At 36.6% G+C, this 72,089-nt stretch overlaps 1 protein-coding gene and 2 long non-coding RNA genes across 3 annotated transcripts; all 3 read left to right on the top strand.

Moving 5' to 3' along the window:
* Positions 1-24,736: 24,736 nt before the first annotated feature.
* LOC145791037 (uncharacterized) lies at positions 24,737-28,812 on the top strand. Its single transcript, XR_014330665.1, has 4 exons — positions 24,737-25,399; positions 25,734-25,778; positions 26,197-28,088; positions 28,417-28,812. It is a non-coding gene; the product is annotated as an uncharacterized LOC145791037 (long non-coding RNA).
* A 5,934-nt stretch (positions 28,813-34,746) lies between these two features.
* On the top strand, positions 34,747-35,537 carry LOC145791036 (uncharacterized). The gene is made up of 2 exons (XR_014330664.1): positions 34,747-35,214; positions 35,309-35,537. It is a non-coding gene; the product is annotated as an uncharacterized LOC145791036 (long non-coding RNA).
* Positions 35,538-43,698: 8,161 nt separating this feature from the next.
* Positions 43,699-48,394, top strand: LOC114290505 (myosin-binding protein 2). The gene is made up of 4 exons (XM_028234448.2): positions 43,699-45,352; positions 45,476-45,646; positions 46,035-47,442; positions 47,556-48,394. The coding sequence occupies exons 1-3, from the start codon at positions 44,044-44,046 to the stop codon at positions 47,399-47,401; spliced, it is 2,847 nt and encodes a 948-aa protein (XP_028090249.2). The 5' UTR covers positions 43,699-44,043; the 3' UTR covers positions 47,402-47,442; positions 47,556-48,394.
* Positions 48,395-72,089: the final 23,695 nt, after the last annotated feature.

Raw genomic sequence — 72,089 nt, 5'->3', positions numbered from 1 at the left:
AACGTTGTTTAAAATTTTTGATAATTTTTTTAGAATCTCTAACATTTGTGATATGTTTTTGGGTTATAATTGGCAATGAGCTAGCATAGGGTCCATTGTATGATTAATTGTACAAGATTAAGCAAAATATTTATATATAATTAATTACTTTGTGTTGGATGATGTCTTTGTAATCACGCGAGCAGGGTATATAATGCTAGTTGGGTCCTCCAATTCACTACATACCATTGAAATGGATTTCTAATCCTCAATAATATAATCTTTTAGATGCTATTAATTGAATGTTTTCAATTGTCAATATATTGAATTTGTCAATCAAACAATTCGGAGGTGTGTCATAATTTTGGACTATGCAATAGTGATTAACTTAGCTGTTGAATAACTTTTTTACTGAACATAATCAGATAGGGAGCAAATATATATATTAACACTAATATTTTTTTAAAAAATTAACTGTAATATCAATTTCTATTGACATCAAGGTGAACAAAAATAAATAAAGCATGTTTTCTTATATTCATGCTGAGTTACAAAAGATAACGGCCTTGTTGGTTTAGATTTGAGAGAAAGATTTTTAAAATATGCTCTACAAACACATTTTTTGGAGTAATCAAACCAACATATTTTCAAAAAAAAAACTCTCACAAATGTGTTTGGTTTTACTTTTTCCAAGATAAGTTTTGAAACATGTTGGCAAAACGCATTTTGAAAAAAAATCTCAGAAATCTGTTTGGTTTGATTTTTGTAGGAAAATAAATAAAAAAACATGCTGAATTTAAAAAAAAAAACCTTCAAAAATGCAACAACAAAAAAAAAAAATCCATTTTTATACATAACTGGATTTTTCCATATTTATACATAATTGGATATTTTCATTTTAATATATTATTTTCATATTTTATATGTAATTAACATATTTTCCCAAACGAAATAGTGCCATATTTTTTGTAATTAACATATTTTTTCAAATACAATATGCGTTCGATATTAGTAGGAACCCCCCCACCCCCCAAATTTAAAAAAAAATTGGAAAAATGAAAAAAAGGGTTTTTCCATTTTTATACGTAATTGTTTTATTTATTTATTTATATGTAATTAACATATTTTTTCAAATACAATACTGACCCATATAATAAGTACCACATGGTTTGTCAATTGCCTTCTTTGAGAGAGAGAGAGAGAGAGAGAGAATGCTGTTGGACTGGTGAGCAAAATTTTCTAACAAAGTAGTGGAGGCGAGAGAAAGGTAAAACTGAGAGACAGAAATAAACGATAGAAGGTAAAGGTGAGTGGATTCTCTTAGAAACAAGATAAAGATGAGTTTGAGTGATTCTCTTGAGAACAAAGTTGAAAACTTATTTACAGAGAATATTTCAAAAAAAAACCCAACCAAACACGTTTTTGTACTTTTTTTTCCTTGTCAAAACTGATTTTAAAATACAAACCAAACACACGGAACATTTCTAAGACAATTTATTGGCACTAGTAGTGAGAAATCAATTTTTTTTTATATTCTATAGGTATATATATTGTCCACATTATTAAATTTTACACTTTGAATTTCATGTTTCATAAATATAGAGATTTATCTCGTGTATCTACTCCAATTTTCTTTTAAAACGTAGAAGAGATGAATCTGTACAACTTAAAAATAAAGGGAGATTTGGCCACAAGTCCCTCAGACTTTTCATTTTTTGTCAAAAAAAAAAAAAAAAAACATTATTTTCAAAACTCTCTCACAACTCCTTTTTTTTTTTTGGTTAAAAGGACACAATTTTACTTTGATTCATAGTAAAATTTTACTCTAAATCAGATTAAAATTTGTGATTTCGCCTGTGAAAAAAAAAAAAAAGGAACGAACAAAAAAACAAGAGTTTACAAAAGAAGGAGTGAACAAAAGAGAGAGAGAGAGAGAGGGGGATCGAATGAGAGAGAAACAAAGTCAAAAAGAGAGAGAGAACGAATTATCGATTTTCAAATCTAAGGTAATAAATCTCAGGTCTGAGATCGTCAATCTCATATGAGATAGTGGAGACAAACAGTGACAATGAGAATGATAAAAAAGATGTTTTAAAATACTAAGGCTTTTGAAAGTACTCATATAATTTTTGTCAGTGCCTCTTGAGGGATTTATGGCCAAATTTCCCAAAAATAATTAATAACTAACACTAGTATATAAAAGGATTTTTTTTAATTTAATTTTTATTTTTTTTTTATTTAAGGGGAGCAACAAAATAAAGGAGATCTTAATTCTCACTACAAAAAAATACACATTCGGCTATTAAAAAATTAGTCGCCAAAGTCTCATTTTTGTTCGCCGAAAGTCAATGGTGACTAAAAATTTTAGTCACCCAGTTAGTCGGGTATACTTTTTCGGCAATAGTATTGGTGACTAAAATTTGTTTGGTCGCTAATTTACAACTTTCGGCTACTAAAAATTTTTTAGTCACCAAATGTAGCCTTTTGGCGACTAAAATATTATTCGCCGAAAGTTTTCACATAAAAATGAATTCAGCTATTGGCGACTAAAAGGTGGCCTTGTGTTTGTTTTTACTACTAAATATTTAGACACCAAAAACCTTTGCTTCAATTTTTGGCTACCAAAATATTTAGTAGCCAAAAACTTTATAATTTGTTTTTGTTTTTAAAAATTAATTTATTGACTACCTGTATTTATTTCATTATTAGTGCAACATGTACCTTGTAAATAAATAAAATAATCCTTGAACATGGATTATATTAGCAACCATTCCACAACGTGCACACATTTAACTTTCAACCATTCAAAAATTTCATATTTAATGACAAATTCTAAATGTAATAGAAATCCCATACAAACCAAATATAATCCAACCTCAAAAATATGATTCCATACATAACAGAGGATTTATTCAAACCCTAAAATCAATTTTGAAAAATAACTTCAAAAAATATAAATTTAGAAAATAAATTAAAACAACTCGCATAGTTTGGTTAAAACCTCATAATCATCTTTTCCTTGATGTTGTTTTATACCAATATTAATCATAATAATAGCTCAATCCCTTTTACAAGAAAAAATAAATAATAGAAATTGTGAGTGTTGATTTCCAACCACACAAGCAAACTGGGAACTTAGTTGTAGAGTATAGGCAGAATAGATTAAGCCCAACAGCCTGCACAAGAAGATGAGAATTCAGCGGTAGTTCGTCCACCTGGGGACATTCCAACGATCAAGTCAGTAATCAATATCTCTCAAAGATAGCAAATTGTGCTTAAACTCATAAGAAATAACTTTAAATACATCACACATAAAAGCATACCTTAGACCCACGAGGGTGCTTTACTTTTATAATGATCATTGTCCAACTTCTCCTAGAAATCTCACTTCATGAGACTCTGTCCTTTACAAGAATAACATCTATCACAACTTCACACTATTCAAATTAAGATGAACTTTCTCAAGAATCCCATCTCTATCCAAATAGGTAGTTTGATGTCATCTGGGACTCTAGTCCTCTATCCAAATATCTCGGATTTCGGTATTACCGGACCATATCTCGGCACCATGATCCGTCTATATGGCACCTCGGCTAATAACCTCGGCCACGTGGACTACCCAAAAAATATGTCCCCACAACTGCCCTCTAGGTTCTATTACCTCGGCAACCTAAGGTGATGGAACCTACATCGTTTCATCTTTCAACATGTTGGCTAAACAATATGTTAGAGATACTCTTCCGACCAAAATCATGACTCGCCGACATGAAGAAACAAGGACTCAAATGTCCACTTGTCAAGAATCAAGAATCAAGAACCATCATGTTCTATCTCATCCAGGTCCAACATCTCGACAGAGATTGCACTACTAGCAGAGATCATGATTTAATAGTTCAAGAACATCAAGACCCTAGTATCAACTCATCAGGAACCAAGAACAAACAAGTTCTGCCCCCATCCAATTTCAACATCTCAACCGAGATCAACATTTCAACCAAGATCAACATCTCAATTGAAATGATCATCTCAATCGAGATCAATATCTCAACTAAGATCGCATTTCTTAATCAAGATCATCATCAGATTGGAGCATACCAATCACGTCCCCATCGTGTCGCATCAGTTTTTTCCACCACCACCTGATGTCAGCGTGGGCACATCGGGAATCGAATCATAACTTTTTGCCATCTTTTTCCAATTCTAGCAAAACCTTTTCATTTTCTCATTTTGTCTCTATTTATGCCTCTAGACTCTCTTTTTCTTGGCCTCTGCAAACCATCATCGCTGTTCTTGAAGCATTCATTACTATGAATACTCCATTCGTGCCCAAGGTTCGAACTTTACCAGTTGAACCAGACTAGCAGCCAAACAATTCATCAGTTGCTCCATGCATCAACCCACCATCTCAATGTAAATGTAAATGCCGACATAGCGACAATCCTGCTACTAGGACTAGGAGCAGGAATCACCAAGGTCCTAAGCTCCTACCCTACGACCTTGACAAACCTCCAATCGCCATATCTGCTGCATGCTAACAAGTAACCATCGCCGTAACCAATGATGACATGTCTCGTCGACCACTTGTTGTAAAAGACCTTCTTTGCTGACATCCTTGATGTCATAACTGTGCAATCCACTCCATCTCCTTATAGTCAATCCAACATTCTCATGCCTCCAGCAACTCAATATTTCGAAAGAGAAGCACATGAAGTAAGAGGACCAAGTTACTGCTGCCAAAGCTGAGGCCATTACCAATGCTGCTAAAAAGAAAGCTGTCGAAGTTGAGAAGAAACTAGCAGAGGCACTAAGCAACAAGGAGCAGACGCCAAGGCCTACTCTAGGGGTAGGCCGATGTGCGAAAACAAGTCAACATGGCCTGCAACAAAGGCTACTATCTCGGTTGGATGGCAGCCCTCAAAAAACTGTCTATCCCTGAGGACTCACCCCTCCGTGACATCGATCAACTTAATGTCCCTTTCCTTCCCTCGCCTAATCAATCTGAGAACGAGAAAGAGGTCGACGACGAGGAGACCGAAGACAAGAAAGAGGCCAAGGCTGAGGTTGCAGAGAGAGAATCTAAAGTTGTTGCTGGGACCAAGTTCCCTACTCTAAATGATCAAGTCCTGGACTTGATTGAGGAGGATGAGGATGAGGATGAGGATGAGGATGAGGATGGGGTCTCCAAGAGCACCTCACCAAAGAAAGCCAACACTTTTGAAACCGAGATCACTGCCACTACAAAGAGCCTGGACCAGACTTTTCTGGAGATCGAAGCCGAAATCGCGGCTAAAAAGTCTGTCCAACTATCTGCAGAGACCGAAACAATGCCAACAGCCGAGATTAAACAGTCTGAGACCAATGCATAAGATCCTAGTACTTAGGAATTTTTCTTTCCATTGTAATTTTTTCTTTGTACTTGTATTTTCTTCTCTATTTTGAACAGTATCTGTTTTGTCGAGCCGATGTGCCTATTTATGTACTTGAACAAGCTGTCTATTTTCAATGTAAGTCTTCTCTTTTCTTCTAACTGTGGAATATTGCTTTCATGTATGCTTTCTATATCTTATTTCTCTTGTATATTTTTTCATACTTAGAATTTTTCTTAACTTCCCAAGTCTGACAACTTGGTTCCTCATCTCGGATCCCAGGACCTCAGATACATCCAAATCTTGGATGACAACTCTTGTTAGTTATCTCTACCGAATTGCACTTATAACATTTTTTCATCAACTTTTTACAAGTGTTATTTCTTCACTTATACTTGTTGTCTTCTGGCATGACTTCATTTTTCCAAGTCTAATAACCCGGTTGGGTATTTCGGATAATTACACTTCAGGTACAATACAGTACTGTCATCTCGGATTGACTTATCTCGGATAGTATCACTTGTCAATGATCTCCCGTAACATTAATTTGTAATTTTTTTCAAAAAAATTCACAAGTATTATGCTTATTCCCACTTCTTGCTCCCTAATGTGAACTTGAGTACCACTCATGTTCACATTAAGGATGCATCACATGGTTATTGCCTAAGTCTCTCTTAGACATTCTTTGGCCGAGCTCATCATGTTTGGCTCACCCAAATGAAGCATTTAATGCTTAACCTTAGTGCACCGAGAGTACCATACTCCTCTGCTTTCTTTTCAAACTGACCAAGTCATGGCCAGTTTCGCTTTGTTTCATGCTAAAACATCGCAGACTTAGTTCAACTCTACCATCACGGAAAGTCTAAGTTAGTCGTCATGTTTCATGCCGAAACATCGCAGACGTTCAACTCTACCAATATGGAAAGTCTAAGTTATTCATCATGTTTCATGCTAAAACAACGCGAACTTAGTTCAACTCTACCATCATGGAAAGTCTAAGTTAGTCGTCATGTTTTAATTGGGAACATCGCAAACTTAGTTCAACTTTACCATATGGCAAGTGTAATTCAACTCTACCATATAGTAAGTCTAAGTTATTCCTTATGTTTCAATCAGAAACATCGCAAACTTAGTTCAACTCTACCATATGGCAAGTGTAATTCAACTCTAATATATGACAAGTCTAAGTTTATTTGTCATGTTTCAATCGGAAACATTGCAAACTTAGTTCAATTTTACTATATGACAAGTGTAATTCAACTCTACCATATGGCAAGTCTAAGTTTATTCGTTATGTTTCAATCGGAAACATCACAAACTTAGTTCAACTTTACCATATGGCAAGTGTAATTCAACTCTACCATATGGCAAGTCTAATTCAACTCTACCATATGGCAAGTCTAAGTTATTCGTCATGTTTCAATCGAAAACATCGCAAATTTAGTTCAACTCTACCATATGGAAAGTCTAAGTTATTCGTCATGTTTCAATCGAAAACATCGCAAACTTAGTTCAACTCTACCATATGGTAAATCTAAGTTATTCGTCATGTTTCAATCGGAAACATCGCAAACTTAGTTCAACTCTACCATATGGCAAGTGTAATTCAACTCTACCATATGGCAAGTCTAAGTTATTTGTCACGTTTCAATCGGAAACATCGGAAACTTAGTTTAACTCTACCATATGGTAAGTGTAATTCAACTCTACTATATGGCAAGTCTAAGTTATTCGTCATGTTTCAATAGGAAACATCGCAAACTTAGTTCATCTCTACCATATGGCAAGTGTAATTCAACTCTACCATATGGCAAGTCTAAGTTTAGTCGTCATGTTTCAATCGGAAACATCACAAACTTAGTTCAATTCTACCATATGGCAAGTCTAAATTATTCGTCGTGTTTCAATCGGAAACATCGCAAACTTAGTTCAACTTTACCATATGGCAAGTGTAATTCAACTCTACCATATGGCAAGTCTAAGTTATTCGTCATGTTCACTATGGAAACATCGTCATATGACTATTCAGTCTTATCGCACAATTATGGATTCCAACAACATTTTCACGCTTCTTTACATAAGCTTCGACATCCTTTTACATGTAGGGCCACTAGAATCCCTGTGATATAGCTCTGTGGGCAAGGGATCTGCCCCTCCGCATGGCTTACACATACTCTTTCGTGGATCTCGTATAAAAAGTCTTCAACCTGGGAAGGATGTACACATCGCAGTAGAGTTCTAGTAAAAGTCCTTCTATATAGATGGCCTTCTGCCGACAGGCAGAACCTGGCCGACTTTAGTCTGATCTTGTAACGCCCCAAAAATAATCCAACCAACATGCATTAAAGAACAATAACCATTCTCCAACCTTTACATCATTAATCGATAAGGTTTGTACAAAGTAGTCGCACATGCGAATTATACATTCAATGATAATCAAATACATGAATCTATAGCATGTAGAACATCAAATCCCAACAATAAATAAAATGCCCTTAAGGGCTTACATATTCCAAAGCCGAAACTCGGTTACACAAAAATGGTTTCACGAACCCATACATTTATAGCCCTTGGCTAGCAAAATAAAACACAACAAATAAGAGCCATTTACTCTCCACAAAATGTGTCCACACCCTTAACTCGGCGGGATCACCACATCTTTTCCTGTATCAAAATCCCATAGAGGTGAGCATAAAGCCCAGTAGAGAATTCTTAACAAAGTATATATATTTATGCAAGATTCCCAATGTAAAATGCACATGCCATGCAATGCTAATTAAAAAGATTTTACTTACATGTTTTAAAAGCCACCATGTTCAACAGTAACTTGAAATCTCAACAATAATAAAACATACAATTTTATTCAATGGGGCGGTAAATACGACTTAGGTAATCCCTAGGTTGGTGTCTGCAAGTAGGCTTAACTAGCACTACTAAAAGCCCCACTTTACCGGTAGCTAATCGAAAGGGAAGTGGTACCTCCTCCGCGCGTGTTTTCGGTCTTTCACCCCGGGCATTCAGGCTAACTTAATCCATTATATCTACATCTCCTATTTGAACTTACCAACGTATTTACCCCAAAACATTTCAATAATTTCCATTTCAAACATATTCTTTTCTCAATGTAAGCTTTTCCAAAACTCAAATTCAAAATGTATAATTATCAATTGAAAGATGATGTAATGAAATAATTAACAATGCCTCATAACAATTCTCCATTTTTAAGTATCTCCACAATGATACGATGTTAACCACAATTCCCATTTTTCTCCCTTCAACATTAATTCATTTGCTTCCTCTTTGTCTTCTGGGATCTCGGATTTGCACACTTAGATTGTGCTCCTCTCTTCTAGGACCTACTCATCTAGCCTGAGATCTTGTCTTCTGAGATCTAGGATCTACTCACTTAGGCTGAGTTCTTGTTTTCTCGGACCTAGTCATCTAGGCCGAGATGCTCTCTTCGAAGATCTAGGATCTGTTCATTTAGGCTGAACTCTTGTCTTTTCGGAGCTAATCATCTAGGTCGAGATCTTGTCTTCTGGATATGGGATTTGCTCACTTGGGTTGAGCTCTTGTCTTTTTGGACCTAATCATCTAGGCTGAGATCTTGTCTTCTGGAATCTATGATCAGCTCACTTAAGTTAAGCTCTTGTCTTCTTGGACCTAATCATCTAGGCTGAGATCTTGCTTTTTGGGATTTGAGATCTGCTCACTTAGGCTGAGCTCTTGTCTTCTTGGACCTAATCATCTAGGCTGAGATCTTGCTTTTTGGGATTTGAGATCTGCTCACTTAGGCTGAGCTCTTGTCTTCTCAAACCTAATCATCTAGGCCGAGATGTTTTCTTCCAGGATCTGGGATTTGTTCTTTTAGGCTGAACACTTGTTTTCTTAGACCTTATTATCTAGGCCGAGATCTTGTCTTCTGGATCTGGGAGCTGCTCACTTGGGCTGAGCTCTTGTCTTCTCGGACCTAATCATCTAGGCCAAGATCTTGTCTTTTGGGATCTAGGATCTGCTCACTTAAGTTGAGCTATTGTCTTCTTGAACCTAATCATCTAGGCCGAGATCTTGTCTTCTAGGATTTGGGATCTGCTCACTTAGGCTGAGCTCTTGTCTTCTCGGACCTAATCATCTAGGCCGAGATCTTGTTTTCTGGGATATGGAATCTGCTCACTTAGGCTGAGCTCTTGTCTTCTCGGACCTAATTATCTAGGCCGAGATCTTGTTTTCTGGGATATGGAATCTGCTCACTTATGCTGAGCTCTTGTCTTCTTGGACCTAATCATCTAGGTCGAGATGTTTTCTTCCAGGATTTGGGATTTGTTCATTTAAGCTGAGCTCTTGTCTTCTCAGACCTAATCATCTAGGCTGAGATCTTGTCTTCCAGGATCTAGGATTTGCTCACTTAAGTTGAGCTCTTGTCTTCTCGGACTTAATCATCTAAGTCGAGATCTTGTCTTCTGGATCTGGGATCTGCTCACTTAGTTTGAGCTCTTGTCTTCTCGGACCTAATCATCTAGGCCGAGATCTTGTCTTCTGGGACTTGGGATCTGCTCACTTGGGCTGATCCTTCCATACTTGAAAGTCATCTCCTTGGGAGCGCTCATGCCCCTTGTCTTTGCATCCTTTCTGGAAGGGTCTTCATTCTGTCAATGTCGACACATGCTTCATCTTCGTTGAGCTAGTCGTTGCCGACACGTTGATCTTGCACGATGATGGCCATCTATTCTAACTAAGTTCCCATAGATGGTGCCAAATTGTGGGTGTTGAATTCTGACCACACAACCAAATGGGGAACTCAACTGGAGAGCACCAGTAAAATAGATTAAGCCCAACAACCTGCACAAGAAGATGAGAATTTGGCAGTGGTTCGTTCACCCGGGGTACTTCGACGATCAAGTCAATAATCAATATCTCTCAAAGATAGCAAACTGTGCTTAAACTCACAAGAAAGAACTTTAAGTATATCATACATAAAAACATACCTTAGACCCACGATGGTGCCTTAATTTTATAATGATCAGTGTCCAACTTTCCCTAGAAGTCTAATTTCATGGGACTCTATCCTTTACAAGGATAACATCTATTACAACTTCACACTATTCAGATTAAGATGAACTTCCTCAAGAGTCCCATCTCTATCCAAATAGGTAGTTTGATGTCATCTAGGACTCTAGTTCTCTATCCAAATATCTCGGATTCCGGTCTTACCGCACCATATCTTGGCACCATGGTCCGCCCACGTGGCACCTCGGCTAACAACCTTGGCCATGTGGACTACCCAAAAAATATGTCCCCACAGAAACATGGCCTAAAGTTCGAGAGCAGGGTTAACTATGTATCCCTTCAAAATCAAAGGGCAGGGCACAAAAAAGACCAAAATTTGCTGGAATTTTTCATTCCAAGGTCAAAAATTAATCACCAGAATAGCAACAAAATCTATTTAGAATGTAAGCCAGGAATGTTTCGAAGGCCCATTTTGCCAAGGACAAGCTTAGGAATCACTAGAGGGTTGTCGAGCCCCATGCTCTGGCTGAACTCATTTACAAGCTCCACGAGTTTGTGCTTGTCTCGATCCACAATCTTAGTCAAGTTGTATTAACCGAGCTATGCCTAGTATGCTGTTTCTTTGTTCTTAAAAAAAAAAAAACAGAAAAAATAGTTATCTAAACACATTTTCAGTATTTGACCTATCGAATAAAATATGTGATTTGAGGAATTCCACTAAAAATACTGTCTAATCTTGACAACATGTGAAAGACATACCTTTGAATGTAAGGATATGGCAAGCATCACTAAAAGAAAAATTACAGTCCACGAGATAAAAAATATGTTAAGAGTGCATGAAGGTTTGGGGACATAGAGTGAATACATCATCCCAATTCCACATACAGAAGCAATGTAAAATAGTGTTGAAGTAAATAATCCAAGCAAGCAATTGTGAACACAAACAAAATGAAATGTCGGCAATTTCATAGTTAAAAGTGAAAAAAAGTATGTGAACTATAAGTTGATGCAATTATGATTATAAAAAATGCTAGAGATTTCAAAAATTCTATCAAAAGTTTTACCAAAGGTCTCACATGGGTGTGGGACTCACATGGGACCCACATTATGTGGGTCCAACACCTATGTGAGACATTTGGTAGAAATTTTGATAGAATTTTTAGGATCTCTAGTATTACTCTATGATTATAATTTATACTCATAGACCTCAAGATTGATGAAATACCAAGTTAAGGCCATTGAAGAACAAGGTAAGGCAATTGAAGAAGCAATAACAAAACTAAACCAAAATCAGCTAAAATAAGAAATTCATGTCTTTTTTCTCTATATCATGCACGTGTGAGACTTTAATTGCCTAATTAAGTGTATATTCATGAACTACAACAAAAGAGGTAACTTACCTAGGAAAAAAACAAACAGAGGATGTAGCGACCCTAATTTTCTTAAGTAATTTATTATTATTATTATTACTTTATTTTATATTTTTTTTAGTTTTATTAATTGCGTGGTTACATGAGAATTTAATGTGATATTTAATTATATATAATTAATCCGAGCTTTTTTGATAAATCCTCTTTTTAAGAGTTTTATTCCATCCAACCTATATTATTTTTGATTATTCCATTAAGTCCTATTTGAGATAAGAAGACCAAAACAACCTCAATCTCTCCTACACCCTATTAATATTGATATTTAATGTTGATTGTCATTATATTTTGGTAATTTCCATGTATCAAGATGTTGACTATCATTATATTCATATTAATTTGAAATGAATTTTTGTCATTGTGTTGTCAATTACATGATGTGAATATTCATATCATGCAATTGAAATGAATATTCACATCATTATATTCACATTAATTTGAAATGAATTTTTGTCATCGTGTTGTTAATTACATGATGTGAATGTTTATACTAAAACATACGAATGTGAACGTTCACATCACTACTTTAGATGAGAGAAAATGTGCACATGTTGTGAATGTTCACATCACTACATGATGTGAATAAGAATGTGTTGTCAATTAAAAATATAATGAACGTTATTTTAATGTGTTGTCAATTAAAAATAAAAAGGTTCACATCTTATAAACGTTCACGTCACTACATTAGATAAGAGATAGTTTTTCGAAAAGGTGTTGTGAACGTTCACATCAGATGAGAGAGAATGTTCATATTATTTTTAATTTGTTGTCAATTGAAAATATATTCACATCAGATGAGAGAGAATGTTCACATTATTTTTAATGTGTTGTCAATTAAAAATATATTCACATTTTATAATAATATTAAATAATAATATCAATATTATTTAATTTGTGTATGAAATTTCATATGCCTTGGTCCTTTCCCTTCTCTCTCCCTCAACATTAAATATCAATGTTAAATATAAAGGCATAAGAGTCTAAAAAAATAATTTAAATCAAGAAAAATGACTTTATGGAATAAAAGTATAAATATATGGGACTAAGTGGGTTAAAAAATTCCTTCATGGACTTCTTGGATTAAAACACTTCTAAATGAGATTTATCAATAAAAATCCTATATATTTATTATATATATATATATATAAAGGTGTTATATATATTGATCTTATATAGCATATTATATATGTTGTATTTGTATAGTATAATATAATGTTATATAATAGTTCTTAGGTTTTTCTCAAAGCAGCCACAGAGAGAGTTTGAAATAAAAGAGAAAAAGAAAAAAAAAAGAAAAAGAGAAAAGAGGGTTGTGTTTGTGGTATGGCAGGAGAGAGAAGGAGAGAGAGAGAGTGCAAGCCGAGAGAAAAAGAGACGGTCGGAGAAAGAAGAGAGGGAAGAAAAAAGAAAGGGGTTAAGGTTTAATTTTGGTGGCTCTATTAATTTCAAGTGATTTTTTAATCTTCAAAATAATATTGTGAGTACAAAATCTACTTCCCTTGATTATTTATGTTTATTTCGTTGTTTTTATTTATTTATTTTATATATATTTGATGTTGGTTTGATATGATATTTGTGTGAAGATGATGGTTTGATTTTAATTACTTTAATTAGTTGTATATGCAAGGTTTAGAGTTTTTGTATATATTTATTTTGTGGATATAATCACACTCATAGATATATGAAATTAAAATTAATTAGGAACCCATAGATAAATTTCTTATACTCCACTATGACTTCATGGATTGTTATTTTATTTGAGTATTGGTGAAAAAGAGTATATAAAAAAAGGTGAGGATTATGAGATTTACTTAAAAACCTTAGGCTTGGCATTGTTATGTTTGTTCTCATGAGTAGATGAGAGATTGTGTGTATATATTGTTGCCTCATTCTCATGAGTAGACGAGTGCTTTGATTTACGTACGTACGTATATGCTAACCATCCAGGGAGTGTGAGTCAAATTCGGGACAATATCCTCATGCAAGTTTGGCTTTGGAGCGGTGTTAGGTATATGAAAGGCACATGGGATATATGTGTGGGCCGAAAGTGAAGCCCTGAAGTGGTGGAATTAATGTACAAAGAATTAAATATGAACTTATTGATATAGTTTGAATTGTTTTGATTTGTACATCTTGAAAAATAGTAAACGGCCTTGATAAATTGTGAAATTTGAGCAGACACATGTATACGTGATTCTAGACAACTTTTATGGTTTAATTTTTTATTAAAAAGATCGATTAGAACTTATAATCGGATGATCTTGGTTATAGTAGTTTTTATTTATTTTAGCAATGCAGATTTTAGAGTCTGTTTTAACCCACGAAACGAGTTGGTTTTATGTAAACTGAAGTAAAACATTATTTTGAACACTTTTCATGTTTTGAACTTTTTCCAAAAAAATCATCTTACAGCAATTTCTTTTCGTTTTCAATTCCAGATTTTTTGATCTAATTTCGTTTAGGATTTTCTATTAAATTTTTCGCTCAACCTGTTCAGTTTATACTAAATTCGTCCGCAATACCTCTTATAAAATTTGATTATGTACAACTTTTGTTCTTTGAGTTTTGGTCAATTCGAATTATTTAAGCATGAAACAGCGTATTTTTATACTTCTTCAGCAAGTTACTTATGATTGAATTATACTAACTTTATTTTTTTTTGCAGAATGGTGGGTCTTACTAACTTTTTATGCAGGGCTGACCCACCATATTTTTATTTTTATATTGTTTATTTTGTACTCAATTTATATTTAGTTGTGTACGGGTAAGAAACTAAATGCCACTGTATCTCGGGAAACTACCCATTCATCTCGGTGCGGATGGAATTACTTGTCTTGTCCCGTAACAGGAATTAAATATATTTTTGTTTGTGTTTGGTGGACACGTGAGTGTTAAATCTTGTACTCATACCAGTATACCTGTATACTAACCCGTTTTGTCTCTTGGTACCTCGGGTGCGTTCTGTTTGAGCGTAGCCGAGCTTCCTTTGCAGGATTAGTTGGGACTACGGTGGTGAAAAGAAATATATATAGTTGTTGGACATGTTGTTTGGACTTCTTTTGTTTTCTTGAGCTTAAGGTTGATATTAGTTTATGTATTTATTATTTTTTTTATGACCTTAGTATTTTGATAATTTGGCATGGTTTGTAACTTTACATTATTTAAGTTATTTTGACTATTTATTATTACTTTAATGTTAGAGGTATTGGTTAGTTATGAAATTATGGTAGATGGTTTAGTTGGCGTTTTGTTAGTTTTATTTATTTATTTATTATCCCTTGTAATCTTTTGAGGATGAAAACTTACTTAAACCCTTTAGAGACGTGAACGTTTAGATTTTATTTCATCTCTAGGATTTGAATGATGGAATATTGATTGGGGTTTAGTCCTAATTTAATATTTAATTGTTCAAATTTTGGGACGTGACAAAGGATGGCTTTGTTAGCATCAATTTTGCTTTGCATAACATTTAGAGCCCTAATGGCAGCATAATCTAACCTCACATAGCTGTGAAGATTGTACTGTCAAATACTATAACTTCCATAATTACTCTCATCAGCAAGTAGTTTTGCATAAGATAGCAATGAACCCAAAGCCCTAAGTGCAAATTCAAACCTAGAAACATCCCCTGAGTGGTTCGGAGGCTATCCCATTTAGATACCATCCGTTCCCACAACTTCTTCTTACAATTTAAAATCCAAGTTTCATTTCAAGATAAAAGTAACAATATCAACAGTTAATAGATGCTAGCATACTGTCAATTTCCAAATTATTTAGACTCATATTGTCAAAATCTAGATTATTGAACTCTATAGTGGCTGAAAGTTACACAGTTACAATAAGCAAAACTGAGGGCTCTAAATGTTAGCATCAACTTTGTTACACAGTTTCAGAGCAAACCCAACTTCATACAAATACAAGCCAATTAAATCAAGGGTAATGCTAGGGATACCAAATTTTCTACCAAACAAATGACTAAATATCTCACATGGGTATGGGGTCCGCAATTTTCCACACCCATGTGAGATATTTGGTCATTTGTTCGGTAAAAAATTTGGGGTTTATAGCATTTTCCTTAAATCAAAATGTTTAATCTCAAATCATGCTTTTTATACCACATTTAAAATAAATACTTGGTGCTTTCGATTGTCTAGGAAATGAATGTTTGAGGAGGGGTTTCAAAAATGGATTTCACAGGTATGGAGGTGAAGACGAGAAGAGTGGAATAAACCATTTGCCCACTAAATGAATGGTGGTGGCTGGGTTGATTTGGGGGTAGGTTTGCGTGAAAAAGGCATGCGGATGGAAGAAGAAAAAAAAAACCTTGGAGGCCGAAATTATGGGAATAAAGATAAAAATACAAAGATATATATATATATATATATGTAGAGAGAGAGAGAGAGAGAGCGAGGACATACCTTGGGTAGTGCTCCAATAGTGGATCATGACTGTGAGATAAGACGATATAGGCTGCTGTTGGTTTGTGATGGTCCTCCTGTGCAACGGGCGTCGACGCTGATGGTGCTTTTGTACCGATGGCGTTGGAGACACAAGCGAGAGAAAGAATCGGAGGGGGCAGATGCGAGAGAGAGAATCGGAGGAGGGCAGATGGAGACAAAAGCGAGAGAGAGAATCGGAGAGGGAAGATACGAGAAAGAATCGGAGGAGGGCAGATGCGAGAGACAGAGAGAGTCGCAGACTGAGACAGACATACATGTTTTTAAGCCCTAACACATTAGTATTTTTTTCCCCGACTAATATTTTTAGTCATCAATAATCAAACATTTCTTTTCCTACTAAATACTTTAGTAGCGAATTAATTTAGAAATCCCTCCAAAATATTGGTCATTTCACACAATTGGCGACTAAATATTTTGGTCACCAATTAATTTTATAAATTTCTTCAAAATTTGAAATGTCTCCCTCCAAATATTTTAGTTTTTTAGAGACTAAATTTTTTTTTACTTGTTGAAAATAAATTTTTGGTGACCAAACTTTTGGTTGTTAAAGATAAAAAATAATAATTTTTTTTATTCGGCGACTAAATAATTTTAGTAGCAAAAAATAACTATACAGTAACTAAAATATTTTTTAGTCTCTGAAAATAAATATTTGCCGACCAAACTTTTGGTCGCCAAAGATAAAAAGTAAGTTTTTGTTTTTCATTCGGCAACTAAATAATTTTAGTAGCCAAAAATAACTATATAGCGACTAAAAAAATGTTTTAGTTGCCAATTGTGGCATTTTTTAGCGACTAATTTTTTTTAGTAGCCAATAATCAATATATCCTGACTAAAAAAAATTAGTAGCTAAATATTGTACTTTTTCTGACTAATATAATTTTTAGTTGCCAATTTCATAACGTTTGGCGACTAAATTTTTTTTAATCGCCAAAAGTGCAATTTGTTACAGTGGTCTGATGCCCCAAACACTGCCAGGGATCATATGTTGTGCTCATTGAATTGTGCCTATGAATAAGTGCAGTTCTAAATTATTGTCCTTCGGACGAAAAATAAATAAAAATAAAATGAGGGATGATAGGAAATAACATGACATATATAATTGACATAACATGCAATCCACTTCCAAGGAGAGTTAGCTTGAAAGTTCGTTCCAAGAAATAGTACCTGCATCTAAATTTTGATTTAAAAACTTAATTAAGGTGTTTCATAACCTGCCCCCACTGGTTTCCCTATTCGCACCTTTTCCATACAAAATTTGAAAAATAATCTATTCAGCTTTACTTCTAAGTTCCAAAACTACCTCTCAATTCAGCTTCAAAAGAAAATGATCAAACTTTTTTGCTTTCCTTCTCTTTGAATACTTTTTTATTCCTTTTTAATTTTATTTTATTTTATTTTTTAAAAAAAATTGACAATAGGGTAATGAGAAGCTGAATCATGTAACAATAAGGCTTGAACTTGGACATCATGTTGTTCAAAACTGTGAAATTAAATAAATAGATTTATGAAGAAAACAAATTATATACCAAGAACATATGCTGATAATTACAACTAAATTTCAACAGAAATACACAAAAAACAATAAAGGGTAAAGAGACAAAACCGAAGCCTGCACGGAAGCAGTTTCCTTAAAACAGATTTCGCCGCCTCACGGGTCGAGTGCTTGAGGAAACCCGGCGTCTGTCTCCTAGGATACGACGGTCAAAACCAGCTACGGCAGAAGCACTATCTGTCTAGCTTAGTGAATAAAACAATGGCAGCACTCTCTCACAATAGGAACTATCAAGCAAACTGACTTGTAAAATGGAAGCAAAAATTTCTATATTGAAACTTGACAAGAGGGTCTCAATTTATACATGTATAGGGGAGAGAGGAAAAGCCTCCAACCTTTAAGGCTAGTCATTAAAACACTAAGCATCCATAGCCCATTTCCACAAAATGAAAAGTATGGATGCCCAAAGGATTTACACCCTTTAGCCAAGAAAAAAGATTTAAATACTCTTTAAAATCCTATTCATGAATCTAACATCATGAAGTAATTTCTTATTCAAAACCCAATGGTTTTTGGCTCATTTGGACCCAACACAAAAAATGGTTAGGACCCACTTTAATATTTAATTAAAGTCACCACACTTTAATATTAAATTAAAGTCCCCAAAAATCATTTTTTCCAACAATCCCCCACATGAATAAAAATTGACCGAATGACTCAACAAACGGACATCGTTCAACAATAAAGACTCTGAGAGAGAGTATAACGGACTAACCCCGACATCAGAGAAGGTAGCTTTTGGCTTTGAACCTCTCCCAGTGAAAACCTATCGAGTTTACTGGCAGATCAGTGAATAAGACATCTTGAACTGCTCTACCGTTTATGTAAACTGAGACAATAGATCTCACACGGGAATTACTCCTACCACCATTATGTTCTCACTGGTGTGCCCTGTGTGGCCCTGGATACTAGCCTGGTTCAGCGAGTGGTTTCAAAGAATCTTGGCCTGCCCAATTCTTCTAGAAGCGGCCCCACTTCAAACTCACATAGGTGACTCTACTAAAGTATCTTGCAATACTTAGCTCAACAGCTTAACACATAAGAGTCATTAAAAGCTCAGCTTATCCTCTACACTTGCAGGTATCACTAATAGAAGGAATGGTTGGAGATTTAACCTCCTCAGTGACATACCACCGTTACACGCAATTAGGTTGTCCCATTGAACCTAGATCTTGGGATCTCCAATCAACTAGGTTGGGTTTCCATTCCGGTAACTTCCAAAGGCCTTAACCCCATTCCTTTTGATGACGTTTCGACTAACACTCGACTTAACCCTTTGGTTAGCGGATCCGCAATGTTGTCCTTAGACTTTACATAGTCTAAAGAGACAACTCCATTCAAGAGTAGTTGTCGTATGGAATTATGTCTACGACGGATATGTCTAGACTTTCCATTATACATATTACTCTGTGCCCTACCAATTGCAGATTGACAATCACAATGAATACAAATAGCTGGCACAGGTTTAGACCAACATGGAATATCTTCAATGAAATGGCGAAGCCATTCTGCTTCTTCTGTTGCTTTATCCAAAGCAATAAACTCTGATTCCATTGTTAATCTAGATATACACGTTTGCTTGGAAGATTTCCAAGACACGGCTGCCCCACTAAGAGTGAACACATATCCACTAGTGGACTTTGAGTCCTTTATATCTGATATCTAATTTACGTCACTATATCCTTCAACCACCGCTGGATATCGAGTATAATGCAGCCCATAATCCCGAGTGTAGCGTAAATACCTTAACACCCGCACAATGCCCTTCCAATGAGAAGTATCAGGATTACTTGTGTATCTACTAAGCCTGCTAATCAAGTAAGCTATATCTGGCCTAGTACATCTCATCAGATACATTAAACTTCCAATTACCCGAGAATATTCTAACTGAGAGACACTTTCTTTATTATTCTTGGTAAAGTGTAGACTTAAGTCTACAGGTGTCGATGACACACTCGTATGTGATCCACTAAACTTCTCAAGTATCTTATCAGCATAATGAGACTGAGAAAGTACAATTCCGCCAGAGATTCTGGTAATCTTAATTCCCAGAATAACATCTGCAATGCCCATATCCTTCATGTCAAATTTAGAGTTTAACAACTTCTTGGTAGTTTTGATCATTTCATCGTTACTATCTATAATGAGCATATCATCAACATATAGACACAAAATGACATAACCTCTGTCAGTGTCTTTGACATAAATACACTTGTCACATTCGTTGATTCGAAACCCATTTGACAACATTACATTGTCAAACTTCTCATGCCATTGTTTAGGCGCTTGCTTCAAACCATACAAAGATTTGACAAGTTTACAGACTTTCTTGCTTTGTCCTGGAGCTGAAAACCCTTCAGGTTGCTCCATGTAGATTTCTTCATTCAAATCCCCATTTAAGAAAGCTGTCTTTACATCCATCTGGTGTATCTCAAGATTGCGCAAAGCTGCTATCGCAATCACTATGCGAATGGATGTTATCCTAGTTACAGGTGAGTACGTGTCAAAGTAATCCAGGCCTTCTCGTTGCCTGTACCCTTTGATAACGAGCCTCGCCTTAGACTTGTCAATAGACCCATCGGCCTTTATCTTTCGTTTAAAAATCCATTTGCAGCCTAAAGGCTTACAACCTGGAGGTAAATCTACCAACTCCCAGGTGTGGTTCTGTAAGATGGAGTCAATCTCACTTTTGATCGCTTCTTTCCATAAAGGACTCTCAGGAGAAGTCATAGCTTCGTGGAAAGTTTGATGTTCGCTCTCAACCATATAAGTTAAGAAGTCTGGACCAAAAGATTTGGATGTCCTAGCCCTTTTACTCCATCTGGGCTCATCTAAAACCTCAATTTGATCATCACCTGGATCATCAACATGATCATCTTCACTAGCAAGCTCATCAAATTGCTCCAAAGACCTTGGAACCCCTGTATGGGTTCGGCAACGAAAAATATCTTCAAAGAAACATGCATTCCTTGACTCCATGATGGTATTCCTGTGTATGTCTGGAATTTCAGACTTATGAACAAGAAACCGATATGCACTACTATTATGTGCATAACTAATGAATATACAATCCACAGATTTCGGGCCTATCCTAATCCGTTTGGGTGTAGGAATCGCCACTTTTGCAAGACACCCCCACATTCGTAAGAATTTATACGAAGGCTTAACGCCTTTCCATAACTCATACGGCGTCTTGTCCACCTTCTTCTGGGGTACTTTATTCAAAATGTAATTTGCAGAGAGAATTGCTTCCCCCCACAAGTTTTGTGGCAATCCATAACTTATCAACATTGCATTCATCATTTCCTTTAGCGTCCTATTCTTCCGCTCAGCAATCCCATTAGACCGAGGAGAATAAGGCGCCGTGGTTTGGTGGATAATCCCAGATTGAGCACAAGTCTCAATAAACGGAGATTCATACTCACCACCACGATCACTTCTTAGAGCCTTAATCTTGCGGCCTACTTGATTCTCAACTTCATTCTTATAAAGAACAAACTTGTCAATCGCCTCATCCAGGGCTGAGCAAGAAATCCGTGAAATCCGTAATCCGATCCAGTCCAGTCCAATCCGATAGGTTTGGATTGGTTTTTTGAATCCGTGGTTCGGTTCCAGATTGAATAATTAAAAATCCGTAGTTCACGGATTGGTTCCGGATTGAATCCCACGGTTCCGGATTGGAACCGATCCGGACCGTATACAAATAGTCTATATTTTTATTATACATCCTCCCCCATAGTATCTTTTCTTATTCTATGTAAAATCTAAACTCAAACCTAAAATCGTATAATATCTTCTTTTATTACTTTTGTTTGTTAGTTTTAAGTTTTAATTTGCAATGGTCTAAATACTTATGATGAAACCAGTTTTCTTATGGTTGTTTAAATTCTAGAACAGTATGTCGTTATTATAGAAAAACATGTTGCTATTATGGAACTAATATAGCGCTATGTTTATATTTTTATGAAATTCAAGTGTTATATATATTTTTTTGTTATTTAATTATGTGAATCCGTGGTCCTAAACCGATCCAATCCGTATTTAAATGGATTGGTTCGGATTGGTTCCATGATTTAAACGGATTGGATTGGTTCCAATTTTTTAGGAACCGCAAATAACGGATTGGTCCTGGTTTTATCCCAATCCGGTCCAATCCGGACCATGCTCACCCCTAGCCTCATCTTTGCTTTTGAGCAAATAGACATAACAATACTTAGTGCAATCATCAACAAAAGTGATGAAGTACTTATTGCCACCACGTGATTGTATAAATTTTAAGTCACACACATCACTATGCACTAAATCCAACGGTTCTGAACTTCTTTCAATAGAATGAAACGAAGATCTTGTCAACTTCGCTTCAACACAAGTTTCACACTTGTATTTCGGATTAATCTTAAAAGATGGTATGTGATCTAACTTGATTAATCTACGTAAAGATTCAAAGTTCACATGTCCTAGTCTACCATGCCACGAATTGGAAGACTCAAGCATGTAAACAGAAGAAGATGCACCTTTATTCATCTTTGGGATAACAGTCATAACATTGAGTTTAAACATACCCCCCAACATATAACCCTTACCTACATACATTTCGCTTTTGGTAAGAATGCCCTTGTCGGACTCAAAAACCATGCGAAAACCATGTTTACTAAGAAGAGACCCTGAGACAAGATTTTTACGAATGTCCAGAACATACAGGACTTCGTTCAAGGTCAGCTCATTTCTTGACGTCAACTTCAGGACCACCTTTCCTTTCCCCTCAACAATCGAGGTAGCAGAGTTTCCCATAAACAACTTCTCATCGTTTGTAACCGGTTCGAAAGTTGTAAACAGTTTCTGCTCGGAGCAGATGTGGCGTGTAGCCCCAGTATTAATCCACCATTCTCTTGGGTTTGAACCCACCAGATTCACCTCAGAGACAACGGCAGACAAGTGCATATCATCCTCCTCATGGGAGTGCTCTTGTAAGTCTGCCATATGAGCACGAGGTTTGGTCTTGTATGGCTTCTTCTGCTTGTGGCAGTCACTAGTCCGATGCCCCTCGTTACCACAGTTATAGCACTTCCCAAAGCACCGATAACCAGGTTCTTGCGGCTTGTAAGCCGACTTCTTTGCAATACCACCACTTGGCTCCAGCTTAGAGCTCTTGTTCACAAGGGGCTTCTTCCTTATCCTAGAAGATTTGCCATGCTCAACGACATTGGCCTTTACTGAGGAGGTACTCCCTCCTTTCTTTCTATTATCCTCTTCAATCCGGAGTCGGACAACCAGCTCTTCAACAGACATTTTCTTGCACTTGTGCTTCAAGTAATTCTTGAAATTCTTCCAACCATTGGGAAGTTTCTCAATGATCACAGCAACTTGGAATGACTCGTTCAAAGGCATCCCCTCAGCATGAATTTCATGCAAGATCACTTGGAACTCCTGGACTTGGCTTATCACAGTTTTAGAATCTACCATTTTAAAATCAAGGAAACGGCCAACCAAAAATTTCTTTGCCCCGGCATCCTCAGTCCTGTACTTTTTGTCCAGAGATTTCCATAATTCTTTTGCTGAGCTCTTGGAACAAAACACACTATAGAGTGAGTCTGCCAAGCTGTTGAACACATAGTTCCGGCAAAGATAGTCTGTCTGCTTCCATGTGTCAAGCGCCATGATTTTCTGCCTGTCAGGCTCATTCTCTGCCACGGCTGGAGGATCCTCACTCAGAACCTTGGCAAGGTTTAGCGTGGTCAAGTAAAACAGCATCTTTTGCTGCCATCTCTTAAAGTTTTTCCTAGCAAATTTTTCTGGGCGCTCATGGTGACTAAGCGGTCCTCCCGGAACAGCCGGAGTAACACTAGGGTTGACCACAGAGGTCACAGCAGTAGGGGTTGGCAATCCAGTTGCCCCGGGGTTCAAATCCCCACTAACATTAGCAGTAACAGCAGCATCAGTGATAGTTTCCATTTCTGAAAATTACACCAGAATATCACTTCTGTGTTTCCAGAAATTAAACTTAACCCTTAGAAAATCCCTTAGAAGAAAAATTAATTCAAAAATTAGTCTCACCACAAAACCTAGAATCGAACATAGTCAAGAAAGTTCACAGGAAGACTGGAGGGGTCACATCGGTCCTACTTAAAACCCAGTTAACCTTTTGACAAAACTTTTAAGAGCATGTTGACTCCTAGTCCGTGATAAACAAATTAAGAATTAAATTTTCTTAGGGATGAACTAGGTTAAAGCAAACCGGGGTCCAAAACTTTTACAAGCAATGTAAAACCATTGCTACAACAATATAAGCAAATAAAACTTGCTACTACAAATTGGTAAACAAATCAATTACATCTCAAGCAAACATGCTTCAAACATTTTGATAAAATAGCCAATCCATAAGGATTCTATGTAGTACAAAAGCTTTTCCACGCTTAGGTATTCCTATTCAACACAAACGTTAGTAGTCCAAACATTTTTGTTTTTACATCCAAAATTCTATTCATTTGGTTTTATATTTGTTTTTCGCATTGGTATCCCTACAAAGAAAGTTAGTAGCAAATCACCACAAAATACAAACAAATAATCTAAAAAATTTAATTATAATAAATAATTGAAACCATCTAGCCAACTGTTAATTATATAAGTAACCAACTAATATAAGGTACCAAAACAAAATACAATTTGTAACTTCAAAATTAAATTACAACTTTAAAATAAAGTTCAATACTCATGAGTCATGAATGAAATTAATTCATAATAAACATTTAAACTAATAACTCCAAATAGATAAGTCAAATTCAAAGTTAATGCACCCAATTAAATAATTCAGATTAATGCACACTACAAGAATTTACACATTTGCCGACCACTTTTGCCGACCAAAAAAATTTTTGTCGCAAAAAAATGACATTCGCCGACCAAAAGTAAATTTCGTAGCTAAAAATTGATACTGTTACCGACTAAAATTTTTGGTCGCAAATAAGTAATTTTTGCCGACCAAATTACACTAATTGTCGCCAAAAATATGGGCGGAAGAATGAAATTAAAAAGGGGGCTGTGTATGCTATTTTTAGCGACTAATATAATTTGGTCGCTGATACCAAAACGGCGTTGTTTTGGTATCCAAATGCATTAGCCGACCATCAGTTTGGTAGGGGATGACTTTACTAATTCAAACAAATATGAAAAATTCCTACGCGCCTCTTTCACACCTCAGTCGATTTCGATCAAAGCTCAGTCGCGCCATTCACCTCACCTTACCTTCGTCTTCTTCACTCTCGTCGTCGGTTTCAAAACCCTAACCCTACCTTTGATCTTCTCCAATCCCTCCATAAGCTGTATGTTCAAATGCAGACCCTACACTCCCCTCAACTGTTTCAGAACCTTTGTCTACAAAGGACTACCGCCAGACTCATCAAAACGACGATCTGGAACGGGCTGATTGTGATGAGAATGATCAGGCGGCGAGGCACATTAATGCGTCGGAAATGAAATCGAAGATGGATAATTCATCTTTGCCCTAATTTTTCCCTCCATTTCTGTTCAATCGACCCCTCGATCTTCTCTGATTAGAACTCTGCACCAGATTTGCTGATTCAGTCCAGCTCCAGGTTCAGCCTTGAGGTACACACCACTCTCCTCTCATTCTCTACCTCTGTTTTTCACTTTCTTTCTTTTCTTCGCTTTTCTCTCAATGAATTCAAGATTCAGATTTCTTTTTTTGTTTATATTTTCCTTTTTTTCCCCTCAGAAACCAAAAGATTGGATCAATATACACATCTCTTACCTCAAATATAGGTTTAATTTTTTCCTTCTTGTTGATTTCAATTTCTACTGAAGATTTTTTGTTCCTATAATTTTCATTAGTTAACTGTTTGACCGAGAATGGCAGTGTTGACTTAGAACGGTTGATGATTGTTTCTACCTAGTTTATTAATTTGGTTGTTTTGGAAAACAGAGAAAAATTGCCTCTATGGAATCTGATTCATCCACACTTTCTCAGGTATGCCTTTTTATTTATTTATTTATATAATTTTTTAATTCAAATGCTCATATTCAAGTGTTCTACAAAAAATTGATGGATTATACTTCTGTGTGTACTTCTCCAAATGGAGCAGAACTTGAATAAATTTAAGTTGTATAAATGCCAATTCATGTGGAAGTATTGGTTACTATTTCTGATTTTAGAGAATGTTTTAAGGATTGGGTTTAATAACTGAGATAGATATTACTATTATTTTTTAATATCTATATGATTATATCTATTTATTTGATCACTGGAAGGTTTGCAATTTTCTGAGGAGTCATATAAGCTGCAACTGTTCTGCAGATTTTTCCATTTCGGTTTCATGATATTCACATTGATTGATTGCTATAATTAGGTTGAGACTGTCTTCCATGAGTTTGGCCATGCATTGCAGAACATGCTAACCAAACAAGATGAAGGTCTTGTTTCTGGTTCTCAAGGGATAGAGAATGATGCGTTGTTGAATTAGCTTATTAGTTCATGGAAAATTGGTGCTGCCAAAGGTAATATTTTATAACCATAAATATCTCAATTCTATATGTTGTGCCTACTTTTCTCCTCAGATTCTACATTTTTATTCATGGCTCAAGCAATTTGAAATTGTTATGTAGCCATATATTATAAGTTATTCTTGTGTTGGTGGAATATGACTGCCTTTTGGGGGTTTCTCACTACATTGCCTTTGAATCCTATAAGGATTCAAAACATTGACGTCTGAATGTGAATTACTGCATACTTATTAAATATTTATGCAAGCACCAACATTTTGTTTATGTCGTTTTCAAAAGAAATGATTCCATAACCTGGTGTTCTGCTTCTAATGACTAAGGGATAATTTTCTTTGTAAAATGATTTTAGCATCTCTTCTTTTACTTTTCTCGGTTCATATTTGCAAAACAGTTCATCCCTAAGGAGGTTTAATTAATGACATATCAGTTAACCACTAATTGTTAGTTCTTGGATTCTTCATGCGTGGGTGTGCCATTCCCACTTAAAAAACCATATTTTTATTTTAGTATGTGAATATAACAAAAGTTTACATATCTAAATGCATAGATAGTCCAAACTTCAATTTTTCATAGACATGATGCTTCAGTGTTCTTGAACCTGAGCCTGTTCTTGCTTCAGATATTGAGAATTGAAGTTAATATTTGGGTGCAATTGGAGGTCGTTCACAATAGGATGACATATATGTGCATATTATCAAAAATGCTTAAAAATAGATTAGCAGAATGAGATTGAATTCTCCAAATACTATTGTTGATGAGATATGTAATGAATAGAAAATTTAGCGTTGATTGCTATATCTGAAACAATAGAGGTGTTTGAACCTCTTGGAACAATCTCTCTCAACTTTTACTGTTTCTACTGTGATTTCAGCTATTATAGCCATCTGTGTTATGTTGATCCAGAATTGTTGATTCAATTTCCTGTACACACAGGTATGGTAGGTAGTTTTATGAATTAGGAATAGTGATGATTAAGGAAAGCTTGTAAAATCTAGGGCTATATGGAAGGGCAATTGTTTGAATTGGCTTGGTTTTGAAAGTGTTTGGTTGCTTGAAATTATTGCTGGAATTTCTAGATCGCTAATAAGAGGTTTTCAAAACTGTTTTTATATGAATTTTTCAAAAGCAATGTATTGTTAGAACCTTAGGGAAAAACAGTGTGAAATAAACTGTTGCAAGTGGTCTATAAAATGAGCTTGTTTAAGAAGGTTGTATGGTGCTCTCTAACTTCTCAAAGATGTCAGTCTCTCTGTCCATTCTTATTTTTTGACACATCATTTGAGTGTCTAACTTTTACTTTGTCTATGCATATCAAAATCACATTGTTTTTGTGCGAGAATGAAATTATACCTTTTGGTTGTATGTTTTCTAAGGATAATCAATTTTTTTTTTACTGAACTGTACTTTTAGATCTCTTTGATATTTTCTTCTCCTTCATTTTCTGTAATTGTTCTTTGTATTCATGCAGCGTATCAAGATTGAAGGGATTAAGAATGACCCATGGTTCTGACAGAACTATGTGGCTGTTAAACAAGGAGAAAATGAAGATGTGAATTTGGATGATGTTCATGCAGTCTAACAAATTGTCATAATTGATCTTCTCACTGCATTTTTACCAGTAATCACGGAATGACATGACGTGTAGTACCAAGTTCTTGAGCTCATGTTCTGAAAGAAGTGATTTACCTTACTGTGTATTGTGTTATTCTTTTAGGTCTACAGTTCCTGGAAAGAAACCAACTACTCAACACAGTGGTGCTATGAGAATTACATCCAGGTGTGTTTTGGTATCTCAGTATACATGTTCTGCTTATACTCTTTTATTTATTTATTTATCATTATCATATAAACATGCTTATGTTTGTTCAGAGCTATCTAGGAACTGCTCTTGTAATGTAGGTTTGTACCAAACTACAAGCCTATCCTTCCTTGCGCCTGCATTATCAAGACCAATGCTTGAATTAGAATGAGCTTTTAATTTACCAATCTTTATACCACATTGTTGAATCTTTATATGCACTTCTGATTTCTATTTCTAAGTTCTCTTTTACTGTTTGCGTAGTATCTTTACATTCTCAAAATTCTGAACATTTTTCTTATTGCAGCCCAATCCAGACCCCTGAATTCATGCACCTACAGTTGGGAAATTCCTTCTCAAGTCTAGAGGCTTCTTCACAGATGACTACATGTTTTGGGTTTGTGTTGGAGCACTCTTGGGGTTTTCTCTTCTCTTCAACATTTTATTTATTAAGTCAATGCTGCAATATTGCAGCATTGACTTTTTTGAATCGTAAGCTATAGCATCTAGTCATTTGGTTCAGATATTTTTATTTGAAAATGGATTTCCTTCGCTGGAAGTAGATTTCCAGGATTAACAACCCTGTTTCTGGATGTTCTACATCAGCTCTTAGTGATTCAAAATCTGTAGTCTTGGATGAAGATGTTGGAAAGAAGAATAAGAAATCATCTGGATGAATGACCTATGAAGGTTTGAGCCTTTACCTTTGTCTCTTTTGATCTTTACTTAATGATCTCATCTTCTATTTCTCTTGCTGCCAATTAAGTTAACGACGTAGGTCACTAGTTACTCCTTTATCACCTTTCTTTTCCATTTTAAAGTTCATGGCAAGTTGAATTGCATTGTGTGTGTAATGATGTCGATGAAGTGGGGAAACCAGATATCCTAAAAGAAAATAAGAAAACAACAATAAGAATAGGTTTCCCAAAAGTCCAAATCATTGGAAGATTTCCAAAAGAAAGGCATTAGAATTCAAGTAAATTTCAATGATTACTGGAAAATACTAGTGAAAAATTGTCTATTTTAAATGAGTAAATTCTTATAGTTTATTTGTCTATCTGTGATTCTTATAGTTTTTAGTTATATATTTATTTGTCTCATAGTTATTCTTATAGTTTTTAGTTGCATCCTAAATAGTTGGTTATAGGTAAATGGTTTTCTCTCAGCAGCTGTATTGATGAAACTTAATGTTAAATTTTGATGGGTTGATGACTTTCCAGGTCAACGTTGTAAATTTGATTGCGACAATTAAGGGTGGGACTCATGTTGATTATGTTACCAACCAGATAACAAACTATGTAATGAGTATTGTTAATAAAAAGAATAAGAATGCTAATCTCAAAGCCCACGCAGTGAAGAACCATCTATGGGTTTTTGTCAATGCTCTTATTGGCAACCCAGCTTTTGATTCTCAAACCAAAGGGACTTTGACAATTCGGAGTATGAATCTTGGAAGGAATAAGAATGCTAATCCCTGTCCAATCTTACTTCCATTACTGTCTAGTGGAACTGAAAGTGAAGTTTATAATAACTGGTATTTATTGTTGCACAGGCTACTCACAGAAATGGGAAAGTTCTAGCGTTTTATTCCATGTCGGAGTATGAATCTTGGAAGGAGAGCTTGGGAGGCAATGCCAGCGGTTGGTCCATTAAGTACTATAAGGTTTGTATGTTCAAGATCACAGGAGGGATAAATCTAGGGTACTCGGTGTTTTTGTATGTGTTGTCAGTTTTGGTATTTTATTATCTGCACTACTATTTGTCTCTTGGACTATATTTGTCCCTTCAAGTTTTCATTGAGGAAACCTACCTTGGATTTCTGGGTGAACTGTGTCAGATTCGTAATTATTGTGGTTATATGCAATGCTGCTGCCATGGAGGTACATATATTATGACATGTTGAACCAAGCTATTTTTAGTAACATGTAACGTGAAGTACTTGATGTTTTTAGATGTTCTTTTCCTCAGGCACTTCCCATATTTCTGTATAGTTTGATCACTGCTTGGGGTGCCATCCTGATTTTAGTTACATTGATACTTCTGTTTGGAGAGGTGAGGGATTTATCTTAGGTAACATTTCTTTAGAAGAGAGCTATAAAATTTGGAGCAGGTGGACAGCTGCTTGAATTTGCAGTGCAATTTATGGTTTATTAGGGTATTCGTGCCCAATTTTACCCACGTAAAACTGATTTCTTATCCCTGCAATTTGCGACATGGGGAATTGAGGTGGGAATGTGTCTGCCCATTAGAAAAAGTGCTTATTAGAAAACTTGAGTTATGTTCTTGTAGCATGGATACATTTTCTGAAGAAGTGCTTTTAGAAAACTCAAATTTATTTTTCGCATCGTGATGTTTCAATTTTCCTGGTTAAATCAGCATGGTGAATTTGCATGCGCTAATTACTACTAGTCTGTATGAACAGATTATACCACAATCTGTTTGTTCTAGATATGGGTTGGCTATTGGTGCAGTTGTAGCCCCATTTGTCTGCATTCTTGTTTGGATTTGTTTTCCTGTAGCATATCCAATAAGCAAGGTACTTGTGTTTGCTCAGCACTATTGCATTGCATTAGTTAAGTAAATTCATTGGTTGGTCTTTCTAATTAGTCTTCTTGGCTACCCTTATTCTCTGTGATTTTAGCTATTATATTTTCTGCTAGGACATGTACATGTAGCACTTTTCCGTAGAGCTGAGTTGAAAACACTGGTTGATTTGCATGGTAATGAGGTAAGTAGCTACATTTTTTAAAGTGTTATGAACTAACAACATTTTTTTATTTATTTATGATGCAATTTGGTCCATCCCCCTCCCATGTCCCTACTGCCCACCCACCCACCCACCTACCTACACCCAAAAGAAAAAAAGGACAATAATGTTTTTCCATCCTGTTATTGTTATTACTGTTAGTTTTTTTCTCTGTCAAGGCACGAAAAGGACAAATCACAACTCATTTATATGACAAACAGTCTATAATTTTTGTCATAATAACAGGAAAAGTTCAATTGGATACAGGTATGTAGGGACACGACACTTGATGCCAGTCCAGCATAGTTGGAAATTCAATTTCCCCGGTTCATGCTTATTATTTTAGTACACATCTTTTTTCAAGGCAGTATCATTAGAAATTGGTTTAAGACATACTATAGGATGGCAGTGAATCACAAAATGGCTTTGTGTAGTGAATTCCTTGTAGTTGAATAAGGCTTTGTTGAATGAGCATGCTCAGTTTTTGTCTATTGTCCCCCCCAAGAATTTTTCTTTATTCACTCTTTAAGACCGTATTATATAATTTTTCCATGTTAAAAATAGACCATGTTGGGGCCTTATTTTCATCTTCTTGATTGTTTCTCCTACTAAACAACTGTCAATTTCCTTAGGGTATGTAGATTGTTGTTTAGCACTCTGTCTCGAAGACTTGAAGTCCCTCAGTGGCCTTACTATGCGAAATTTGAATCTCTATGTTCTTATAAGTTATAAGTACTCATCAAACATCTTTCTCTAGCTATATTTGTATTGTGTTTTCTCAGTCATTGTTGTCTTCTCTTGATTCACAAAATTAATTCATTCTTTGTGTTTCATTAGTGATGACAATATTAAAGTAGCTGTCAATTTATGTGTTTCATTAGTGTTGCCAATTTAAAAAATATCTGTCAATTTCCGTATGTGTTTACTTTTTTCATGTAATGCAGTTATGTGATGGAAACATTGGGACTTTGGAGGAATGGACCATGGAGATGATCAAGCTGCAGTGCTAAACCCTGGGAACAAACCATTAACACAGATTACTGAAGATGATTCATTTAGAGAATTTGAATTTAGACAGTATTTTTTTGCCAGCCAAGCAAAGGTGTGCAAGACAAAGAAGTAGGATTAACTTAGGTCGGTTTTAGATAATAACAGGAGAATTTATACATAATGGAAAATTATGTTTTTTTTTTCATACCAGAAGTTATTGCATTATTTGTTTTCCTCAATCATGTTCAATTTATGGCATGTAAAATTTTTCGTAGCATTGAGTCTTTCATTTATCAGTAACACTTATATTATTCTTCTTGCATATTGGAAATTGGGATGCACTGCTTGAACTTGCTTTAGTACGTGCTCAGTATATCATAGTTAACTTAATTCTACATTTTATTGTTAAACTTAATTTGTAATATCTATACTAATTGCCTCACTGGAGCCGTACTTTCTTAAGTTTTCTACAGTGGTTGTTATATTTGTCAAAACTTTAAATGTTTTGTCTCGCCACATTTCAAGGGTACTTGGTTTTCTGCAATTGTGTTTTAACTTTGTTGCAATTATACATCTCAATTTTGCAGCTGTTATTCAAGTTGAATCGTCCCTTTGAGGTTGCATCAAGGGGCTATTCATTTATTATCGGTTTTTCAAAGGCATTGGCACTGCATGAGGTATTTGACATGTTGTTCAATGTTCACTCACAGTAATAATAGTACTTTTTTTAAGCTATTATTGAAACGTTATTTATTCTTATCCTTTTTACCTCTCTTTTCTTGGTGTTCTTTTCAGAGTATGTTACCCTTCTGTATGCGTGAAGTTTGGGTGATAATTGCTTGCTTGGCTTTAATCAATACAATTGCTTCTCATTATAGTGATGGACAAGTGGCACCTGATACAGAAACAGAGTTTTATCACCTTCAAGGTGATCTTTATTCACTATGCTGGATTAAGGTAAAGTTTACACGCATTGCAAGTGACTTCCAAACTCCATATACTTAGTGTGATATAGTGCAGTGTTTGCATACTATACTATGTAACTTGGTGAGTGGAAGTAATCAACATTTGTTATTTCAACCGAGAATGGAGTTTGAGGGAAAAAATAGTTGTCTAGGCATGTTTTTTACTGACATATAGATGCGATGATATGTTTCATTCTATTTTTATTTCTCAATGGTTTCCCTGTGACAATTAACAAGCATTTTTTTTTATTAAGAAAAAAAAGAATAGCCATGCATTTGTTCACTTGTTTCTACAAATTTAATACCAAAATTATTGCTTATTGCAATGTAATTCCCCATGTGGTAGTTCATGAGGCTTGCATAACTAATTGGTTATGGATCAGATATAGAAAGAAGTCCTGTCAACAGGTAGAAACACAACTTTTTAGCATACCAATCCTATTTGAAAGTAGTAGTCAGCATTGCCAAAGAGTTCCTTTGATGCTGCACTGTGGTCCTCCAACTCTCTCTAATATATTTTTCTTTTGTGCAGTGCTTCACTCAGCATGCTACCTTGGCCTAAGCCTGCAGTTTGGCCTTTAGTTCCACCTGATGCTCCATCTGAGGTGTTTGAGAAGGAAAAGGTGAGGTTTTTAATTTGGTATTATTGACATGTAACTAGGAAAAGGCTTGTAAATTTGAGCACTGATATAAATTAAATAAACCAACCTTGTACTGGTTATTTCGAGGATACTTCAATTGATACTCTGCTTCTTTTGTTATAAGTGATTCAACTGGTTTGCTGGTTGTTTAGAATGAGTCTTAACTGAAGTCAAATAAAGTTAATTACATTTTAGGATGAAAGAAAATTTTATTCATAACTCAAAAATCATTTGATGGCTCAGTATGATGGCCTCAGTGACATCCTAACAAAGCGGCCAATTGTAATTGGGCCAGAACTGAAAGCTACTCTGGAAAACATGATCTGGTTTTTTACTTTCTTTGTAAAAATTAGTTTTTTCAATAATGCCTCCTGTGCGCTGAGGAGCTTCATCATCAACATCTTTACTCTGGATTATTGGAAGAAATAACTGAACAACTGTGGGATAGTCAAATTTATTGTTGTCGTAGTTCAATTACATACATTAGTCACCAATATGGATCTTAGATGATATCTAGAGCTGGAGGATTGTAAGGGCCAGGTTGTCAAAAAATAAAATAAAAAACCTTGTTCAAAAAAAAAACAATCAGTTTTTGGAAATTTGTACTACTTACCTGAGCAGTGCTTGTGTCCTTGCATTGAATTGTTATGGTAATGTGGCTCAAGTTGAGGGTTAGGATTAAATGTTTCACTAAAATAGACTATGTGTTTGTGGGCACTTTTTCTGAGACACAACATGCCCTTCCTCACCTCAGTTAACATGTCAATAATATGGTCAGGGATTGAATTGGGTTAACTTAGTAGTCATTTTGTTTGATAGTTAAGCTACCTTAATTTATGTTTCAATTTTTTATTTTCTGAATTGGTGATGATCTGAGTTGCTGCTATGAAGTTGTTGCTGTTGCTTGTGATATTGCTGCTGTAGCTATGGTTTCTGTGCTGATGTGTAGTTCAGTAGTAGAATTGGGTTTTTGATATTTATGCTGCTGCTGGATCTGTTGATAGTGATTGTGTCCTTGCTTGCTGGGTGGAACTTCATTATGGTCAGGGTTTGAATTGGTTTAACTTAGAAGTCAATTTGTTAGATAGTTAAGCTACCTTAACTATCTAAATTGGTGATGATATGAGTTGCTGCTGTGAAGTTGTGGTTTCTGTTCTGATGTGTAGTTCAGGAGTAGAATTGGGCTTTTAAGTCCTCTGGGTTGTGCTGCTATCTTGTGGAACACTAAATGATCTGGTGACTGCCAGTCAGTACTACTGTGAAGACTGGAGGAGATTCATGGAGGTTTGTTGACTTCTATAGAGTTGATTAATTACTTTAGAGTTTAGGGCACCAAACCAAACAACTTGTTTGTTAAGAAGAACATAAATACATGTTTACATTAGATTTGGCTATTGAGAGACTACAGTAATTGACTCTGTTCTATGGGTCAGGAAAAGAATTCACTTGTTGCACATTTTTAATATAAGACATTGTTCTAAATAATCTTTCAGTATAAGACAGTAATTAACTTTGTTCTAAACAGTTGAGACAACGCTTTGTGAGTTGAATGTGCTTTTCCAAACATACTAAACATGTAAAACCATTAGACTGTAAGTGGTCTCTTTTGTGTTTTTCTTTAGCTGCTATCATGTGTGAACTATTGAAGACATTTTCCATAAATTGGCCAAATCTTTTTGCAGGCTGAAGGTGATGATGATGATGCCGAGGCTGATGATGATGAAACTGACAAAGATGCTGATATTACAGAAGAGAGTGCACATGTAGGATTTCTTTAATATTAATTAATTGTTTAAAAATATCAATTCCACAAAGGATCCACTTTGATATATCTTGTTTGTTGCTTTGTATTTGCAGGATGAGTTGTAGGGAGGGGGAGCACCGTTGTGGTTTTCTGCTGACAATTCACTCTCTCGAGATCTCTAAATTTTTTTCTTGCTTAGTTTATTTGTAGCTTTTAGTTTTGTTTGTGTTTTAGGGAAAGAAACATTGGTGGCTGCATAGCAAGCAAGAACTGTGGCTAATTGTTTTAATCTCATTTGACTCACTTGAGGAATTGAATCAGTAGTTGTTGGGTTTACCATTGTATGGAACGTCACTTGTGCCATTCCTTGAATTTATGTGCTATGTTATTGCCTATTGGGAAATTGGAAAGTAAGAAAATATTTAATGATTTAGTTTTTGAATGATGCTTTAAAATTATGTATTGTGTCGAATGTTAGTGAATTATGTATTATGTCGAATGTTAATGATTCAGTTAATTTGAATGATGCTTTAAAATTATTGGTTTATTACGGATTGAATGAATTATTAGGAATTACAGGTGTATTGTTTTCCTGCTTTGGCGACCAATTTATTAGTCGCGACAAATAAATAATTTTTTTTCGCAAAAAATGACAATTGCCGACCAAGAGTTTTGGTCGCAAAAAATACATCTATTGCCGACCAAACAGCTCTTGGTCGTGGAATTTCACTTTTGCCGACCAAAAATTTTGGTCGCGAAAAGTAACAAATGGCGACCAAATTTTTTGGTCGTGGAATGTCACAATTGGCGACCAAACTTTTTGGTCGTTGAATGTGATAATTGGCGACCAAACTTTTTGGTCGCGAAATGTGTCAATTGGCGACTAAGATATTTGGTCGGGAAAATATCACTTTTCGCGACCAAAGTGTTTTAGCGACAAAATGAATTAGTCGCGGTAATTGAATATTTAGCGACCAAAAATTTAGTCGGCAAATCCAACTTTTGCCGACCAACCCAAATTTTGGTCGCAAATTACTTTTGCCGACCCTCAATTGGCGACCAAAGTAGCGACCAAAAAAATTGGTCGCGGATAACTTTTGCCGACCAAAAATGGACTTTTAGCGACCACTTTTTTTGTTGCCAAAAGTGTTAATTCTTGTAGTGGCACCTAATTAAATAATTCAGATTAATGCACCTAATTAAATAATTCAGATTAATGCACCCAAATAAATAATTTAGATTAATGCACCTAATTAAATAACTCAGATTAATGCACCCAATTAGATAATTTAGATTAATGCACCCAATTAAATAATTCATATTAACGCACACAATTAGATAATTTAGATTAATCATGTACACAATTCATAAAACTCTATAACTCCAAATACATTAAATTATGTAATCTAGCCTAGAAAATAATAAGCATGTAACAAATTGAGACTAGAATAGAATTAGCATGTCAAAATTGTAACATCCATAAATTATATTTTATAACCTTAAAATTCATGCAAATCATGGTAGGGAAATGATGAACCATACGCATAAAATAAGATCATACTAATACAATTAAGTATGCAAATTACAATAGAGCATTCTAATTAAACTAAGCAATTAGAGAGTGCCATTGCATAATTTACAATTATTGAAATAGTGAGCAATTCCGCAACAATTCCTAGTAACATTATACACAGCTAACCTAATAGTCTATATAAATCTATTCAATCAATTTCATAGAAAAGATATATAAAATCTGTTTTATGCTTGTTGTTCAAAATTGTGAAATTAAATAAATAGATTTATGAAGAAAACAAATTATATACCAAGAACATATGCTGATAATTACAACTAAATTTCAACAGAAATACACAAAAAACAATAAAGGGTAAAGAGACAAAACCGAAGCCTGCACGGAAGCAGTTTCCTTAAAACAGATTTCGTTACCTCACGGGTCGAGTGCTTGAGGAAACCCGGCGTCTATCTCCCAGGATACGACGGTCAAAACCAGTTACGGCAGAAGCACTATCTGTCTAGCTTAGCGAACAAAACAATGGCAGCACTCTCTCACAATAGGAACTATCAAGCAAACTGACTTATAAAATGGAAGCAAAAATTTCTATATTGAAACTTGACAGGAGGGTCTCAATTTATACATGTATAGGGGAGAGAGGAAAAGCCTCCAGCCTTTAAGGCTAGTCATTAAAACACCAAGCATCCATAGCCCCTTTCCACAAAATGAAAAGTATGGATGCCCAAAGAATTCACACCCTTTAGCTAAGAAAAAAGATTTAAATACTCTTTAAAATCCTATTCATGAATCTAACATCAAGAAGTAATTTCTTGACAATTTCTTATTCAAAACCCAATGATTTTTGGCTCACTTGGACCCAACACAAAAAAATGGTTAGGACCCATTTTAATATTTAATTAAAGTCACCACACTTTAATATTAAATTAAAGTCCCCAAAAATCATTTTTTCCAACACATCACACATGATAAACGAGCATCCCATTTACTAGGTTAATCCGTCAAGTGTGTTTATATCATAAATTAGGATAGAAATTTAGAAAATCAAAGAAAAGATTTTGGAAATTTGGGTAGGAATTGGAAAGGAAAAGTTCCCTTTTAAAATTCCTACCTAAATTAATCAAAATACAACTTAAAACTTTTATTAGGTTGTGTTTGGATAATGAATTTGGATAGAGATTTGAAAAGAAAAATGAAAAAAGTGTGTGAAAGGTAACTAACTATATTTCACTCATATTTTCTCTTTCTTTTTCTAAATCTCTACCTAAATTCATGATCCAAACATAATTAAACATCATTCAAGCTTGGCCTTTGCATTTCAATTAGATGATAAAACAAATGGGCTAAAACTAGAGTTTGTGAAATAGGGATATGCATGCCAAGTTCACCTTAGCCGACTCCTATCATATTACAAAGAATGCATGCTCAATCGTTAGCTACTTGAAGAAAAATTTAGGGCAACATATAGGCTTCACTTAGTTACCTCAGAAAAATAACAATTCGCGCGTGCACACACATAAAAATAACAAATTTCCTTATTTGGTTATCATGGAAAAATGGAGTGAAAAATAAAATATGAACAGAAGTAAAGAAAAATTTTTAATTTAGTTTTTAATTTTCTTTATTGATTGTTCTTTTATCATTTAGCTTTATTTAAAGTATCAGAGGAATTGGAAGAATACAAGGAGGTTAGATTCTTTTTCCTTTTTTACCCCCCCCCCCCCCCCCCACCGTGGGTAAGTAACTATTAAATTACCAGACAGTGACACTTCACCTCTTCTAGTCTTAGAGATGATCAAATCACAACTTGATTGACATTTTGATATTAAAAAACTGCTATTATAAACAAATAAAAGGGGGTCCACTTAATTTATTTCAAATTCTGGAAAAAGGTGCAAATTCACACTTTTGTTTGGTAACCTTTGTGCTGGCCAACCCAAATTTGAAGGGAAGTAATGTGTCATCTTTAGCAGCCAAAGTAAGATAATTTTAAGGGAATATAAGCTTAGTCTATGACTGGGTTGTGAAAAATTGAAACATTGGAATTCTTTTCAAATTTATGTGAAAGCAAAAAAAGCATTTTCATGGGAAAAACTCAAAGTAGCATTTTACTTCAGACATAATTAACAAAAGACAGGCTTATTTGATGGTTAACAAAATGTTGAATTGTTGCACATTTCTCAACTATTTATTTTTATAGAGAATATACAATTGTTTCAAACATGTTAACCAGTGTTATTAGTGCACCACTTAACAAGATTATAATTTGGCTAAGGATTCTCCATTCTTAAGTATCTTTGTTTCATATCTCAATTCATTCACCATTTTTAAATCATGTAAAAATTTCAAAATGTGAAAATTTGAAGACATATCTAATCACTATAAGAGATTCGAGACAAGGGATAAAAATGTTTGGGGATATAGAATCTCTGGCCTTATTATTTGATTTGCAAAGTTATGGCCTAAAAATGTACTAAATTATGGAGTGACATTACCCAAAGAGCTGCATGTAACTAGATAAACTTGGGATTTGACTTTTAACCTTGTTTACTCATTTTCATATATCAACATAAAAGACATTAAAGAACTTACAGCATCAAGGTGGATTGTTTGGAAGTGAGAAATTAACATTTTAAAATAGGACCCCGCAATTAGACCCAACTAACAAAGGGGTTTTTTTTTTTAAAGTTGTTATTCTTGAGTAGAAAGTTAGTCCAAAACCAATTGACATGGTTGCTCTCTATTGAGAATGTCACCCCCCATCCCAGTACTTGAGGTTGGATTCACAACTAATTAAATTTTAAAATTTTTAAAATTAGTTTGAATTAAATTAAATAATGCAGTGGAATGAAATAAAAGATGTAGATAAATGTATAAAACATACATGGAAATTATTTTTTATGTAACATAAGTTAGATAATAATTACAAATAAACACAAGAGAAAAAAAAAAAGAAAAGAAAAAAACACAATATTCATCTCAAGTTTGGATCCTGATTAATAAGGTAAAACCATTACTCCTTAAGTTTTTTCACCTGAAAAGGTTTTAACAACTATAAGCACATGGCAGAGTGAGGAATATTATACTAAGAACATAAGGGTATACAGATTACCATAGATAATTATTTAGGCTAAGGGTATACAGATTACCATAGATAATTATTTAGGCTAAATAATGAAAAGTTTGGTTCGAATAAATTATTTTAAATAACAGACATATAATACAAAATCCGTATATGCAAAACAATCATAATCACAAAGCAGAACAGATGGTCAATGGATCCATGACAGACAGAGGGTCATGAAGTGACTAATCAGAGGGTCAATTGTTATAAGTTTCCCAAGGTATGGGACCGTCAGAGGGTCATTAAAGTGACAATTCAAATGGTCAATGATTATTTAAGTTTCTTAAGACATGAGACCTCCGTAGTGGTATTTATAAAAATAAATAGTTATACACTCATTGCCAAATAAATTCTAAAATTTAAACAATCACATCCATGAGTTTTAATTTTAAATAAATATGACTCATAAAATGAATAACATAATTGAATGTTAATATAATTAAATATATATATATATAATTTATATAAAATAATAAAATAATTTATAACTACTCAAAATATAATATAACTCACCTCAATATTAATTCTTTTAACTTAATTTCCGTTCCCGACTCACTCTTTTTACTATTCCTTTTATTTCCTCGTTTTGTCTCTTTTTACTTACTATTCCTTTTATTTCCTTGTTTTGTTTTTGCTCCATTACTACAGCCTCACTCCCGCCTTATATACACGGCCCAACTCGCTGATTCACCTATCCTAATTTTCTCCTTAATCATTGCATCCACAGGTGGCGTACCGGGATGCCTCCAACCAAGCCATTTCTTCCTACCTTCATTAGATGATTTTCAAGTCATTTGCCACCTTTTTCTAAATTCTACCTTGGCCCTTAACAACATAATAATTCCATGGTTAGGCTTTTGATTTGACCTAATTAATACATTAGTATGGTTATGTTTTGGTAAAATTAATACCTTTTAATTCAAATTAGATTACATTTTAACACATGCAATTATGAAATTAAATATATTCCTATTATTTTATATTATTTTCTATTTATTTATTTACTCATTTATTTTTAATTTAATTAATTAAACAACTGGAGTGTCACATAGAAAAGATGAGAGAATTGTTGAATATCATATTAGAATATGCTACATTTTCATTTTTTTTTATCAAGTGTTGACCTATCAATTATTTTAATTTTTTGTTTTTTATTTTTTATTTTTTGAATAATAATAAGGATGTGTCATATAATAAAAATATGGGAGACGGTGATGGAACGACGATTGTGAGATATAACAGATGTATCAAAGAATCAATTTGAGGTCAACAATGAAAGCGATCTATTTTCTTAGGAAAATAATAAAAAATTATAGAGAAAAGAAAAGAGACATTCATATAGTGTATATCAATCTTGAGAAAGCATATGATAGAGTGCCTCGGGATATAATCTGGTGCGTGTTAGAGAAGAAATGGGTAACAAAAAGTTATATTAATGTGATTAGGAACATGTATAAAGGGGTGATGACCACTATTAGATCGCCTGCTGGAGAGAAAGACAAATGAATTTTCAATTACTGTAAGGTTACATTAATGATTTACCTTAAGTCCTTATCTTTTTGTTTTAGTTATGGATGAGTTGACGAGAAATATTCAAGATGATGTGCCATGGTGTATGTTTTTTGCAGATGATATCGTGTTAGTGGATGATACTAGAGAATGAGTTAACACAAAGTTGGAGACTTGGAGAGAATCACTTGAATCTAAAGGATTTAGGATAAACAGAACTAAGACAGAATATATGGAGTGTAAACTTAATAACAGTAACAATGAAAGTAGAGAAAAAGTGAAGATTGAGAACTAAGAACTATCTAAGAGTGAACATTTTCTTTATTTAGGGTCGATTATCACAACTGCGGAGGAAATTGAAAAGGATATGGTCCATAGAATTAAAGTGAGGTGGCTTAAGTAGAGAAGTGCGTCTGGGATACTGTGCGATAAATGAGTACCCGCTAAACTAAAAGGAAAGTTCTATAGAACGGCTATTAGACCATCGATGTTGTATGTGACGGAGTATTGGGTAACCAAGAAACAACATATAGATAAGATGAGTGTTGTTGAGATGATGATGCTAAGGTGAATATGTGGCAAGACTAGAAAAGACAGAATTATGAATGAGTATGTTTGGGAATGGATAGGAGTAATACTGATAGAAGATAAGTTGAGAGAGAATAGATTGAGATGGTTTAGTTATATTCAACGGAGACCAACAGAGGCAGTAGTGAAGAGATGCGATGCAGTGATGATAGATTGAAGTGTTAAGGGACGAGGTAGATCTAGATTGACGTTGGCTAGCGTAATAAATAAAGATATGAATCTATTTAACTTGATTAATGAAATGGCCTTTGATAGAGCCACGTGAAGAAGAAGGATTCATATAACCAACTCTATTTGATGGGACTTAAGACTTGGTTTGAATTGATTCGATTTGATTTGGTTTTGTTTGATTTGGTTTGAATAGTAACAAGGACTTGTTATGCATGGTATAATGGGTTACTTATGCCGGAAAATAGGAGAGGTTTGGTAACCCATCCTGCCTTCAATGAGCTATTTCTCAATTGGCCCCAGTAAATTTCTCCTTTTGTGTTTTATTTATTTCATTTTTCTTTCTTTCCCATCCTAGACATCCATTCAATGAGAATTAAAATGGGCACACATATATTTTTAATTTTCTTTCACTCCGTAATTCCAATGGACTTCCCAACTCAAACATAAGTTTCCGTAGAAATTTTGAGCTCAAGCATAAGTTTTGGCCGAACTAGATCATAGGTTATGTCCCACTTAGGATGCCAACAAGACGGTTTTGGGCTGGATTTTAAAAAATTGCCCCCTTTTATATTTGAAGCGGGGTAAATTAGGGTTTGGCAGTGGCGATGACAGGGTAGAGAATGGATTAATTTTGTAATTTTAAAAATAAAAATATCAATAAAAATTATAGATAATATGATATATTATGAATAATAATTTATAATTAACAAGAATTTTAAGAGGTAAGATGAGAAATAAATGAATGAATATCAATGTTAAGTGTAAATTTTAGTGTTTTATTTTTATTAAAATGAAAAATAAATAAATAAATGTATTACGTACATATAAATAGATTTAGTAACCATAATCATTGTGTGATTTAGGTAAAATGGGGCGGAGGAAGCAAAATCCATCTCACTTCCTTATTAAGGCAAGAAAAATCTACGTAAGACGAGACAAAAATGCAGGGGCAGAGCGGGGCCAAGAAAAACTAACATCCCTTATAGTTTCTTGTCTCAAATTACCTTTCTACCTCACAATTTGTCTCTTTAACTTGGATCATGTGATAAAGAGAAAATTTGGAATTAAAAAAAAAAAAAAATTGAGACAGAAAATCCTCAATTAGTTTTGTCATATAAAGTAAAAAAGAATGAAGTTAATGGTTGAATATTTAAACCTGTCTCAACTTCTTGTGTAATGTTTTTTATTTTTTATTTTTTGGTTTCATGACTGAAATCAAGTACAAAGGGAAAAATAATAATTTGAAAAGAAATAATATGCATTTTTCACTTCCATATAAACAAAATGTAGATCATGAAACTACATGCACTCCAATTGACCATAGAATAAGGAAAAGAAACATACATGATGAGCACCAGCACCTTGGCATTCTTAATGGGACCCAATACCTTACTTTGAGTGTGGTCCTACCAACTCATTTTATTGTCAGTGGGCCTTCCATTTGATACCCTCTGCTTAAAGAAAAGGTGTTTGGATCCAAAGTTAACTCTATCACCTGCTGGGGTTCAATTGCAACCCTCTTTTACTCTAATCCAAAATAATGAATCTTCACTTAAAAAATTGATACAGTTTAATAAACAAATACAGCATTTTCAACATGATAATCTAGAATAGATGTTGAAATGTTGAAATGGTTTGCTTAAAAATTTTGTCAAAATTGAAAATAATCATAGTAATCAAATACGTTAAAAAACATTCTCATTTTGTATGCTTCGCTCAATTCTTTTTTCTAAAGTTTGTAGTAAGTCTACTTTGGCTGTCTCATCAAACAAACCCTTTCTAATAAAACCACTTCCTCATCTACCTCTGGAACTACTCTCTAAACCCTCTCTCTCTCTCTCTCTCTCTCTCTACAAACTAAGCCATTTTTTTGTTGTATCTCTCTCTCTCTCTGGTCCCCTGTATATACCAAGAAACAGAGCATCAACATGGCTGCCAACAAATTTGCAACCATGTTGCATAGAAACAGCAACAAATTGACTGTCATTCTCATCTACGCAGTCCTTGAATGGATTCTGATAGTTCTTCTCCTCCTCAACTCTCTATTTTCTTATCTGATTATCAGATTTGCAGATTACTTTGGTCTCAAAACACCCTGCCTCTGGTGTTCTCGTCTCGATCACATCTTCGAGCCTGGAAAGAACAAGAATTCACACAGAGATCTTCTCTGTGAAGCTCATGCCGCAGAGATTTCCAAATTGGGTTATTGCTCTAATCATCGGAAATTGGCTGAATCGCAAGAAATGTGTGAGGATTGCTCATCCTCGAGACCGGACTATCGTGGGGCTTCGAAGAATTTAAGTTTCTTTCCATGGGTTAAAGAGATTGGAATGATAGAGAATGAAGGAGATAAGGTCAGTGATGAGAATGGTGATGTGGGCTTCAAGTGTTCTTGTTGTGGTGTGAATTTTCATAGCAAAATTTACTCTCCTTATATTGTGATTAAGCCTTCTTGGGGTGTTTTGGAGTATACCCAGAAAGTAGATTTGAATGATGATGACGATCAGATTGAAGATGGTGATAATTCGGATCGAAGCGGATCAGATTTTGTGATCGATCGATGCCAAGATGATCATGCGATTGAGGAAAACGATGAAAGTCAGATGCTTTGTGGTGTGAGAGATCATGAGGAAGATGTGGATTGCTCTGTTTCTGTATCAAACTCTGGATTGGGAGAATTGGATGGCGATGAAATTGACAGAGTAGTTATGGCTTTGGAATCTGAGAAAGAACCCATTAAGGAAGACAATTCAGTTGTGATAATGGAGGATCCGTCTTCTGGTGAGGCCCTGAATCAGATTTTTACCAGAGAAGATGAATCTGTTGAAATTCCTCCTCAGCATCTGGAATTCTTTGTTGGTCATGGTGGTTATCGGTTGATTCCAGTTGAATTGATCGATTCGACAATGGAGGAAAATCGGAGTACGTACAGAAGTAAGGAAGAAGATGATGTGAATTTTGACAATCGAGAAGAGAATTTGGAATCCGAGTCACGCGATGAAGCACGAGTTGAATCAGTTGGTGAGAACTTGAATAGGTCCAGATTAGGAGAAAGAGAGGCAGAACTCTCTGCCAATGAGATGGAAGAGGAAGCCAAATTTGCAGTGTTTGAATCCATGGAAATAGAAGAGAATGATAATTCTCTTATATTTCATGCCAAAGAATGTGATTTTGTGAGGGAGGTATATGAACATGTTGAAGCAGATGCAGAAGAAAGGGATTCAGATGTTCCTTCAGGTACTTAGGTTATGTTTGGTTGTTTTTTCAAATTTTCCCAAAAACCCAGAATTTTTGTTTTTCTTTTATTCTTTTTATGTTAAATTTTGATTTAAATATTAAACAATTGCCCTATAAATGCAGTCACAGAAGAAGTGTTTCAAATGCCAGTCAATGAAATTGAAGCAGAGGTGTCAATAGGAACTGAAATTCCTGATCTAGAACCAACAGATGAGATTCAAAATCAAGAAATCCTTTGCATAAATGAAGATCCTTCTATCAGTTCGGCTGTTTTCCAGATGGATGAAAGTCAAGGTCAGCCTCTCACAACCTTTTAAAAGTACAATTTTTATTCAATAATCAACTTGGGCTAGCCTAGTTGACGATAATTGTTGCACCTCACTGTAAGGTCAATGGCTCGAGTCCACCTTGCCCCCAAGGCTACGGCCTCCAATGTACTTAAAAAAAATGATAAAGTCTATAAACACAAAAACCGATCACAAAACCAGACACATGCCTCTCACATGAGGCACGTCTCAGTTTTTTTATGAGTCCCATAATGTGAGAGTTGTTTGTGTCTAGTTCGTTTCTGTGTAAGTAGAAGAACTATAAAAAAAAAAAAAAATTTATTCAGTGATGAGTTGTTACTCTGAATATCCAAGTAGGACAAAACGTGGAGCTGATCTTAATGTTTTTGTTTTAGGTTCTAAGCAAGCTGAGGAAGAGTCAGTAGAGTTGAAAACAATATCAATTGAGGTGAGAGAGATTGTGATGAACAATGAAATTTCTCTTGGTTCAGAGCTTAATGAGATTGAGGAAGAGAAAGTTCCCGATACACCCACTTCGATAGAAAATCTCCATCACTTGCACAAGAAATTGTTACTCCTCGAGAAAAGAGAATTGGGTACTGAAGAGTCTTTGGATGGAAGTGTCATAAGCGAGTTTGAGAGTGGTGACGGAGTTACGAGTATTGAACACTTGAAATCGGCATTAAGATCTGAGAGAAAAGCTTTACATGCTTTATATGCGGAACTTGAAGAGGAGAGAAGTTCCTCTGCAGTTGCAGCTAGCCAGACTATGGCGATGATCAATAGGCTTCAAGAAGAGAAGGCTGCAATGCAAATGGAAGCTTTGCAGTACCAGAGAATGATGGAAGAACAGTCCGAGTACGATCAAGAAGCTTTGCAGCTTTTGAATGAGCTCATGGTGAAGAGAGAAAAGGAAAAGCAAGAGCTAGAGAAAGGATTGGAAGTGTATAGAAAGAAGGTTTTGGAGTACGAGGGCAAAGAGAAGATGAGAATGTTGAGAAAAAGCAAGGATTGTATCGCAAGAAGTGAAAGTTGCTCTGCTTCTTCTAGCAGTGTTGGGGATAGTGATGGGCTATCTATTGACTTAAATCAAGAGGCAAAAGAGGAAGATAGGTTTGATCGAGAAAATGGAAACCACAACACGCCAATTGATGAAGTTTTGAATTTGGAAGAATCATTGGCTAACTTTGAGGAAGAGAGGTTGTCTATTCTAGAGCAACTCAAGGTTTTGGAAGAGAAGCTTTTTACATTGTCTGATGAAGAGGAACAACATTTTGAGGACATAAAGCCAATTGAGCATTTCTACGAAGAGAATGGAAACGGGGACTTGGGTTTTGGTGGTGAAGGAGTAAATGGGATTGCAAATGCAAATGGTTTTTCCAAGCAAATGAATGGGAAACATCATATCATAGGTGCAAAGGGAAAGACCCTTCTACCACTTTTTGATGCGATTAGTACAGAAAATGGAGACACTTTTGCAGAGAATGGACATGTAAATGGGTATGATTATGATATCTTGAAAAGTCCTTGTGTGAAAAGAAACGAGTTGGAGAACAAGAAGCTTGTTGAAGAGGAGGTGGATCATCTCTATGAGAGGTTACAAGCTCTTGAGGCAGACAGAGAATTCCTAAAGCATTGCATGAGCTCCTTGAAGAAGGGGGACAAGGGAATGGATCTTCTTCAAGAGATTTTACAACATCTTCGCGATCTAAGGAATGTGGAGCTCCGGCTGAGGAATTTTGGCGATACTGCTCAAGTATGACATATATTGTGCATAACCATCATGTCCCAGCAAGAAAATAGGTAAATTTTGCATACCCTTTTGTTAGAAATGTTATGTACTCATCGTAGGACCTGAGTTTTAAAATTCTAGCTTCATTTCCTGATTGGATTTGTGTGAATTTTTGTATATGCAGATTGTGTTCTTGGAATGTGGTCTTAAGACAGAAGAAGAACACAAAGACCGCGATGATCAAATGAAAAAAAAATGATAATTTTGAGTCTTGAAGAAAGGTAGTCCCTTGATGGAGAGGGAAGCTCCTGATGCATGTTTTGGTCATCTTGGTGGACTATAAATTGGAAGTCTACCCAACTTTGTTTTTTGTTTTTTTTCTTCTGGTTTTTTGTGCCCAAATTTTTGTGGGTTAGTGTCCATCTATGCCTTTTGAGGGAAAGGAGGATGATGAGTGTATGTGTGTGTAGGTTAGTGAAGTGAAGCCACCCTGTCATTTGTATGTTGTGACTTGTGAGAAGAACAAAAAATGCCTGGCTTGCAAAGCTGGTGCGATCCAACAAAGATTCCAGTGCCAGGTACATAGCCCTAGTTTATTAATTATTAGACAGTTAGGACTAGGAAAATCTTTAATTACTTATTTTTTTCACATTTTATTTTTATTTTTGGAGAATGATAAAGGGTGGCTTAGTCTACTGGTAAAACTTTCCGTTAGCGTTCTTGGTGCACGGGTTCAAGTCACAGAAATAATCTCTCGGTAAATTTGTGTAATGTTGCGTATATCTACCTTTCTCAATCCTACGTTAACGGGAGTTTTGTGTACTGGGTGGTCTTTAGTTTTCTTAAATTTTTTTTTTTTTTGGAGAAGGAAAAGAAAGGGCAAGTAACTTCTCTTTTTCCATCTCATCCCTGCATATCATTTCATCACATGAGGTTTGTTTATTATTTTGAAGGAGCAAAGTTGGATCAGTTGTATACTACATGTACCCATTTGTAAAGTATATAAAGTGGAGTGTTTGTTTATACTTGTTTTGGACCCACCTTTCATTCTTTTCTTTGTTTTTGGGTTTTTGGGTTTTTGACAGCAATTGATTAATTGTAAAAAAATAATAAAATATGAAAACAAAATAATTAGCAGAAGAAGTGAAGATTGCTTTCGCTGTGGATTTTGCTTTAAGCAATAAACAACCCTTGGTAGGTGGCTGATATCAACTGACAAAAATTAGTAAAATGATTAATTATATGCACAAAATAAACAAATAAAAATGATTATGTTGGTCTCACTCTCACAACTGGGACAGTTACTGGCAGCGCCCCTCAAATTTTTTAAAAATATGGATAAATTACAATTTGTCCCTCTAAAGTTTCATTTATTTTTTATTTTGACTTTTTAAGTTTGATTTTTTTCACTTTAATTCTTTATGTTTGTAATCTTTTTCATTTTGATCTTTCTTTTTTAAATCCTTTCTATTTTGATCATTTAAATTTGATTTTTCTCACTTTGACCCTTCATGTTTGTAATCCCTCATACTTTGACTCTTTATGTTTGCAATCGTTTATAGTTTACTTCTAGACTAATTTCTATTTAAAAAATTAACAGAATCTACCACATCATCATCATATCAACTCCGTGTGTGATGTAAAAAATTCACTAAAGATGCAAAAAACGAAAAATAAAAAAACAAAAAAATTAGAATTTTTTTTTAATTCTGTAGTAATTTATTTTTTCAAATTTATTCATAAATATTAATACATTATAGATGCATCTAGCTTAGATGCACCTAAAAAAATAAAAACAAATTTAACTAAAAAAATAAAAAGTTTACTAAAGACAAAAAAAAATGAAAATATACTGACTCAAACACATGTGTTGTCAATTCTGAAATGAAAAGTTTACTATTATTTTTTTTTCATCTTTAGTGAACTCTAAAGACAAAAAAAAAAAAAAAAAAATTCAGGTAGCATTTGGTAGAGTTTTCTAGATATGATTTGATACTAGAATTGTATTTTGAGTTTGTGAGAGTTTGTGAGTTTTGGAATTATGATTTGAACGTAGAAAATTTGTTTGGTTAGGAGTTTTGAATTGAGTTTTGAGTTGAGTATTGAATTGAGTTTTTAATGCTTGACGTGACATGTGATATAAGAAAATTAATTAGTTTGGTTATAAGTTTTGGAAAAAGTTTTCAAAACTTAATTCAAATTGTTATAACTCATAACTAAACACACTATTTAAAACTCTATTGAAAATTCTGATCAACACTCATAAGCAAACTCTTTTTAAAATTCAATTAAAAAAATTAATTATTAAAAGAAAATAACATCAATCAATTTTCTAATTGAAAATAGTACAAAGGAAATAAATTTTTTTTTCAAAATAAATATTCAATTACTGATTTAAAATAAATTTTGATTGTATATTTGGTTCGAATTTTTTTAAAATATTTTTTTAGTTAAAATATTTTTATATTTTTAATAATTACTGTCACAAATTATTTGCAATTTATTGTATTGTTATTTTCAAATAAATGGCCAAAAAAATTATCAGGTATTATCCACGTTGGAGTAAAAAAAAAAAAATTACAATATCATTTTGTTAGCATCTAAACAGTTTACCACACATAATTCAATTTTATTTGAATTTTTTTTTTGCTAATTTTTATCAATTTCGTGGGAAATGCATCCTTCATGTACTTCGTCATTTATATCATCTGTTCAACACCAACTTTTATATCAGAGACTGAACAACGAACAACTTTACCATCTTCATAATTAGTGTCATAATTTACAAATTCACTCTATATATTGGTAGATGACATTGGTGTAAAACAAGAAGACCAAATAGAGCTGTTTTGATAAGAGTCAGAGCTTAAGAGCAAAAGTCGAAGCCTTTCCCAGCTGCTCAGCACCGGTTGACTAGCAAGTCAACCAGGGGGTCTTTCGGTCGGTCAACCGGATACACCTAGCCATTCAGTTTAACAGCAAGCCTCAATTCAATTGAACAGAAAATCAATGAGTTGTACATAGAACCTACATATATTTTGAGAGAAATTTATGAATGTCATAAAGAAGAACACAACAGACAAAAATCGAACATTAAAAAAAAAAAACCCAGTAATCAAAACCCAATAAATTTACAAATTATGAAAGAAAAATCAACAAAAAATTAGTCTACAATAGCACAAACACATGCATGTATGTAGGAAAGATTGGCAATTGCCACAAAATATATATATATATATATATATATATATATATATATATATATATATATATTCACTATAGTGGTCAACCGGCCAAACATTCAAGAGGATGTCCAGAGGGACGACCGGATAGACTCAAAAATTCAAAAATTGTATGAAAAGGTGAGATCTTTGGCTTGGAAGTTTGTTTTGGAAGGAGTTTTGCCAAACGTGAAACAGAAATGTATTTTGAAATGTGTGATGGAATTAATTTTTGAAAACCCCTTCCAAACGCTTTGTTCACGTGAAGGGGTGAAATTGTGATTGAAAAGCTTTACCAAACACAACCCAAATTTTTTTTGTTTTTTATTTTTCATTTTTTGTATCTTTAGTGAATTTTTTATATCACACATGGAGTTGATATGTTGGTGATGTGGCAAATTCTATTAGTTTTTTGGATGGAAGTTAGTTTAGGAGTAGAGTGGGAATGATTGCAAATATAAAGGGCCAAAGTAGGAAATATCAATTTAAAAGACCAAAGTGGAAATGATTACAAACATGAAAGGCTAAAGTAGAAAAAATCAAACTTAAAAGGTCAATGTGAGAAATGGATCAAATTTTAAGGGGCAAAGTGTAATATATCCTAAAAATATTGTTCAACTTATACTTTTTTTAATTTGCCTGGTCCAAATTTTTTTATATATGTCCGATAAATCTTTTAAAGCTACTTTTGTTTTTTCAAATAAAATCCATGTGATTTTCTCATTTAAATGTTTACCTTAGGTAAAACTCATCTACATTTAAAGTTAAAATAATAAATCATAGGAAAATATAGAATTTTTTTTTTTTTTTTGCAGTCAACAACCTATGAATTAACACCTTCAAGTGTAATATTAAACTCTATAATATATAAACAATTTAAAATTTTTGAGACAAATAATCATTTCTTGAATTTTGAAGGTATGACTCAACAAAATCAAATTAAATCGAATCAAATTTATATTAGTAAAATATCAACAATTAGTATTTTTTTATTTTAAAAATTAATTAAGTTAGTTTAAATGATTAGCTAAAATAAAGAGCGTGGTTGGAGAGTACAATAACTAAAGTAATTAGGTAAAATAAAGAGTGTACTTTTTTTATACTTTAGCTAGTGAAAAGTGGTGAGTGTGGTTGGAGTTGCTCTTACTCGAAGAACAGAATTGTCCTTAATGTGAGTAAGCAACACAAATTTATTAGTGTCCTTTTTGAGTATGAAAACAAAAATCATTAATTGGGGTAGCTCACCCAATTGTTTTGTAAATTACTTGAAAAATTAAAATCCTAAGCAAGGCCTACTATACCAATACTCATTGAACAAGTAGGTATTGTACTGCACCAATCTACTAAATACTATTTGTTGCTTGCATTGCCATACTGTGTTGTTAAGAAGTTGAAAGAGCAACTGCCTGCCAAACCATGGGCTGGTTTTAAGAAACCATACTGGGTGAAGTAATTTTTTTTGTTAAAATTGCGTTTAGATTAAAGATTTGAGGAGCGATTTGCGAAGGGAAAGAAATCATACTAGAGAAAAAGGGATTGGCTTTTCTCCGGTCCAAATTGTTTTGGTCTGTGGAATCCGTTATGGGTCTTATTTTAATGATCCAAACCGTTTATTTTACCAGACCCTGTGTGTATATTATCCATAAAAAAAATCAGGTCGATCCGATATTCATAACCTCTTCATTTTATAGAATGTCTTCAAAAAAATTAACGGTCAATGTGTTTTAAAAACAGGCCATCCATTTTTTTTGGGTACCAATGTGATAAATTATAGGGGTGCAACTTGGACAAGATATTTTTGAATTCAGTACGAGGCAAAAATTTAGAAGACCGAATTAAATTTGGATGGGTTTACGCAAAGACATCAAACAACCCGAACAATTCGAAATCTGAATTATACATATATATATATATATATATATATATTGATAGATATATAAAAATATTAAATATACATATAAATTATTAGCCATTACATGATATCAAAGTAATTAAATCATACTGAATATATATTATATATACAAGTAACACAAAATCTTTTTTTTTATTTTTTTATTCTCACTCATAAATTGTAAAGACTACCATGGCTGTCACGCCCCAAAATTTGAACAATTAAATATTAAATTAGGACTAAACTCCAATCAATATTCCATCATATAAATCCTAAGGGTGAAACAAAATCTAAACGTTCTCGTTTCCATAAGGTTCAAGTAAATCTCCATGCTCAAAAGATTACAAGGGATAAAAATAAAAAAAATAAAAAAAAAAAAAAAAAACTAACAAAACATCAACCAAACCATCTACCATAATTTTATAACTATCTAATATCTCTAACATTAAAGTAACAATAAATAGTCAGAACAATTCAAATAATATAAAGTTACAAATCATGCCAAATTATCAAAATATTAAGGTCATAAAAAAAATAATAAATACATAAACTAATATCAATTCTAAGCTCAAGAAAACAAAAGTCCAAACGACATGTCCAACAATTATAGTTATTTCTCGTCAGCACTGTAGCCTCAATTAATCCTGCAAAGGAAGTTCGGCTGTGCTCAAATAGAACACCCAAGATGCCAAGAGACAAAACGGGTCAGTATACAAGTATATTGGTATGAATACAAATATTTGATACCCACGAGTCGACCAAACACAAATAGAAATACATTTAATTCTTGTTACGGGACAAGACAAGTAGTTCCATCCGCACCGAGATGAGGGGGTAGTTTCTCGAGATACGGTGGCATTTAGTTTCTTGCCCGTACACAACTAAATATAAATTGAGTATAAAATAAATAAAATAAAAATAAAAATATGGTGGATCAGCCCTGCATGAAAAGTTAGTAAGACCCACCATTTTACAAAAAATAAAGTTAATATAATTTAATCATAAGTAATGTGCTGAAGAAGTATAAAAATACACTGTTTCATACTTAAATAAATCAAATTGACCAAAACTCAAAGGACAAAAGTTGTACATAATTAAATTTCCTAAAAGGAAAAGCAAACGAATTTAATAGAAATTGAACAGGTTGAGAGAAAAACTTGATAGAAGAATCTAGACAGAATTCGACCTAAAAATTTGAAACTGAAAACGAAAATAAACTGTCCTAAGATGATTTTTTTAGAAAAGTTTAAAATACGAAAAGTGTTTAGAATAATGTTTTACTTTAATTTAAGAAAAACCAATCAAAATGAGCTCATTCCATGGGTTAAAACGACATCTAAAGTCTGCATTACTAAAATGAACAAAAAATGTTGTAACCAAGATCATTCGACTGCAAGTTCTAATCGATCTTTTAGTAAAAAGTTAAAACACAAAAGTTGTTTAAAATTACGTATACATGCATGTGCACAAATTTCGTAATTTATTGAAGTCATTTACTATTTTTCGAGATGTACAAATCAAAGCAATTCAACCTATACCAATAAGTTTATATTAATTCTTTGTACCTTAACTCCATCACTTCGGCTCTTCATTTCCAACCTACACATATATTTCATGTGCCTCTCGTATACCTAACACCGCTCTGAAGCCAAACTTGCATGGGATATCGTCCCAAGTTTGACCCACACTCTCCGAATGGTTAGCATATACGTACGCGAATAAATTAAAGAACTCGTCTACTCTTGAGAACGAAACAACAATATATATATATATATATACACAACTCCTCATCTACTTATGAGAACAAATATAACAATGCCAAGCCTAAGGCATTCAAATAAATCTCATAATCCTCACTTTTTTTTATACACTCTTTTTCACTAGCACTCAAATAAAACAACAATGCATGGAGTAATGGTGAAGTATTCAGAATTTATTTATGGGTTTCAAATTTATTTTAATTTCATATATCCATGAGTGTGATTACAATCATAACATATAAAAATCCTAAACTTATCATAATCAAAATAATTAAAATCAATCCATCATCCTTCTGCCAATACAATATCAAACCGATATCAAATAAATATAAATAAATAAAAACAATGAAATAAACAAAAATCAAGGGAAGTGGGTTTTGCACTCACAAATTTTTTTGAAGATCAAAGAATCATGTGCAAAATTAATAAAGCCACCAAAATAAAACTCTAAACCTTTCTTCTTTTTTCTCTACCTTTTCTCGCCGTCTTTCTTTTTTTTTTTTCTTCTTCTTTTTTTCTCTTCGTGGCTGCTCCTCTCTCTCTCTCTCTCTCTCTCTCACTCACTCACTCGGCTGTGGCTTTCAATTGTAGGGTTCCTTTATATATATATATATATAACCAAAAAGGCTCCAAATTGTTATCTTTTTATTTTTATCTCTTCTTCTTCTTCTACTTTTTTTTTTTTTGCCCCTTAATATTATGACCTAATCACTATTATATTATACAAATACATCATATATAAATATAATATTATATATATAACACCTTTGATAGATATAAATATATATATATATATATATTCAAATTAATTATATATAATTAAATATCACAATAAATTCTCATATAGCTACACAATTAATAAAGTCAAAACTAAAATAAAGTAATAATAATAAATAATGATTTACGAAAAATTAGGGTCACTATAATATATACACCTCAAAAGAATCTCGTCCCGAGATTCGATAGGAAAGAGTACTAAACAAAAAGTTCCGGATGCATACACCGAACTTTCTCTTCCAATTCTCAAGTGATATTACTCTCATCCTCGCTTCGTTACACTTTAACCAAGTTCACTTTCTTGCGCCGCAATTGCTTTACATCTCGATCTAGAATAATAACGGGTCGCATCACATACGTTAGATCGTTACTAATCTCCAACACTTCTTGTGATACTACTTGGGAAGGGTCTTACACACACTTCCGCAATAAAGATATATAGAATACATTGTGAATCATAGCTAAAGTAGATGGTAGGGCTAATTTGTAAGCCACATTACGAATCTTCTTAGTGATCTTGTATGGTCCCACAAATCTAAGTGCCAACTTTCCTTTCTTTCCAAACCGCATGATACCCTTCATCAGTGAGACCTTTAAAAACATAAAATCTCTAACATTTAACTCAACCCCTTTACGTTTTCTATCAGCGTAACTCTTCTGACGACTCTGTGCAGTCTTAATACACTCTTGAATAATGTTCACCTTCTCTATGGTCTCTCTTACCAATTTTAGCCCTAGTAACAGTGCATCTCCTATCTCCATCCAATAAGCAGGTGATTGACATGACCTTTCATGCAAAGCCTCAAAAGGTGCCATCCCAATATTGGAGTGATAACAATTATTATAAGCAAACTCCACCAATGGAAAGTGTTCTTCCCAACTACCACCAAGATCGAGAACACAAGCTCTCAACATATCCTCCAAGATCTGATTTACCCACTCAGTTTGCCCATCCGTCTGAGGATGATAAGCCGTGCTCAGGTCTAACCTAGCACCCAAAGCATGTTGAAAACTCTCCCAAAACTCTACCATAAACAATGGATCACGATTCGAAACTATAGAAACTGGTGTGCCATGAAGTCGTACTACCTCCTGAATATACAACCTAACTAGTTTATCCATAGTTCAGTGAACACTGATAGGAATAAAATGAGCAGACACGGTGAGTCAATCCACTATCACCCAAATAGATTCATTGCCTCGCTTAGACCACGACAATCCATCCACGAAGTCCATAGAAGTAGGGATCTCAAGAGGTTGCAAAAGTCCAAACGGTCGTTGGTGTTTTGCATTAACCTGTTGGTACACATAACATTGAGAAACATACTCTTCTACAACCTTCTACCTTCCCACCAAAACGTCCTCTTCAGGTCATGATACATCTTAGTCTCACCAGGGTGAATGGTATATAGAGACTTATGGGCATCATCTATAATCTCTTTCCTCAATTCAACAATGTTAGGTACACACAACATGTCCTTGAATCACAATACCCCATCTAAGTCCACAGACTAATTAGTAGGATAATCATCGATCAAATCCACTATAAGGTCATCGAGCTTGCTGACAAGAAACCTATCTAAATATTGCATCCGACGAACTTTACCCAGTAACGTCGGCTGCACGGTCAAACTACCAATGTATGCCCTCTCGACACTCTCTATTGGTTGAACATCATGCATCGAAATTAACTTCAAGGACTTCCATTCCTGAATCATCAAAGAAGTAATAATCCCATGTTGTCGACTAAGTACATCTGCAACCACATTTCCTTTTCCCGAGTGGTAAAGGATCTCGAAAACATAACTACTGATGAATTCAACCCACCTCTGTTGCCTCATGTTCAACTCTTTTGAGAAAAATATATTTGAGACTCTTGTGATCTGTGTATAACTCAAAGTGCTCCCCAAACAAGTAGTGTCGCCACACTTTCAACGCAAAAACAACTGCTGCCAACTCTAAGTCATGAGTAGGATATCGTCTATCATGAGGTTTTAACTACCATGAGGCATAAAATACAACCTTCTGATGCTGCATCAACACACATCCCAAACCAGTTTCGCTCACATCAGAAAACACCACTAATTTTTCCCCTTATACTGGTATGGTTAACACCGGAGTTGTAGTTAACTGCTGCTTTAACTCCTGAAAAGCTCTCTCACAATCATCTGTCCATAAGAACTTCACATTCTTGTTGGTCAACTTGGTCATAGATGCTACAATAGTGGAAAACTTCCCTATAAATCTCTTATAATAACTAGCTAGTCCTAAAAAACTCTTCACCTCTGAAAGGTTTATGGATTGCTTCCATTCTTTGACTGCAACAACTTTCTTAAGATCTACCGCTATCTCCTGATTGGATACAACATGTCTTAAAAACCGAACTTGTTTCTCCCAAAAGTAACACTTACTAAACTTAGCGTATAACTAATGCTTCCTCAAAGTCTGCAACACGACTTTCAAGTGTTCTCTGTGCTCTTTCTCATTCTTAGAATACACCAGGATATCATCTATGAAGATAATCACAAACTTATCTAGACACAGTTAAAAAATTATGTTCATCAAATCCATGAAATAGGCAGGAGTATTTGTCCAATCAAAAGGAATTACAGGAAACTCATACAACTCATATCGAGTCTGAAAAATAGTAAGCGGTATACTTTCCTCTGACACACCCATCTGATGGTAACCCGTTCTGAGATCAAACTGAGAGAACATGGCTGCCCTCTTCAACTAATCAAACAAGTCATCAATTCTAGGCAGCGAATACTTGTTCTTGATAGTCACTTTGTTCAGTTCTCTATAATCTATGCACATGCGGAGAGTGCCATCTTTCTTGGATACAAAGGTCGCAGGTGCTCCCCACGGGGAGTTACTTGAACGTATGAACCCTTTCTAAAGCATCTCTTCCAGCTGCTTCTTCATCTCCACAAGCTCTTTAGGCGCCATTCCGTATGCTACCTTAGAAATTGGTGCAGTTCCTAGCATTAAGTCAATGTGAAATTCTATTACCCGTCGAGGTGGAGGTCTAGGTATCTCTTGAAATGCATCCTCAAACTCACATACCACATCTACCTCACTAATATCCTGCTTAGGGATTTCTACTGAGTACAAAAAAATCGTCATTACCGACTCTTCTCCATCGCTAGAAGTGTGGGTAAGCTGTGGCATACCGGGAATATCTATATTTACAGTCTTTCCAGCACAATCTAGAGTCATAAAGTGTTTTTGTCGCCAATCCATACCCAAAATAATTACAAACCCCTCAAACCCTAACCCAATTAGGTCCGCATATAAGACTCTGCCCGCAAAATCAATCTCAAAATCTTTATACATCTCATAAAGAGTAACTGACCTCCCAAAGGGGTCTCAACACGAATAGGTCTAGACAATGAGGTAGATACAAGATGTTCTCTTTCTACAACTGTCTAGATATAAAAGAATGAGAGGTACTAGAATCAAAAAGTACTCTAATGGGTTTTTGAAAAAGATTAAAAGTACCTTGCACATTGTCATTTCCTAGCATGACTGCAAATGCCCTGGCTGGAGCTGTTAGGCCCTGGCTGGAGCTGTTAGACCTTGTCGCGCTTGCTGTTTCTGAGGGCAATCCTTGATTATATATCCCAATTGTTGACACCCAAAGCACTTCATATTCATTGGTTGAGGCGCTACTACTCTGATAGGTGGGGGTCCCTCCAACTGAGGTACGGTAGGACGATAACCTAATTGTGGCACTTGTTGCTGTTGTCTTTGATACTCTTGAGGGCGCAGACTACCCTGTTTTTGATAATAGTGCCCCTGGGGCTGGAAATTGCCCTGAGACCTAAAATTACTCTGAGGTCTAAAATTTCCCTGACTACCTTGTTGCTATGGCCTCTGAAACTGTTAACCCCTATGCCTTTGATCGTAGGGTTAGTATTTGTTCCCATCACATTGCTGGAAGTGACTCCCTTTGGAAGTCTCTCCGACCTTGGCCTTCCCTTCTTTAAACTGCTTTTTATTTTTCTCATACTTCAGTGCCATGTCAAGAACTCTGTCAAACGGTTCAACATCAAAGGAAATAAGGGACTTAGGCAGGTAATGATTTAATCCTTTAATAAATTTCTCATTCTTCTTCTGTTACGTATCAACCAAGTAAGGGGCATAACGAGACAACTCATTAAACTTGGTGACATACTCGATCACTGTTCTATACTCTTGTGTCAACTTCGAAAATTCATCACTCAGTTGAGACCGAATAGTAGCAGGAACAAACTTTCGGTCAAAACGGGTCTTGAAATCTGCCCAAGTTAAAGTCGTCAAATCTAGACCATCCTTCCACTAGTTCCACCAAAATAGGGCTGCTTCCTCAAGCTGATGTGTAGCCCAACTCTTGTTTTTGGACCTTGGTGAACTGCATCCGAATGGGTCCTCTATCTCTAGAGAATTTTTAACCTCCCAAAGAACTAAAGCCTTTGTTTCTCTTCGCAAAAGAATCTTCCTGTTGGCCTTGATTATTGTTCTGCACAACCTGAAGTAACTGAGTCATTATCTTCCCCACATTAACCTACATAGTATTGGTTGCCCGATAGTAGCCGTTGCCACCGCCGCGGCGTTAGCAATTGTTTCTTCCCATGTGCCATTGGGTTCAACATTTCTCAAATTATACCTTCCAACCACCACCTTCAAGTTAAATACACAAAAAGAATTCGTTCAAAAATACTTTGAATAAACTCAACCACTAAACTAAACCAGCTAACCCATGTTTCCACAATCCGAGGATCACCTAAACTCTCAAAAGTCTAAGGTAACCTAGAGCTTTGATACCAAACTGTCACGTCCCAAAATTTAGACAATTAAATATTAAATTAGGGCTAAACCCCAATTACTATTCCATTATCCAAATCCTAAGGGTGAAACAAATCTAAACGTTCTTGTCTCCATAAGGTTTAAGTAAATCTCCATACTTAAAAGATTACAAGGGATAAAAAAAAAAACTAACAAAACCCCAACCAAATCATTCACCATAAATTCATAATTATCCAATACCTCCAATACTAAAGTAACAATAAATAGTCAAAACAACTTAAATAATGTAAAGTTACAAACCATGCCAAATTATCAAAATACTAAGGTCATAAAAAAAAAATAAATACATAAACTAATATCAACCTTAAGCTCAAAAAAACAAAAGAAATCCAAACGACATATCCAACAACTATGGTTATTTCTCGTTACCACCGTAGCCCCAACTAATCCTATAAAGGAAGCATGGCTGCGCTCAAATAGAACACACCCGAGATGCCAAAAGATAAAACGAGTCAGTATACAAATATACTGGTATGAATACAAATATTTGACACCCACATGTCCACCAGACACAAATAAAAATACATTTAATTCTTATTATGAGACAAGACAAGTAGTTCCACCTACACCAAGACGAAGGGGTAGTTTCCCGAGATACGGTGACATTTAGTTTGTTACCCATACACAACTAAATATAAATTGAGTATAAAACAAATAAAATAAATAAAATTATATAGTGGATCAGCCCTGCACAAAAAGTTAGTAAGATTCACCATTCTGTAAAAAATAAAGTTAGTATAATTTAATCATAAGTAACTTGCTGAAGAAGTATAAAAATGCACCGTTTCATGCTTAAATTATTCGAATTGATCAAAACTCAAAAAATAAAAGTTATACAAAATTAAATTTCCTAAAAGGCAGCACAAACGAATTTAATAGAAACTGAATAGGTTGAGAGAAAAATTTGATAGAAGAACCTAGATAGAATTCATCCGAAAAATATGAAACTGAAAACGAAAAGAAACTGCCCTAAGATGATTTTTTTCGAAAAAGTTTAAAACAAGAAAAGTGTTTAGAATAATGTTTTACTTCAGTTTACGTGAAACCAATAAAAATGAGCTCGTTTTGTAGGTTAAAACAAAAATTGGTATAAACAAGATCATCCGACTATAAGTTCTAATCGATCTTTTTAGTAAAAAGTTAAAACACAAAAGTTGTCTAGAATTACGTATACATGTTTGTGCACAAATTTTGTAATTTATTGAGGTCGTTTACTATTTTTCGAGGTGTACAAATCAAAGCAATTCAACCTATACCAATAAGTTTATATTAATTCTTTGTACCTTAACTCTACCACTTCGGCCCTGCACTTCCGGCTTACACATATATCCCAAGTGCCTCCCGTATACCTAACACTGCTCCAAAGCCAAACTTGCACGGGGATGTCGTCCCGAGTTTGACCCACACTCTCTGGATGTTTAGCATATACGTACGCGCGTAAATCAAAGAACTCGTCTACTCTTGAGAACGTGACAACAATATATACATACACAACCCCCAATCTACTCATGAGAACAAACATAACAATACCAAGGCTAAGGTATTCAAATAAATCTCATAATCCTCATTTTTTTTTATACACTATTTCTACCAGCATTCAAATAAAACAACAATTTATGGAATCATGGTGAAGTATTCAAAATTTATCTATGGGTTCCAAGTTTATTTTGATTTCATATATCCATGAGTGTGATTACAATCATAAAATAAATACATATAAAAATCTTAAACCTGACATACACAACTAATCAAAATAATTAAAATCAATCCATTATTTTTATGCCAATATAATATCAAACCAATATCAAATAAATAAATAAATAAATAAAACAACGAAATAAACACAAATCAAGGAAAGTAAATTTTGCACTCACAATATTTTTTTAAAGATCAAAAAATCACATGCAAAATTAATAAAACCACCAAATAAAACCGTAAACCTTTCCTTTTTTTTTTTTCTCTACCTTCTTCTGTCGTCTCTCTTTTCTTTTCTTTTTTTTTTCTCTCTCTTCATGACTGCTCCTCACTCTCTCACTCACTTGGTTGTTGCTTTCAATCGTAGGGTTCTTTTATATATATATATATATATATATATATATATATAACCAAAAAAACTCTAAATTATTATCTTTTTATTTTTATTTTTTTTCTCTTTTTTTTCCCTTTTAATATTATAACCTAATCACTATTATATTATACAAATACATCATATATAAATATAAGTATAAGATTAAATATATATAACACCTTTGTTATATATATAATATAAATATATATAAATATTCAAATTAATTATGACATGGATAGGCCCACAAGGCTTACGGCCCACAGCAAACCACCCCAAACCCATCGCTTGGGACCCATAGCATAACCCGGTTGGCAAAGCCCAGGACAGATGGAAGCTATTTGGACATGGAGGGCCAATGGCATTCGGGCACATGGCAGGTGGAACACAGGCCACATCAGCAGACAAAGATCTGCAGAGTTATTGCCACAACACATCACCATTAATGCAGCCCATCACAGTATTTATTACGACAACACCTCCCCGTCGGAACAGAGCCCCCTCACCCTGAATAAGGTAAGCTATGGTTTTAAAAACCGGACCGGACCGGCCGGTTCAACCGGTTGAACCGCCGACCGGTCGAGGTTCCGGTCCGGGTATGCCCATAGAACCGGCCGCAGTGAAAAACCGGCCTATTTTGGGAGAACCGGGAAAACCGGCGGTCGGACCGGTGGACCGGTCGACCCGGTTCCGGTTCTCCGGGTTGATAAAAACGAAATTTTGATTTTTTTTTCTTTTTTTTATTCTTTCTTCCTTTTCTTTCTTTCTTTCTTATATTATATATATATATATATATATAATAAAAATTTAATTGGAAACTCTCTTTTAAGGGTCTCCTCTTGTGAGGAATCCCATTGAGAGCTTGAAATTATTGTGAAAGCCTCTATCTATTTATAAGAAAAAAATTCTTCCAAAAAAACTCAAGAAATCTATGTGGGATTCAATCAAATCTATTGGAGGGAAACTTAAAGTTTTGATATCCCTCCAAAATTTTTGCTCTTCTTTCAATCAAATTATTTGAATTAAAATCATATGGAGGGAATATTGAATATTGAATATTTGATTTCTTCTTCCAAAATTAAAATTAATAATATTTTTAAATATATTTTTATATTTTTTTAAAAAAAAATATTAAGAGAAATATTTAAGATTATTAAAATTTTTAATTTATAATTTTATTACTTATATTTTTATTTAAATATAATTTTAATATGTTTATGACGTCACGGTTCGATTCCGGTTCAACCCGACGGTTGAACCGGTGACCCGTCCACCCGATCATTTTTCCGGTTCACTCACCGGTCCGGTTTTTAAAACATTCTACAGCACAGGCTTTCGGCGGAAGGGGGCATGTCACAAGGGACAGTGAAATGATTACCAAAGGATATAAGCAAGAATGGAAGACAAGAGGAAGGTTAAGCTTTTTTTTTTTTTCTCTCTCTCTCTCTCTCTCTATATATATATATATATATATTTCCTTCCTCCTCTACTGATTCGCACGCCGGAGGGTTCACTGGGGGACTACCCCGTCCTCCTTTGGACTTGCTTGCAAGTCATCTGGTGGAATCATCCGTCTGAATCGGAACTTGAGGAGCTTGGACCAGCCCAGCCCATCCACCCAGGACGAACTGCATTATCAGTTGGCGCCATCTGTGGGAACTTTGTGGTTTATTCGTGCGCTAGTTGTGTTCACTATCGCCGGAGCCCTCCTCTCTCACCGTTACCTTTTCCTCTCACCCGTCCAAGTGTATGGTCACGACTAGGTCCAGGGCTTCTCACCATAATACTGCCGATCATCAAACAGACCTAAACAACCCGCCACAATACATCATCGAACTTACTAACAGCATTAACCGCATGGCCGAGCAAAACCAGGCCCTGATCAGTGCCTTACTCCAAAGAAACCTCCCCGCCCCACCTCCAGATATTCCACCCAACCAAGAAAGAACCCTGGGCCACACTGCTCCACAACCCCCTCCTCTCAATCCAGAAGGTTTACAACCCCCTCCTCCTCCACATATGAGCCTACCACCTTCACCTCCACGCCCGTCAGTCGTGGCACTAGCCCCTGAGGGGGAAGCCAGCATTGCCCAGCCCCCATTGACCGACCATGGCGACAACATTCCCCTCTGGGACGCTGAACTCCGAGCTATGAAGCTCCAACTACAAGGGGTCATGCAGAACATTCAGCACAAGCCCTCAGTCACCGCCAACTCGCCTTTTGTCGCCTCCATCCGCGATAAACCATTGCCCGCCAAGTTCAAAATGCCCACTATTGACTCCTTCGATGGCACGACGGACCTAGTCGACCATCTGGAAACCTACCGCACCCTCATGATCCTCCATGCCTTCCCTGACGAGATCATGTGCCGAGCTTTTCCCGTGACACTGAAGGGATCAGTTCGGTTGTGGTTTAGCCAGTTACCGGCGGACTCCGTCTCCACCTTTCAACACCTCAGTGACTCTTTCCTGAGCCATTTTATTGGAGCCCAGCGTCAGAGACGCCCAGCCACCCAACTCCTTAACATCCGTCAGACCGAGGGGGAGTCGCTCCGCAGCTTCGTCACCCGCTTCAACACCGAAGCCCTTCAAGTAGCGGAGAATGACGACAAGGTCATCCTCACGGCTTTCATGGCCTGCCTGCGGTCGTCTGATTTTCTTTTCTCCCTCTCCAAAAACCCTCCAACCACCATGGCTGCCCTACTATCCAAAGCCCAGAAATACATGAATACTGAAGATTCCCTGGCCGCTCGGCAAGAGCCGATCACTAAAAATCCGACCCCCAAAGACAAGAAGAAAGACTCAGAACCCAGAACCGCCCAGTATAATAGCCAAACAACCCACTATAATGACCGACCCCTCCGAGCCGACCGGTCGGCTCCGACCCGACCGCCCGGTCGGTTCGAGCGGTACACACCACTCAACTTCCCTATGGAGCACGCCCTCAATTAGATCTAGCGGGACTACCCCCTCAAGTGGCCCTTGCCTTCACGAAACCCTTCCAATCGCAAAGATCAGTCCAAGTACTGCCGTTTCCACCAAGACCATGGCCGTACCACCGACGAGTGTATCAACCTCAAAGATCAGATCGAGACCTTCATACGTCAGGATCGCCTCAGTCGATTCACAGACACCTGCCCTCAACAAAGGCAAAGAACCGACCTTCCCAGGAACAATCGCCGACATACACCCCCCCGCAATCAACCCCCACCTAACCAAGGCCACGATCGCCCACCACCTCAGCCTCGACCTCCAGGAAATCCCCCTCCACCAGTCGGAGAAATCAGAGTCATTTTAGGCGGCCTTGCTTGCGGGGGACCATCCAGCTCGGCTCAGAAGGCAGAGCTCAGAAAAATCAAGCAGGGCTCAGACAAAGCAGTGACGACGGTGGACCGACCTCCCAAACAGTCAAAACAATGGATCGAACCCATCACCTTCACAGACACCAACTGTGCAGAAGTCTGTTACCCACATGATGACCCCCTTGTCATTTCCGTCATCCTCTCCAACTACAAGGTCAGGCGAGTCCTCATAGACAACGGCATCTCTTCAGACATCATCTTCCTCAATTGCTTTCGCCAGCTCAAGATTGGAGAAGAAAGCTTGTCTCCTCTCCAAACCCCACTGGTCGGTTTCACCGGCGACCGTGTGACCTCCATCGGCTCCATCGATCTACCTATCACCAATTTCGAACACCCGAGGCAGACCACTAAGTTGCTCACCTTCCTTGTGGTCGACTGCCCCTCTGCTTACAACATCATCCTTGGCCGCACAGCCCTAAACGCCTTCCAAGCCATCACATCCACCTATCACCTTGCCGTCAAATTTCCTACCGATCTCGGTGTCGGAACTGTCAAAGGAGAACAGACCGTGGCCAGGGAGTGTTATGTCGCCTCACTCAAAGAAGTCAAGCTAAAAGAGGCCATGATCATCGAAGGGCTTGACGTCCGAGACGAGGACGAGCTAGTCAGAGGTGAACCCGTGGAGGAACTTGTTGAAGTTAACATTGATCCCACCAACCCAATCAAAACTGCCAAAATTGACAGCCAACTACCTTCCCAAGCAAAGGCCGACCTTACCGCTCTCCTGACCGAGCACAGAGATGTATTCGCCTGGACCCATTCTGACATGCCAGGCATTGACCCCTCCTTCGTAACCCACCGCCTCAGCATCGAACCCCACTTTCGACCCCACCGCCAGAAGCAACGCATTTTCCATCTGGAGCGCAACACTCTTATAGCCGCAGAAGTTGACAAGCTCCTCGAGGCCCAATTCATCAAAAATGTGAACTACCCTAGATGGTTGTCCAACGTGGTCCTCGTCCGCAAACACAATGGCAAATGGCGACTCTGTGTCGATTATTCTGACCTGAACCGAGCTTGCCCCAAAGACAGCTACCCTCTTCCCCGCATAGATCTGCTGGTCGATGCCACGGCCGGTCATCAAATGCTCAGCTTCATGGATGCCTTCTCTGGGTACAACCAAATCCTGATGCACACATCTGATCGGGAACACACATCATTTATTACCGACCGAGGCACCTACCACTATTGTGTAATGCCGTTTGGATTGAAGAATGCTGGGGCCACCTATCAACGGCTGGTTAATGCCGTTTTCCATCACCAAATAGGCCGGAATATGGAAGTCTACGTCGATGACATGCTAGTCAAAAGCAAATACTCCTCCGATCACCTCACTGACTTACGAGAGACCTTCGCCACCTTGCGCAAGTACCAGATGAAGCTCAACCCAGAGAAGTGCGCCTTCGGCGTAGGATCTGGAAAATTTTTGGGTTTTATGGTCAGTCAGCGCGGCATTGAAGCTAACCCTGAGAAGATCAAGGCTTTGGTTGAGATGCAGTCGCCTAGGACAGTCAAAGAAGTTCAAAGACTCACCGGCTGAGTGGCGGCCCTCAACCGCTTCATTTTCCGTGCAACAGATAAGTGCCTACCCTTCTTCAAAGTTCTTCGGCAGACTTTTGAATGGACAGCCGAATCCGAAAAGGCCTTCCAACAGTTAACGCAATGCATGGCCAACCCTCCCCTTCTTTCCCAAGCAATCACGGGCGAACCCCTCTTCCTCTACTTAGCAGTATCGAGCACCGCAGTCAGTGCAGCTCTCCTCAGAGAAGATGGCTCAATCCAACGGCCGGTCTATTACATCAGTCGGGCTCTTAGGGGCGCGGAGCAGAACTACCCCTTATTAGAAAAAATGTCCCTGGCCTTGGTCATTGCCTCCAGACGACTCCGCTCATACTTCCAAGCCCACTCCATAGTGGTCCTCATCGACCAGCCCCTAAAAAAGGTCATGCAACAACCAGAACTCTTAGGTAGACTGATGCAGTGGTCAGTGGAACTCAGCCAGTTCGACATCTCCTACCGCCCTCGGACAGCAATCAACGGGCAGGCTGTAGCTGACTTCATCATGGAATTCACCAATCCAGCCCCGACCACTACACCTCCACTCCCACCAACTCCAACAGAGCCAGAAGATCCTTATTCTTGGACTCTCAATGTCGACGGTTCGTCTCGCAGAGAAGGAAGTGGGGCCGGCCTTATCCTCACCTTACCCGAGGACGGCTACTTCAAATGTGCCCTCCGTTTCTTGTTTGAAGCAAGCAACAATGAGGCCGAGTATGAGGCATTGATAGCAGGACTCCACCTTGCCAAGGACATTGGGGTCAGCCACCTCCGAGTATTCAGCGACTCCCAGCTCGTCGTCGGTCAGATGACGGGGGACTTTGACGCCAAGGAAGACGCAATGCGAGCTTACAAGGATATGGCACTCCCCCTTGCTCGCCTTTTCAATACCTTCCACATCAGCCACATTCCTCGGGCGGAAAACTCCAAAGCAGATGAGATGGCTCAGCTGGCCTCTGCTGACCATCTTAATCTCAGCCATGATGTCCGTCTCGAATATCTATACCACCCGGCCATTTCATCCGACCTGCAAGCCGTACAATTCATCCAAAACGAACCCATCCCTTGGGCATCCGACATTCTCCTATTCTTGACCACAGGAGCACTCCCAGATGACCAACAGCAGGCTGCCAAAGTCCGATCCCGAGCGTCCAATTACATCATTGTCGACGGTATATTGTACAAGCGCGGTTTCTCCCGGCCATATCTACGATGCCTCAATCCAGCTCAAGCAACTTATGTAATGCAGGAGATCCATGAGGGTATTTGTGGTAATCATTCAGGTGGCAGGTCCCTTGCCCAGAAGATACTCCGTACTGGGTATTTTTGGCCAACTCTTAATCAGGATGCGACCGACTTCGTGCTCAAATGCGATAAATGTCAACGCTTCGCCAAAATCCCCCATGCTCCTCCTACAGAGTTAATCACACTCTGCAGCCCTTATCCGTTTGCCAAGTGGGGGATCGACTTGGTTGGTCCACTTCCCACCGGTCGAGGCCAGACCAAGTTCGCGATTGTCGTCATTGATTACTTCACCAAGTGGGTCGAGGCTGAACCCCTTGCCACAATCACCGAGCGAAACACCATCAGGTTTATCTGGCAATCGATCATTTGCCGGTTTGGCATCCCTTAAGCCATCATCTCTGACAACGGCAAACAATTCGATAACGCGAAGTACAGAAAATTTTGTGCAGATCTCCAGATTCAACCGTGCTTCTCTTCCCTCGGTCACCCCCAAGCAAACGGCCAAGTTGAGGTCACCAACCGTTCCCTTCTGAAAATCATCAAAACTAAGCTCGAAGCTGCTAAAGGCCTTTGGGCTGAGGAACTACCAAACGTACTCTGGACTTACCGAACCACTGCTCACACTCCCACTGGGGAAACCCCTTTTCGCTTAACATATGGCGCTGAGGCGGTTATTCCGGTAGAAGTCGGTCTTCCCACCCCCCGGATGTTACATCCGGATCTGGCCTCAGCCGAAGAGCTCCATCGAGTAGACCTGGACCTCGTCGAAGAGCTCAGAGAGACTGCTGCTGTCAGATTGGCTTCGTACCGGCAGAAAATGAGAACACACTACAACCGCAGGGTTCGACCACGAGAGTTCTCTGTGGGGGATCTTGTCTTAAGAAAAGTAACTCTTGCCACAAAGAACCCAACCGAGGGCAAACTGGCAGCCAAATAGGAGGGACCCTATGTAGTGAAAGCCCGATCACGACCAGGCACTTACCGACTTCAAGACATGGAAGGTCGCGACCTCCCCCACCCCTCGAATGCGGAACATTTGAAGCGTTACTATCAATGAGTTCATACTTTTGTATTGTCAACATTGTTGTATTTCCCTCTTTAATACATAATGCAAATTCCGACTGAAGTTCTCAGCTTTCATAATTCAACTGTCTGTATGTCGCTTCCATGACATTTTCCCTTGCAGCAATTTAAAGCCTCGGCCAGACCGAGCACTCAAAGCCTCAGCCAGATTGAGCACTTCAAAGCCTCAGCCAGACTGAGCACTTCAAAGCCTCGGCCAGACCGAGCACTTAAAGCCTCAGCCAGACTGAGCACTTCAAAGCCTCGGCCAGACCGAGCACTTCAAAGCCTCGGCCAGACCGAGCACTTAAAGCCTCAGCCAGACCGAGCACTCAAAGCCTCAGCCAGACTGAGCACTTCAAAGCCTCGGCCAGACTGAGCACTTCAAAGCCTCGGCCAGACCGAGCACTTAAAGCCTCAGCCAGACTGAGCACTTCAAAGCCTCGGCCAGACCGAGCACTCAAAGCCTCAGCCAGACTGAGCACTTCAAAGCCTCGGCCGGACCGAGCACTTAAAGCCTCACCCAGACCGAGCACTCAAAGCCTCACCCAGACTGAGCACTTCAAAGCCAAGCAGGACCACATTTTTAACACTTAGTCACATTTTGAAGCTTATTCACAAATCCAGGACCACGTTTTTACCTAGTTAAATTCCAAACATGTTCTCACGTATTTCATTTACTAATCAGATTAGCTACCACCCCACCCAATTTGTTTCTCCAAACTCTCCTCTACAAGTTTACAATTAACTGTTTAGTTACAATTTGCAACCTACCCTTTGTCCTCATCCGTGGATTCTTCATCCATACTTATTAAACTGGAAGTGCTAACCCCACTTGAATATTATGTTCTACAATTTCCTAATCCAATTTTTCAATCAACCACTATCATCCTTTCAATTTTCATATAACTCCAATCTCACTCTGCAGGGAGGAACTTCAAACTTAACTTTGCACGAAATTTTTATTGCACAATGTTTTTGACCAGTTTTTATAATAAGACTTCATTCATTTTAGACAATATAGGCCCACACAGTCAACTGACAACATAAACGAAATAACATTTGTACACAAGTTCATTACAATAAAATTCTTGATTCATTCATTCACTTACAATGTGTACACCAGTTCATTACCAAAAAAAAAAAAAAAAAAAAAAAAAAAAACAAACAAACACAGAGATTGAACAGCTCTTCTTCTTCTTGGTTATTCCTCCTCGCTGGACACAAGCTCTTCTTCTTCAATGCCCTCGTCCAGGGAGGTCTGGGCCACATCATCTTCACCTATCGTTACACTACTCAGGTCCAAGTGTGGGAACAGCTTTTCAGCTCTGCGTTTGAACATCTTCCAACCGCTGTCCCAGAACTCGGCCATTTCGTGCTTGTAGAAGTCTGACTACTGGAAGCTCTCAATCACCTCTGCCTCTGTCCTACCTCCAGCAGTCGTCCTTGATGGGCCCACCCCCCCAGATTCCTGCCCAGCCAGACTCCTAGCGACCGCGGCATCTACCGCCATCTGAAAGTCGGGAGACCCTTTATATTGCTCCACCGCTGCGACGCACAGATCAGGGTAGGCCGCCCTCTCAGAAGCCGCCTTCGCCCTCTCTTCGTCCAGCTCTCTTTGCAGGGTCCCCCTTTCAGCAGCCGCCGTCGCCCTCTCCTCTTCTACCCCCTTCTTCAGACTCTCCAACTCCGCCATCGCCTTCGCCTTCTCTGTCTCCAACTCCCTCATCAGCCTCCCCTTCTCCTCCTTTGCTTTGACGCGCTCATCCTCCAACCCCTTCAACAGATCTCCAATTCTGGCATCTGCCTCATCTTTTTGCCTGACCAGCTCTTCGTTGCTACTCATGGCCTCTTCATGCCGCTCAATCGCAACAGCGCAGGCTCTTTCAGACTCCTCCAACTTCTTCTGTTCGCCAACCAGTTGGAACTCGAGCGACACGACCTTACGGTGTGTATCCTCCAGCTCCAACTTGACTGCTTGCAGTTCAGCATGGGCAGTCTTCCAGTCGGCACTCTCCTTCTTCAATTTGGCCAACTGGGCCTTGGCCTCTTCAGCCTTTAACTTGGCAGCCCCTGCCTTCCTTAGAAGGGCCCCTGCCAAGGTAGTTACCTCAATTTGGGCGGAGCATAACCCCCTCAGCAGGTCAACCTCACTAAAAACCTGATGCCGAGCGTAGGGCTGTCTCCTCCACAATCTTCACCAGGCGGTCTGCCCCCGCCCTGGCTGGGCCTCCTTCTCCCTTCAACCTTCCAGCTACCGCGCGAGCGTGATAGATCGCCGTGGCCAGACGGACCCCTCCTTCTTGGGGGGCAACCCTTTTGGGTCTGCTCCCTCCCGCTCGGCACACCCTCGGCCAACCCAACTCCTACTTGCTCTGTTGGGGCAGTCTCCACAACTTCCAGAGTTGGGGTGAGCCCCTCCACCTCAGCTGGGGCCACCTTAGCCCTCTTGGCCCCAGACTCATCTGCAGGTTCCTCTGGGGCACTCCTCTTTTTCTTCTTCTTCTTCAGAGCCTCCCCCTCCCTTCTGGCCTGTTCTTTTACAGGATCTACTGGGGGCAGTCGTGGCTCAAAACTGCTTAAGTCTTTACCCCCCAACGGCTTTGGACGCGGTCGGATCCTCTCCCGCGCGATCGGTTGAGGCGGTCGGTCTCCTCGCGCTTCTTTCAACTTCGTGGCCTTGGCCAGTACGGCCTGATCCTCTACCTCCTGAGCTTCTCTTCTCACCTCCAATTCTGCTCGGTCGAGGTCCCCACCTCTCGGTTGCGGTCCCAGCCCTGCCTCAAACAATGCGGACGGCTGAACAAGCTCGTCCCATTTGGCCTTCTCTCTCTCCCTCCACTCCTTCACTCTCTTCATCCGCTCTTCCACCACTGCCCTCAGTCTCGACTCCATCGACTTAGTGGGCACCTTCCAGATGGTGCGCACCC

The sequence above is a fragment of the Camellia sinensis genome, chromosome 5 (assembly GCF_055761805.1).
Source record: "Camellia sinensis isolate YWXY chromosome 5, ASM5576180v1, whole genome shotgun sequence".
NCBI classification, from domain to species: domain Eukaryota; kingdom Viridiplantae; phylum Streptophyta; class Magnoliopsida; order Ericales; family Theaceae; genus Camellia; species Camellia sinensis.
Note: the sequence above shows the minus strand (reverse complement) of the source record. Positions and strands in the feature narration are given on the sequence as shown.

Bases quoted from the DNA above. Each gene is read 5' to 3' on its own strand.
- LOC114290505 (XM_028234448.2), top strand. From the start codon at position 44,044: ATGGCTGCCAACAAATTTGCAACCATGTTGCATAGAAACAGCAACAAA. The intron at 45,353-45,475 runs GTACTTAGGTTA...CTATAAATGCAG, and splicing joins GGATTCAGATGTTCCTTCAG to TCACAGAAGAAGTGTTTCAA. The intron at 45,647-46,034 runs GTCAGCCTCTCA...TTTTTGTTTTAG, and splicing joins CCAGATGGATGAAAGTCAAG to GTTCTAAGCAAGCTGAGGAA.